Below are 72,089 nucleotides of genomic sequence, written 5' to 3' on the forward strand. Positions count from 1 at the left end.
GGTGGTCCCAGCTACTCAGGAGGCTGAAGCAGAAGAATCGCTTGAACCTGGGAGGCAGAGGTTGCAGTGAGCCGAGATCATGCCACTGCAACCTGGACGACAGAGCAAGACTCCATCTCAAAAAAAAAAAAAAAAAAAAAAAAAGCCTCAGGGCCTTATACAATGAATAAGAAATGAACAGGCCCATTCAAGGCTTATTGTAATTAAATTTCAAGTAACAAGAAATAATAAAACTATCTGAAAGCTCCTAGAGAGAAAAAGCAGGCCGTGTTCAAAGGACCAGAAATCTAAATGATATCCAGACTTCTCAACAGCAGCTCTGAATACTAGAGGACAGTGGACCAGTAACTTCAGATTTTTGAACTTTTTTGAGACAGTCTCACTCTGTTGCCCAGGCTGGAGTGCAGTGGCGTGATCTTGGCTCACTGAAACCTCTGCCTTCCAGGTTCAAGCGATTCTTCTGCCTCAGCCTCCCGAGTAGCTGGGACCACAGGCATGGGCCACCATACCTAGCTAATTTCTTTTTTTGTATTTTTAGTAGAGATGGCATTTGACCATATTGGCCAGGCTGGTCTCGAACTCCTGACCTTGTGATTCGCCTGCCTCAGCCTCCCAAAGTGCTGAGATTACAGGCAGGCGTGAGCCACTGCGCCCAGCCTTTTTATTTTTTATTTTTTATTTTTTAGACAGAGTTTTGCCCTTGTACCCCAGGCTTGAGTGCAATGGAGTGATCTCAGCTCACTGCAACCTCCACCTCCCAGGTTCAAGTGATTCTCCTGCCTCAGCCTCCCCAGTAGCTGGGCCTACAGGCATACGCCACTACACCTGGCTAATTTTGTTTTTGTATTTTTAGTAGAGACGGGGTTTCACCATGTTGGCCAGGCTGGTCTCGAACTCCTGACCTCAGGTGATCCGCCCACCTTGCCCTCCCAAAGTGCTGGGATTACAGGCGTGAGCCACCGCACCTGGCCATTTTGTATGAAAACTACTTTCAACCTGCACTTCTAATCTCAGGTAAACTCTGTCAAGTAAAAGAACAAAAACAAAAACCAAGTATATGATTAAGACATTTCCAGACATTCAAGTGCTCCAAAAATGTATCTCCCATGCATTTTTTCTTAGAGAACTAGTGGGGTGTGTGCTCTACCAAAATGATGAAATACACCCAGAATAGAAAGACATGAACCCAATCGAGAGGGGAGGAAAGTAAGCCCAAAGATGAAGGAGCAGCAGCATCAGACAGCAGCCTGCCCACACTTGTTCAGAGATAAAAGTCTCCAGGAGTTGCTGGGGGCTGGGGATCCCAGAGGGAATTGACTGCAAAAGGCACAGCAGGACTTTTCAGGGGAACTGCCATGTTCTATATCTTGATTTTGGTGAGGTTTCATTGTACACAATGACCACATGTACAGTGTTCAAAACTCTGTAAAATGAGTTGAGTTTTTTGTTTGTTTGTTTTTGGTTTTGAGACGGAGTTTCACTCTTGTTGCCCAGCCTGGAGTGCAATGGCGCAATCTCGGCTCACCGCAACCTCCACCTCCCTGGTTCAAGTGATTCTCCTGCCTCAGCCTCCTGAGTAGCTGGGATTACAGGCATGTGCCAGCACGTCCGGCTAATTTTGTATTTTTAGTAGAGACAGGGTTTCTCCACGTTGGTCAGGCTGGTCTCAAACTGCCAACCTCAGGTGATCCGCCCGTCTCAGCCTCCCAAAGTGCTGGGATTACAGGCATAAACCACTGTGCCCGACCGAGTTGAGTTTTATTGTATGTAAACTGTACTTCAACACAACTGATCTTTGTAATTTGCTGGAAGAATGCATGATCTAGGTAGAGAGTGGTGCATATGTCCTAAATCCTAATCTATAGTCAGAAAACAATAGACATATAAAACTAAAAGATGTGTAAGCACATTCTCTAGTAATACAGAGGTAACTACTAGAAATAACTCAAGGAGTTAAAAAGAGGAAACCTCTTGGAGGGGTGGGAATAGGACTTGGGAGCAGAGACAGCTATTGTTCATAGTAAGCTTTGTGATGCCAGCTGACCTTTAAGCTACGTACATGTTCTCACTTTGATAAATATCAATATAATAGTTTTTTGGATTTTATTTATTTATTTATTTTGAGACAGGATCTGGCTGTGTCGCGCAGACTGGAGTGCAGTGGCACAATCATGGCTCACTGCAGCCTCAACCTCTTGGGCTATAGCAATCCTCTTGCTTCAGCCTCCCGAGTAGCTGGGACTACAGGTGCACACCACCACACCCAGCTAATTTTTAAAATATTTTTTAGAGTCTTGCTATGTTACCCAGGCTGGTCTCAAACTCCTAGGCTCAAGCGATCCTCACACTTCGGCCTCCCAAGGTGCTGGAATTACAGGCATGAGCCATCATGCCTGGCCAAGATTATAGTTTTTGAAAGTGAGAAAAGTTTGGAATAACAGGTTGCCTAGTCTGGTGGAGGTAAAATGTTTGCAATACCCAGAAAGCTTTGGACCAACAGGAGCTAAAGTTTCCTTCAGACAGTTACTGTTTATTTAGCTCTTTCATTTCATTTGGAGTGAGAATAAAGAAATGTATTACAGCAATGAAAATAACAAATTACAGCTACCCTCTTATGGATACAATGTTGAGCAGAAAAGGCAAGATCATAAAAAAATGTACACTAACTAGATGATAGCTAGACTGGTGTGTTCTTATGACAATTGAGCTCTATGCTATGAGCTGTGCACTCTTCTATATGTACATTATACTTCAATTAATTCTTTAAAGTATACCATATGATTCTACTTGTTAGGCTCCCCAAAAAGACCAAACGAAACTATAGTTTAGGGATACACACAAAGGTAGTAAAAATGTAAAGAGCCAGTCTAGTGATCACCTTTGGGATACAGGGAGAGGGTTGTGGATGGGATTGAAATCCACAAAAAGGGGAACTTCTGCAGTGCCAGTAGATCCTATTTCTTGGTCCAGATAGTGTTTACACAAGTATTCACTTTACAATTCTGCTAAACTGAATATATAAGGTTTTTATTGATTGATTGATTGAGACTCTGTCATCCAGGCTGGAATGCAGTGGCACAATCATGGCTCACTGATTTGATAAGCATCGACCTTCCTGACTCAAGTGATCCTCCTGCCTCCCAAGTAGCTGAGACTACAGGTATGCATGATGACACCCAGCTAATTTTTAATTTTTTGTAAAGACGGGGTCCCGCTATGTTGCCCAGGCTGGTCTTGAACTCCTGGGCTCAAGTGATCCACCTGCCTTGGCCTCCCAAAGTGCTGGGGTTACACGTGTGAGCCACCATGCCTGGCCAATATATAAGTTTTATATATAGTCTTGTCACTTAGACAAATGAATTTAGAAGATTTGAACAAATCTAAATGTTTATCAATAGGGACTATTTAATTATAATAGTCATGTAATGTAATGCATAATGCACCATTAAAAATGAAGCAGCTGTGATCCTATATGCTTATAAGAACTTAATGCTCAAATTGGCTCCTAAAACGACAAAAACCATGTTAGAAATGAATCTGATATAATACCACTTATGTCGTCTCTCTCTTATATATATAAAAATATATTTTATATATAAAAGATATGTGTGTATTTTATGTAATGTATTTCATACACATTACATATAATTATATATATGCAGAGAACATCTCTAATATCTGGAATAATAGACAAGAAACTAGTCAGTGTTGCAGAGAGGAGACTAGAACTAGGAGACTTTTTTCACTTTTGAATTTTGTATCATGTGCATCTGTTACTATTCTAATAAAGGAGAAGGAATCACTTATTTCAAAAATACTTGTTTATTGCATGGTTCTCTCCAGATTTTATGTCTAGGCTTACTTTTATCATAAAGTACTTCAGCAAAGAAGAGAAACTGGCATTCAAACATGGCTGGCCAATCATTGCCAGGCTAATTGCACAAGAGCTTCTCTAAGCAAATATTTCTCACCTATTACAAACCCCACGTTGATATAGGTGCCACAAATAATAAATGGGACAAAACAGAAGCCCCTGTGCAAGGGGAAGTCAGTGAGGAAGAGGGAAGGAAAGGAGAGGCAAGGAGACCACGCACATCACTAGTATTTCTCTTCATATGGCAATTTAACATTGCTGTTCTTTGTCTTTATGAAAAATCGGGTTAGGTCAGGTTCCTTGTCATCACAAGTCTTAGAAATCATCTAGAAAACATATATTTTACACACTAATCTCACAACTAGACAACATATTCAGTACTTCAGTGGTAGAATCTTCAGCTTTTCACACCTTAGGCAGTTCTTCCACCAACTATTTCTGTTTATTCATTCTCAGTTCCCAAGAAGGCATAGATCAGGTCCTAGATAGGTGAGCATTTCACATGTCTACTCCATTTCATTTGCAACAATGACAATGAAAACCCAGCATGCAATGTGGCTGAGGTGCTGGGAACCGCAAACAATGTGGGGGAAAAAGCAGAGGGCATTTCACATCCCAGACGGGACAGGTTTCCATTCCTCACTAAGGGTGGAAGTACTAGAGTGGAGGAGAAGAAGCCAAAAAAATTACTCATGTGAAGAAAAAAGCCTTGTCAGCCCAGCACAATGGCTCACGCCTGTAATCCCAGCACTCTGGGATGGTAAGGTGGGCAGATCACTTGAGATCAGGAGTTCGAGAGCAGCCTGACCAACATGGCAAAGCCCTGTCTCTACTAAAAATAGAAAAATTAGCCAGGCGCAGTGGCAGGTGCCTGTAATCCCAGCTACTCGGGAGGCTGAAGCAGGAGAATCACTCAAACCCGGGAGGCAGAGGTTGCAGTGAGCTGAGATGGCGCCACTGCATTCCCACCTGGGCAAAAGAGCAAGACTCTGTCTCAAAAAAAAAAAAAAAAAAAAAAAAAAAAAAAGAAAGAAAGAAAAAAGAAAAAGAAAAGAAAAAGAAAAAAGCCTTGTCTACTGCTTATCATGATTCTCATTTATCTGTGGTTATGTTTTAAAAATTATTTCCTAAGGAAATTCTTTCAGCCCTTCCCCATTTTTGAGGGGTGGGGGTGCACATAGTGAAAGATTTGGATCATCTCAAAGGACACAGGTTCAGAAGCATATCATTGTTGCAGTGATCCAAACCCAAGTATGTCATTTCTTCCTCAAAATCCCATTTGCTGCTCTTGCTTGGCAGTGAATATTGCTGATGAGGATGAGAGGTGTAGGTGAAGAGAAAGGGGTCTTCTTGAGGTGAATGGTATGCAGGAGACTGGACGTAGCTGTTAAAATCCACATGTACTTTCTCTTCATAAAGATTACCCGCTGGATTTGGCCATAATGGGGGACAGCCAGTTTTGGCTGCAGGTGGCTCCAATGGAAGCTGCTGGTAAAAGGGTTCTGAAGAGTTTTGGGAAGGAGAGAAGCTGCAAGGCCAGCTGGTCAGAGGAAAAGGATAATTGGAATAACAGTTGTCATTAAGATGATTTCTCCCCAAAGCAGCATTTTTACTCCACGCTTGTAGATCGCCATGATCAGAGTAGACTCCGGAGGCAGAAGGAGGAAGCAGGTCTCCACTACTGTAGGTTCTGCTACTGGACAATTTGCGCTTTTCATAGAGCTTCGTGGGGTCCACAGTGGAAGTCTGGTCAGTCAGATCTGTGATTCCTCCCAGACCATAACTCTTGGAGAAGGAAAAGCAATCATTTAGTGAGTTCTGCTGAGGAGTGTTAGCTATTAAATGTCCACTGTAACTACCAGGCAATTGGACGCCTTCCTGGAAAGACCAAGTTAAAGGTAAACTCCCCTGACTTTGTGTTTCACCTGGAAGAGACTGGAAAGGAAAGTGAAATGCTCGTGTTAATAAGTTAAGCAAATCAAAACCACTACCATAGGCATCCATGAGTTACTCTGTACAAGTAAGAGCTCCATCAGATTTTCCTCATTCCTTACACATTAATACTTGACGCACAAACACATGCAGCAGCTTGACCACAACCACGAAACACTTGAAAAAAGCAAAGGCTGCCTCTGTTTCCATGTTAAAGCTTGCTAACCAGTAAGAGCCAAATTTCCGTACATTCTGTAGAGACATGAGTGTGTTTAAGATGTTTCACACTCAAACACAAATCTGATATCCTAATTGCTTTTTATTTATTCTTTTTTTTTTTTTTTTGAGATGGAGTCTCGCTCTGTTGCCCAGCCAGGCTGGAGCGTAGTGGCATGATCTTGGCTCACTGCAACCTCCGCCTCCCGGGTTCAAGAAATTCTCATGTCTCAGCCTCTCAATAGCTGGGATTACAGGTGCCTGCCACCACGCCCAGCTAATTTTTGTATTTTCAGTAGAGATGGGGTTTTGCCATGTTGGCCAGGCTGGTCTCGAACTCCTGACCTCAAGTGACCCACCCGCCTTGGCCTCCCAAAGTGCTGGGATTATAGGCATAAGCCATAGTGTCTGGCCTCTAATTGCCTTGTTGAGAAACTTATAAGGAACTATTTACAAAATATCAAAGTATAACTTCAAAGATTTATATTATACTCAGCACAACTCTCAGGGGTCTCTGTCTCTCAACATTTCCTCCCTTGACTATTCTATTTCTTAGTGCTGGTTGGAGTGTGGGAGACCATGGTTGCTGTTGCTTCTTAGTTTTTCCTTTCCTCAAGAGATTTTTCTCTGAATTCATGGGAATTTTGTTGAACCATAAATCAGACCTCTAGAACACGAGTGGTACATTCATTTATTTTTCTAAATGGAGGAAGTATATTGTTCTTTAGTTAATCATTAAAAAAAGGATCTGGTTGAGAATTAAGTTATGCTCTTGTTTAGGTAAAACTACTAGCTGTTAAGGGGATACTTTTAGGGGGTAGAGAAAAAGGGCTGTGACCAGGCAGATTGAATGAGAGACTGAAATGCCACTTGACTTGTCCCATGGCTGGGAGAAAGGATGAGGAAATAGCCATTTGGGTTTGGGGGGCTTGCATTTCCCTACAACAGACCCACATTACAATTTTTTTAAATAAAGTACATTTACAGCCTCTAGGGATGGACCAGCTCCATCTCTGTTCTCCCAAAAAGAAATGTGCAACTTTGAACAGTAGAAAAAGTATAGGAACTACTATCAATATTAAACAGACAAATGCAAAAAAAAAACTATGATCTGCTGCCCATAAAGCAGTGGACTTCACATCACAGTTTGTCTATGGGGAGTAGCCTCCACTCCACTATTGCCACACTGGGACAGCTATCATTTTCGGAAACTGCTTGCTTATTTCATCTTGGTAGAGTGTGCTAAGAAAACAATCTGTTTGGGGACGTATGGAAATTCAGGAGGGCGGGGAGGGGGCAGGCGGTGAAATGCATAAGGCTACTATTTTGTGGAGATCGTTTCAATTGTTTTTGGTTCTTGCTAAATATAAGTTAAGTGCTAATTCAAGTTTCTCTTTTAATTGTAGTAGGGAAGATGATTCTCCACTTACATGGATTTTATGGTTCTGAGCATGCTACAAAATGGTAGAAAGAGTAAAGCCTCAGATTTAATGTCTTTGGCCGATGCTTGTTTGTAGACGAGCCTGATAATCCATGATTTCTGGCTTTCGTGCGTCAGCAAGGGACCCAGGAAATCTACCGCCCCCAGCACAGGCGTGGCAAGCTACTGCATGTGTTGAACACACATAATGAAGGATTACCCTGGTCTCTGTGCTCCCCTTCAGGCTCAATGAGACAGAGGAAGGTGCTGTGTTCACTTTCTTCATGGCTCTTCTTGCCTCAGCTTCTAACTTGGTTTCTGGTTTTGGATGATCATGCTCTCCCTTTGACTGAAATGAGACAAGGAAGTAGAAAGGAAATGATATAACACTAACTAGACTGTGCTTCATGGTGTATCAGTTTTTATTTACTGTGTGTCCTGCCCCCAGGGTGGTGTTGCAGTTGCCTATGGTAACAAGACTGGATGAACCTCTGAAGGCGCTCCCAAGCCCACCATGCTCCTGCCTGCCTGCCTCTCACCCACCCGGCAAAGCCATAATCACAGTGCTAAGTAACACTTATTAAATGCTTCCTGTGGTATGTGCCAGACACAAATAAACACCGTGTGTGCCTTATATCTCATTTCATTTTCAGCACAACCCTTGAGGTACATACCATTATTATCTCCCCCAGTTTACAGAATAGGAAACTGAGGCATGGAGTGATTATGCCAGCTGGGTAACCTCCTCTAGAAGTGAGGGACCCTAGGATTCCCCTACCTGGAGCTGGCCAAAGCTGAGAGTCAATAGTTAAACATTCAGGAATTTTGTAGGCTGGTTGTTAAAAATGACTGCTGGCTTGAAATCAGCCACGATGAGAATATTTCCATTACAGAAGTTGGCAAATGCTACAAATCAGGACACTTTCTTTTTGGAGAGCTGGTTTACCAGCATCCCACTAATTTAAACCCAGGCAGTCTGAGTCAGGGTCCATTCTTCACCACTGTTGGTGCCACTGCCCCATTAGTAGTCTTACACATTCTATAGAAAACTGGGACGTGGAAGAGGAAAGTCACCTGCTCAGGTTTACAGAGCGAGTAAAAAGTCAGAGCTGGTGTTCAAACTCAGATTTGCTGAAGGCTACCAGCAGCATGCAGCATGCAGCATGCTTAGAAGCACTTTGCTAACCTCAGTGTGACTGGATTAGCTGCCACTTCACATGAGGAGTGGAAGCAGAGACAGCCAGCTCCCCTTCTAGAGCTCCCCAGCACTTCAAACATCTATTAGAAGTGCAGGGGACAGACACTTGCTCTCTTAGAGTGTGAGCCCTCGGGGATGGTGCAGGATCTCATTCACAGGTGCATCTCTAGCCTCTGGTGAAACTCCTCAGTACTGAAACTCTCACGTAACTAACTCAAAAATCCAACCTGGAAAAATATAAAGCGTCCGTCGTGCCTCCAGAAGTTGGTGACTGGGAAACCCCCATGACCTCGACAAGGGATGAGCTTCAGAGGCCCGTCACAGTTGGGACAGCGTTTCCCTACAAAAGAGCAGAGGAAAATGACCACACCTGGCTGAACCATGTCGGTTGTTGACTCCTGTGCAGTCTTGAAGATTTTAGCCCTGACTCAAGGACGGCAGAGGATAAATCTGGGCAGAGTTTCATGGGCTGAAATCTACTAGATATTACCCCTGACCCTCAGAAGCCTGGCCACTAAAATGGCCCAGATGGGACACATGGATAGGGGAAGTGGTTTTCACAGGTCAAGGCAGAGCTCTTCTGAGCAGAAAACCCCTCCCTACTTATTTAGCGATATTTGAAATTCTGACCAGGCACAGTGGCTCACACCCATAATCCCAGCACTTTGGGAGGCCAAGGCAGGTGGATCCACTTGAGGCCAGAAGCTCGAGACTAGCCTGGCCAATATGGTGAAATCCCATCTCTACTAAAAATACAAAAATTAGCTGGGCGTGGTGGTGCACACCTGTAGTCCCAGCTACTCGGGAGGCTGAGGCAGGAGAATCACTTGAACCTGGGAGGTGGAGGTTGCAGTGAGCCGAGATGGCGCCAATGCACGCCAGCTTGGGTGACAGAGTGAGAGTCTGTCTCAAAAATAAAAAAGAGAAGTTCTTTCACCTCACAATTAGAACTAAGGGTCAAGGGGCCAAGCTACATGGGAGAGTGAATGCAGCTACTACATTTTCACAGAGGTGTAAATGACTGATACCAGGTCCTGACCTAAGAGCAAGTTTTTAAAACAAACTACTGGGAAAAATATAAAGTAACTTGAGGTTTGAAGTGGGCAAGGTACAGGGAACGCTGAATGTATCTATTTCATAATCCAGTGAATGTGTTTTAGAAAATGAACAAATATCTCAGCGCGTGATTATGATGTGAACCTAAATGAATGGAATTGAATCTAACCTTTCACAGCTGCCACTCCACATTAATGCACATACTGAGATCACTTAGGGACCCACAAGAGGTCCAGTGGCAAGTCCAATAAACTACTTTCTTCTAAATTTTACATGGGTCATTGATGAATTAACATTAACCCCTTAAGTGATACATTTTTCCTTTTATTTTTGGATGGAGTCTGTCACCCAGGCTGGAGTGCAGTGGCACAACATTGGCCCTTCTGGGTTCGAGTGATTCTGGGTTCAAGTGATTCTCCTGCCTCAGCCTCCCGAGTAGCTGGGATTACAGGCACACGCCACCACACCCGGCAAATGTGTGTGTGTGTGTGTGTGTGTGTGTGTGTGTTTTAGTAGAGATGGGTTTTCACCATGTTGGGCAGGCTGGTCTCGAACTCCTGACCTCAGGTGATCCGCATACCTCGGCCTCCCAAAGTGCTGGGATTGTAGGCATGAGCCACCATGCCTGGCCATTTTTCCTTTTTTTTGGAGACAGGATCTCACTCTGTTGCACGGCCTGGAGTGCAGTGGCTCCATTATGGCTCACTGCAGCCTTGACTTTCCAGGCTCAAGCAATCCTTCTGCCTCAGCCTCTGGAGTAGCTGTGAACACAGGCATGTGCAACCACACCCGACTAATTTTTAAATTTTTTGTAGGGGTTGGGGTCTCCTTATGTTGCCCCGGCTGGTCTGGAACACCTGGGCTCAATTTATCCTCTCATCTTGGCCTCCCAAAGTGCTGAGACTACAGGTGTGAGCCACCACACCTGCCATCTTCCCTTTAACAGGAGCCTTCAGTCCAGTGCCTTAACCCAAGGAGGCATTTTTGATGGTGGGTCCTCTGGGTATGGCAGATATGTGGGGTCCTTGCTGGAGCACAAGGGGTCTGGTTGGCTCCCCTCCATATGCTCCATGTCAGAACAGCCTTGGCTGCCACTACACTCCAGGGTGACTGTTTTGCCCTTGGGTGGTGCTGGGACACAGTGACCCATCTGGCAGAGGCATCTGAGGGATGCCAGCTTTTTTGCTGGTGCCACTAAGCTCTACTCACGCTGCTGCTTCTGCCGGGCCTTGTCACAGATGGCAGGTCTCAGGTAGATCTTGCGCCCCTCCTCTGCGAGACAGTCGCGGCCGCACACCACCACACCCAGGCAGGACTTCTTGAGGATGCGGGAGTTGTGGTTGTTGGTATTGCGCATGGCCCAGCTGCTCAGGTGCCGCTGCGCATTCTTGTCCTCCGAGCTGTAGATGTGTTTGGCGTAGGAATCTGGCCACTCCTGGAACCAGTCGGTTTTTTTCACGTTCTGATAGAAACACAAAAGATACGACTATAGTTTAAGCTAGAAAACACAGCTGTCACCCACTGTGGAGTGAGTAGATGGGAAGGATGTTTTGGCATTCAGGAGCTGGGCAAGAGACCTTTGGCAAAAGCCTCCCTACATTTAATTCTGACAGTGGGATCAGCGAGCCCAGCACAACAGTGGCAACTGAGTGCTGTGTCTGTCAGGCATTCAGCCGATGGACCAAAATAAATGATAGCCCCTGTGAGTTCCATCTGATTGACACTTCCCTAGCCCTCAGTGACACAAGTAATGACCATTTCTCAGTAGGAATTTTTGAAGGTTAAATAATGCTATGCTGTTTACACAATAACTATAGAAAACAGGGCCCGGTGTGGTAGGGTGTGCCCGCAGTCCTAGCAACTCAGGAGGCTGAGGTGGGAGGATGGCTTGAGGCCAGGGGTTCAAGACCAGCCTGGGCAACACAGTAAGACCCCTTCTCTAAAAACTCAAAATAAACTGTGGAAAACATTGTGGCGGGATAGTGAGATAATGTCTTGTACCACGCTGTGGTTACCTTACTGGGAGTCACACAGGTTTATGCAATGTCACCAGAGATAAGCAGTGGGAGGGATGAAAAGCCCTGGTTCAGAGAGATCAAAGAGCCACTTTCTTCCCCAGAGATTTTCTTCCTTTATCTTTAACCCTACATTCACGTGCCTCAAACATGACAAGGGAGTAAGAAAGAGCTTGTTTTGACTGAAAGCGTCTCTGTTATTGCCCAGGATTGGCGCTATGCCCTGTGTATGAACATTTGACTAAACTCTCCTTTAAAACATCACAGACAAAGAGAGTTGTCATTCAACGGACAAAGTTTCCATTTGCAAGATGAAAAGGTTCTAGAGCTCCTCTGCACAACAGTGTACATATAGTTACCACGACTGTACTATGCACTTAAACATGGTTAAGATGGTAAATTTTAAGTTGTGTTTTTGACCAAAATAAAATAATAATTAAAGAATGGCCAGGGACACCGGACACTCAGTCCTTATAGCATACATTATTTTGCTCTCTGTGCCTCTGTTTCTTCATCTGTAATATAGGGATAACGAGACCTGCCTACCTGAAGAGTTGTTCTGAAGATTAAATATGATTATATATATTAAATACTTAGCACAGCACCTAGCATGCTGTAAGCTCTAAATAATTGTTAGTCACTGACGCTGTGGCTCATATTCCTAGGCCCTACATTGGTGCACAGATGGTGCATTTGACAGACCCTTCCTTGTTCTTAGAATGAGAATCAGCAAGCAGTGTCAGCACTCAAACTTAGGCTGTGCCCATGCCCTACGGCTTTCAGAGACTTAGCATGGTGTAAGAACATTTTTCATCTAGAAGGTTCTAGAAGGTCAAAATAGAAGATTCTAGAAGGTCCAGAAGAAGAGACTAGGCTGCTTCTTCTTTGCTTTCTCAACCAGAAAGCACAGCCCACAATATAAAAAAAAGACAAATTTTAGAAGAAAAAAGTAAAAGTGTCAGGATTGACGGGCATTTATTGAGTTAGAATTCAAATTTAGAACGTGCCAAAGAACTTTGTAACTTGAGACTCTGGGCAAGTAACTTTGTCTTTAAAGCCTGTTTTGCTCTTCTCTAAAACTGAAACATTGATTAAAACTGCCTCACAAAAGTGCTGTGAAGAGCAGATGTGTTGTAAACTATAGATTCCATATAACGATACTTGTTGAATGGAATGTCATGGGGCCTGACGTGGTCTGAGGAAATATAAATGAGAGGTTTTAGGTACATGCAGGGTAGCACTGTTTAGTGGTTAAGAGCTGCAGTGTGCAAACTAGGGCCCATGGGCCAAATCCTGCCCATTGCCTGTTTTTGTAAATAAAGTTTTATAGGAACACATCTATGTTCATTAACTTAAGTGTTGTCTATGGATGTTTTTACACCACCGCAGCAGAGACTGTATGGCCCACAAAGACTACAATATTTACTATCTGACTCTTCACAAACAGTCTGAGATTCCTGGCTGCAAGGTTGGACTCTGGAGGTACACTGTCTTTCTGGATATGAGTCTTAAGGAAGTTCTTTTCTTCTCAGTGCCTCTGTTTCCTGCTCTGTAAAATGGGGTAACAGGAGTACCCCACAGGGAGGTTTTGAGGACTTACTGAATTAACATACACAATGCACTTAAAATAGTGCCTCACACGCAGCAGTTTCCACCTCAATGTTAACTGTTATTCTACCAGATCTGGAACTGCCCTCAGCCAGTCAATGTGGTTGTAAGAGTCACTGGCTTTTAGGAGAGAGAAGACCCAGTAGAGGTCACTTCATGCTTTAAACCTTGCCAAGCCAAATGCAAGAGAAGAGTCCAAGTCCCAGCTGGGCACAGTGGCTCACACCTGTAATCCCAGCACCTTGGGAGGCTGAGGCAGGTGGATCACCTGAGGTCAGGAGTTCGAGACCAGCCTGCCCAACATGGCGAAACCCCATCTCTACTAAAAATACAAAAAATTAGCCAGGTGTGGTGGCGGGCGCCGGTAATCCTTGCTTCTTGGAAGGCCGAGATAGGAGAATCTCTTGAACCTGGGAGGTGGAGGTTGCAGTGAGCCAAGATCATGCCACTGCACTCCAGCCTGGGCAACAAGAGTGAAACTCTGTCTCCATTTAAAAAAAAAAAAAGAGTCCAAGTCCCTATAAAATAAAAGCTTAATTGGTGCACCTCTTGTTCCACAACCTTCCTTCTCAGGGCATGACAGTGGCTAGCCTTTTGTGTGCTATGCTGTAACTACTGTGGGTTGGGAAGGGGGGAGGGTATAAATAATAGGAGGGTGGCATCTGGAAAAGTTCCCTGTGGTCCGTCAGGCAGCTGCAGCAGAGATTCCTGGATGGCCTGGCCAGGATGCTGGTTGGACCATTTGCTTTTTCCAGACTGTCCCCTCTCCTCCCCAATTCTCTGGTAATTTTGGGCTTGCTGAGACTCAATGCTCGGGGTGAGAGAAGCTCCCCAGGCAGCATGCCTCCTGCTCTCTCCACCCACCTTCTCTTCCCTTCCTTCCTTCCTTCTTCTGACCCAAAGCTGCAAACAATGCTGTCTTGTTTTCTGTCACAGAAATGCCACAGAAAGCATAATAGAGTATTTTATCTTTTGAAATAATAATGTAGGTTAAAACACTAAAATGTCTACTTTTGGCCAGGAATAGTGGCTCACACCTGTAATCTCAGCACTTTGGGAGGCCAAGGCTGAAGGATTGCTTGAGCCCAGGAGTTCAAGACCAGCCTGGGCAACACAGTGAGATGACGTCTCTACTAAAAAAACAAAACAAAAGAAAATTTGAGTGTACTTTCCTCTAATATTGGACTGTAAAAAACTACTGGTGCACTTGAATTATTCCAATATAAAATGCAGTTGTCAGGATAGCAGAGATGAGGGCAAGGTGGACTTAGAGGAAAGCTGAGATTTTCATGCTTTAAAGGTGAGTGGCCACTTTAGGCTGGTCAGAGCCATAGATCCCATGAACCAGAAGGAGTGGAATGTATTTGTGAGAACATCTCAGATGTTCTGATTAAAGCAACGACTCCTTGCCTGTAGAGGAAGAAATGATCTTTATCATCCTTTAAGCTTTTTTTCTGACAGTCCCTCCACTGATACCTTAGTTTTCCAGTTCTATTAATAATGCAGTAATAGCCAGGTGCAGTGGCTCACCCCTGTAATCCCAGAACTTTGGGAGGCCAAGGTGGGTGGATCACTTGAAGCCAGGAGTTCAAGACCAGACTGGCCAACATGGCAAAACCCCATCTCTATCAAAAATACAAAAATTAGCCAGGCATGGTGGCACACGCCTGTTATCCCAGTTACTCAGGAGGCTGAGGCAAAAGAATCGCTTGAACCTGGGAGGCAGAGATTGCAGTGAGCCGAGATCATGCCACTGCACTCCAGCTTGGGTGACAGAGTGCTTTGTAAAAAAAAAAAGCAGTAATAATTTGGACAATGTAAGGACTGAGAACACTGTTAGGAGTAAATATACTCACATCAAGCTAGTCTCTGGGCCATTTATTCATGCCTAGTCTTTGACCTGGACATTTAGTGGGGTCTTTGATGTCTTTTTACACTGAAATTAAGAGAAAACCCAGATCTCAATAATGCAGAGGAACCCAAGTGTCAGATGGATGACTGTGATTTCTGAAACCTGTTAAACCAAGACCTCAGAGAAGTAAAATTTAATAAGAAACAATAATCATTTCTTCATCATGTTTAGCGAATCCCCACAAAATACCTTCTTCTTTTTAGATCCTGTTTGTTTTAATTTCTAACTTTTCATGAGTAACTTTTTGTTTTTCCTCTTAGTTAAGAAGTTTATAATTGAAAGGGAATATTTCTGAGGTTTCCAACATGTAGACCTAGCTAATTTGTATTTTATTATCTCCTGGGTAACATCACTGGGGGGTTAACTGATATTTCTATGACTTCTGGGTATAATTTTTTACTAACGGATTTAATCCTCTAACTCAATCAAAATCTTTGTAGCTCTATGCACTTCTAGAACACCCTTCATACTCACCTCATTCTAACTTATGCAACTACTTGAAGTTTTCAGAGGGTATCTGAAGAAATGAAGTATGTATTATTATATAAAACTAATAAATTAAAATACAAATTCTTAAATAAAGTATCAAAAATATCTACATTATCATATGATCATATTATGATATTGATTTTCTTTTGGAATATAGTCTGCTCTTGCATAAAGTAAATATCTTCCAGGTTTTCATTAATTATATAAATAGCTTATTCATTACTTATAAATAAATGTTTCCAAATAGAACAGGAATATCAAACAAACATACTTTAAAGCAAATTATATAGAGGTACAAAAATCAGATATTATGGAAAACAGAAAAATAAACCTTCAACCAATGTTTTGATTTACATACAACTTTTCAGGAACTTACCTCTTCTGGGCCAACTGGAAATAAAACTCCAAGTGTTACCAAGGAAAAAAATTGAATTCAACAAAATGCTTTTGTGTTTGTTCAAGAATTACTCCTTAGGGCAGGCATGGTGGGGAATGTCTGTAATCCCAGCTACCCAGTAGGCTAAGGCAGAAGGTTGCTTGAGCTCAGGAGTTCAAGACAAGCCTAGGCAAGATAGTAAGACCCCCATCTCAAAAAAAAAAAAAAAAAAAAAAGAGGAATTACTGATTACTCTTTAGACTAATCCTGATATTTCTTAGTCAAGAGATCAAGACTCAGGACAGGCCAGGCGCGGTGGCTCAGGCCTGTAATCCCGGCTCTTTGGGAAGCTGAGGTGGGCAGATCATGAGGTCAGGAGATCAAGAGCATCCTGATCTTGAAACACCATCTCTACTAAAAATACCAAAAATTAGCCAGGTGTGGTGGCACATGCCTGTAGTCCCAGCTACATGGGAGGTTGAGGCAGGAGAACCCGGGAGGCAGAGGTTGCAGTGAGCTGGGATCGCGCCACTGCACTCCAGCCTGGGTGACAGAGTGAGACTCCGTCTAAAAAAAATAAATAAATAAAAAAAATAAGACTCAGGACAAAGTTCCTTATTTACTCTGAAAACACTAAGTTATGCCAAGTTACCCCAGCTTTCAAACCCTGTCTGTCTTCTCTTTTTGCTTCCCTTTTCCCTCCACCCAGCTAAGCAAGGGACCTGCTGCAGTGTACCAGCAGATGCAATAATGCTCCTATCTGTATCACACCAGAAGCACAGAGTGGCAAAAGAATTCTGGTCCAAATAGCAGAGGCCCCAGTGATCATGGGAGCCCATATAGGTAGAGCTCTCAGGGAAGTTCAAATGACCCTTGAGGTCAAGGAGAATGTCTGGCAAAGGGGGCAAAGTCGCAGGAATCCCCATCAGAACAATGACAACGTGACCTGCTCATACAGGGGATAATAATTGACAAGAAATCCACAATCTGGTTTACCTGTTAGCTCCCTAGCACCAAGACACATCTGAGTACTACAACTGGCTTGTTCTGATTACATGTGGCCACATGGATTCACAGAGAGAGCTCAAATATTCATGTTTGCTCACAATTGGGGGCCTATCTTTTGCAGAGACAAAGGAAGTTTGGCTGGCTAAAATCATAGTCCAGGAATGAACTAATCAGAACTGTGGCCCCTTTGCAGTTGACTTTACTATTCTATACTAGAGAATGTTCTCTCTACAAAAAAAAAAAAAAAAAAAAAAGGTACTTAAACCTTGTAATTTTGTGAGTTAATGGCTTGGGGTGGCTTTGGCCATGGGTTTAATTTGCAAACTGCTCAGTGTGTAGAAACAAAATGATCCAGGGTGTTTGCTGGCTGTGGTGCTATTGGCACAACCTGAGCTAAGAGAAACTGGCTGGTATTTGAAACAGAGTGGATGCTCTCCTCTCGCTAGTGAAATGGGTACTACTTAAGAGAAAAAGGAACTGAATTTCTTCCCAATTTTCAACCAGAAGAAAATAATTCTTAGAGATTCAAAGTTCTCTCAAGTATTACAATCAGTACTAATGAGAGTGTGACACTCTCCAGGACCATGTAATCCACATTTTAAATCAAGTCTAAATCAACACCAGACATTTGCTGCTTGGATCAAGCAAACCTTAAAGCAATTAGATTTGACCTTTCTAGGTACAAATATAATTTAAGGGGAATAGGAAGGGAAAGCACCATTGGTGCTTCCCTTACATTGGCTTGAAATAAAGACACTTTTATCAATAATGGTTTAAGTTGGCTGGGCACAGTGGCTCATGCCTGTAATCCCAGCACTTTGGGAGGCTGAGGCAGGCAGATCACTTGAGGCCAGGAGCTCGAGAGCAGTCTGGCCAACATGGTAAAACCCCATCTCTACTAAAACAATACATATACATAAAAATTAGCCAGGCGTGGTGATGCGCGCCTGTAGCCCCAGCTACATGGTAGGCTGAGGCATGAGAATCGTTTGAACCTGGGAGGCAGAGAGGTTGCAGTGAGCCAAGATCACACTACTGCATACTCCAGCCCAGGCAACAGAGAGACTCTTGTCTCCAAAAAAAAAAAAAAAAAACAGATTTAAGTCAAGTGCCTGCAGTTCTGGGCTGGCTTCACACAGGTTATATTGAAGAGAAATGGAATCAAAATAGAGGAATGGCCAGAAAAAAGTGAAATGAGGATTTGTAAAGACATACACAACATAAAGGAGGCAACATAAAGGAGGCAACATACAGGAAATAAATACAAGAGAGGAAAGATTTACTGAGGACAAGTGGAGGTGGAAGAATTGAGGCCTAAAGTCCTGGGATCTGATCTTGACACTTCCCAGCCCAACAAGACTAATGGCTTTCTATTACCTGTAAGGTGACAGAATCCTCTTAGGATGGCCTGCTTACAAACCACCAGTAGCCCCCAAAATCTTCATGCTGAACACTTGTGCACAACTCTTTAAAGTGTGAACATTTGAGTCTTCAGACCCTGGTTCCCTACAAGGACCTTGAAAGTCAACACCCTTGCCAGGATCGTTATATGGAAATGGCTTGTGTAGTATCAAGCAGAGTGTAATGCCACTCATTACATTATGTTTCTTTCCTGTTGTCCAGACCAGCATGTTTCCTAAATTCAGACTGTTGCTATAGTTAATGACATAAATAATAGATGATTGATCTAATTTTTTTTTCCTCTAACCTTACACAAACTCTTCTGGCCTTGCTCCCAATGCCAGACTCATGATGAATTACACACTCCTTCTTTCAAACTCCTCTAGCATTTTTCTACATGGCATTGATTCTCTATTTAAGCAGTAATCTTGTTCCACTAGCCCAGAAGATCATGAGCATTTCCACGGACGTTAACATAGCTTAATGGCCCCAGTATCCCTGAGCCTACTACAGTGTCTCCTGCATTTCAATTTCTCAAAAATGTCTGATATCTTAGTGAGGACATCACTGCTCACTGTTGTCAAAATTAACCCATAAACCTTGATGTATCTGAACTATTTAAAGACACATGGAGTTTCTCAGACCAGAAGATGCAACTGGTATTTGGGTAATCATTTTGAAACTTGAAGGGCCAGGTGCAGTGGCTCGCGCCTGTAATCCCAGCACTGTGGGAGGCCGAGGCGGGTGGATCACGAGGTCAGGAGATCGAGACCATCCTGGCTAACACAGTGAAACCTCGTCTCTACTAAAAATACAAAAGATTAGCCAGACACGGTGGCAGGTGCAAGTAGTCCCAGCTACTCGGGAGGCTGAGGCAGGAGAATGGTGTGAACCCGGGAGGTGGAGCTTGCAGTGAGCCGAGATAGTGCCACTGCACTCCAGCCTGGGCAACAGAGCGAGACTCTGTCTCAAAAAAAAAAAAAGAAAGAAAGAAACTTGAAGCCCAGGTGCAATGGTTCATGCCTGTAATTCTAGTATTCTGGGAGGCCGAGGTGGGCAGAACTCTTGAGTCCTGGGGTTCGAGACCAGCCTGGGCAACATGGCAAAACCCCATCTCTACTAAAAAGACAAATAATTAGCTGGGTGTGGGGTGCACGCCTGTAGTCCCCACTATTCTAGAGGCTGGGTTGAGAGAATCACCTGAGCCTGGGAATTCAAGGCTGTGGTGAGCTATGATTGCGCCACTGCACTCCAGCTTGGGTAATAAGAGTGAGATCCTGAAAAAAAAAAAAAAAAAAAACAGAAAGAAAAAGAAAGAAAGAAGGAAGGAAAGAGAGAGAAAGAAACTTGAAACTTGAAGCATGTGAAAGGATAAACAGAAAAGGAATTTTCCTATGTGTTATATAACTAATAATTCTGGCAAGAATATAAAATTATGAAATATAAACTATAAATGATCTAGATCGATGGGACAGAGAGTGCAATTAGAGAAATTTATAATCTTAACAAGCCATTGCATTTGATCCTTTAAACCACATTTGTTAAATGCCAAAAAGGTAGTCTGGGGAATATCAACCCCTGAAAGGCTTCAGGAAAAAAGTTTCATGGTCAAAAATACATTGGGGTAATACTGCCTAATACAGCCTCCTTTGGAGAACCACCAATGCACAGGGTGGTGAAAAAGACTCCAAGCCTGCAGTCAAGCAATCTGTTTAACCTTGTTTAACTTCGTATTGCTCTTTTTCTTTCTTCACAGTACCTATTAAAATTCCATGTAACTTGTACTCTACAGAATATATTTAGGGAACATTATTCTAAACATCTTAGAGACTGAGGCAGGATATGTGGAGAATTACTATTTTCATTCTACAGGAGGTAACTAAGACTTAAGAAAATCAATTTCTGCAGGCTCACACAGATTCTAAACAATGGAGCCATTCATTAATGAATTCCGTATTCAACATTTGTTGTTTCATACATGTCAGGCACTGTGCTAGGCACAAGGCTGACATTTCTAGAATTCTAGACTATTAGAACTAATAGGTACATACCAGACCATTTGGCGCAACCCCCTCATTTTCAGAGAGGAAAGGAAGTTTCAGAAAAGGTAAACAACTCAAGTCTCTCCAAAAAAAAAAAAAAAAAGGAGATGGAGCTAGAATAATTCAAATCTAGGGCATTTGTCTCCAAGTCCTGTACTTTTCATAATACACCCCTCTGTCTCTGCATATGCCCTATGCTCACACAATATAAACAATATAAAATCTAATGTCTGGAAATCTTTCCAAGAGCTCAAGTGTTTCTTGATCTGATGACAAAGCTAGCATAAACCCAGACGAGGATGGTATTCTCTCTACTCAGAAAATACTAAGGAATATTTGCATTTTAAATCATTTCCCTGACATATTTAACAAATTGGAAGACACTTAGCTATTTCCATGAGCAATCTTAGTACTTTTTAATGAACTATAAATACATTTCTAAAACCAAATGTGCATTTTTTGCTATACATTTCTCAGTTTAATGTCCTGGGTAGCTGCAAACACTTTCATTTTTGGAAATTCATTTTGGAACATGAACTTTTATGAGCCTCAAGTTTCCCTATAGGAAAGAGGTCGTCATCTCTTGTTTATGGATCTGATGAAGAATCCTGTCCCAGAAAAAAATGCCTGTTAAGACACACTGTCACCCACCATTTCATGGGGTTCTCAAACTCACTAAAACTCTTGCTCTAGAATGTGACATTGTAAAGTCTTCTACGTATCTGTTTACTTCAACTCTTGATTTCATGTCTGTCCAACTTCTATTTGGGTGTTGCAATCATGAAGTTAGAAATAGGTGAAAATATGGGTCCTGGAGCCAAGAGTAATTAAAGTTTACTTTAAAGTTTCCCCACAACAGTGACAATAATTGTAATACTAATTAAGAGCAACAACAAACACAAATCCCTAAAATCGATATTTGCATGATTTAACCGTGGTTTCTAGAACCATTTGTAAATGGATGGAAAATGGGGCACACTTTCTGTTCTCCAGCTCTGTCCCAAGATCTACCAAGAGAGGATATAGATGTGGGGTCGGGGGCGGTGGGAGGGGTAGAGGGGGTGGGGTTGGAAGTTAAGGAAAAGCATAAAGAGAAACAAAAGGAAGTCTTCGTTAGAAATTCTGGAACAGTTACAAAGACAGAAGAATCTCTATTCCCTCTCCCCTGCTTGTGATAACTCAAATTCCTTATTACCCAGAATCAGGCAGACTGGATTGACTTTTTCATGACTTGGTACTGGTGGTGTCCAGTCCTAGCCTTCTAGTCACCTTTTCAAACAACTTCTAGTGAAAGTATCTTAAATGTTAACAAAGGAAGTCAAGGAAGTAAACAGTGATACATGTCGAAAATCAGTATTCAACAACCAATGTGTGCCTATAATTCCAGATACTTGAGAAGCTGAGATGGAAGGGTTGTTCGAGGCCAGTAGTTTGAGACCAACTGGGGCAACATTGTGAGACCCTCCTCTCAAAAAACATTTTTCTTTTCAATTAGCCAGGAGTGGTGGCACATGCCTGTGGTCTCAGCTTCTAAGGAGGCTGAGGCAGGAGGATCACTTGAGCCCAGAAAATTGAAACTGCAGTGAGCTATGATGGTATCACTGCACTCCGGCCCAGGAGACCAGGCAAACCCCATCTTAAAAAAAAGAAAAAAAAAAAAAAAGTCAATTACCAAAGAAAATGTGAAATGAAGTCTCTATTTCAGTGCATGTATGGTATTTCCAAAATAGGAGGAGAAGAGGCCAGGCTGTTTATGCCTGTAATCCCAGCACTTTGGGAGGCAGAAGCGCGTGGATTGCTTGAGCCCAGGAGTTCAGGACCAGCCTGGGCAACATAGCAAAGCCCTGACTCTACACACCCACACACGAATATAAAAATTAGCTGAGTGTGCCTGTGGTCCCAGGCAGGCAGGGAGATCGCTTGAGCCCAGGAGTTCAAGACTAGCCCGGGCAACATGGCAAAACCCCATCTCTACAAAAAATACAAAAATTAGCTGGGCGTGTTGGCGTGTGCCTATGGTCCCAGCTACTTGGGAGGTTGAGGTGAAAGAATCACTTGAACTCGGGGGGCTGAGGCTGTAGTGAGCTGAGATAGCACTACTGCACTCCAACCTAGTTGACAGAGCCAGACCCTGCCTCAAAAAAAAAAAGTGGAGGAAGAAGAAAGAAAAGAAAAGAAAGAAAGAAAAGAGAAAGAAAGAAAAAGAAAGAAAGAGAAAAGAAAGAAAGAAAAAAGAAAGAAAGAAAAGGAAGAAGGCAGGAAGGCAAGGCAAGGAGAAGGAAAGGGAAGAAAGAAAGAAGAGGAAAAAGAAAAAAGGAAGAAGAGCATGTTGTATTCCACAAGAGAACAATATCATCTGGATTCCAGCACATTCCAGTTAGACATGAATCTGAGTTAAAAATATCACTACAGCAAATAAGGTTGTATGAGGACTTGTGCATAACAAAGAATCAATTCATGGCCAAATAAATCATCACGGATTTTATCATACTGTCTAGCCACAGTGAGTGCAACCTGAGTTACGCCAACTTTGAAAGAGAAGGGAAGTGGAAATTTCTTTGCATCAGTCTCTAAGTGTGGGAGTCTGGTAAGTTAAGACCCACTCAAATCATAGGTCTTGCCGTCTCTTCTTAAAATCCCTCAGTCGGCTGTCTAGCTGAAGCTCTAGGGGAGAGGAATTTACCCAGCTGGAACCCTCACCAATTTCCTTCCAGGTGTCCGCATGTTAATAGTCAAGACTTCACAGCCCAATGTTGAAGGCAGATTTTTATAGCAAGTACATACCTGTGGCAGTTTCACATCATTAATATCCCAGCTTAATATCTCTTTGTCTTCAGAATCAAAGTCGTCAGGTTCCATGATAAGGTCAGGCCAGCCAAGGTTTCCACCTATTCGACTCCCCTCAGAAGTGCTTGAGAATTTTGTTCTCAAAGGTTCTTGATATAGCTGGATTGGCCCACTCAAGCACCTTGGACCAGGAGATTGTTTTCTAGGGCTAAAAAATAAGTTATATTAGTATTGGCCATTAAAGAGATTTAAAAAAAAACCAATGCTCCTCTGCCAGAAAAACCTGTTTCACTGACATTTTTGCAAGTACCAACATACTAGTAAAAAACAAAACATAGGAGCCCTAAGTGATTTTACTTAAAACTTGGCCATCGGGAATTAGAAGCATGTGATCACTGCTTTCACCCTTGGGTTTGGGCTTGCTTTCTCATTGCAAGATCCAGGTTGTGAAGGCCTTAGCAGAGACGGTTGTCATCTGTAACCAATGGCTAGGACGTTTTCCAGCTAGGGCAGGAGGATACTGGCTTGGAGTTGTTTCCATAGAAATGCCTTTATAAATTAGCTAATGTGTGGTTGAAGCTGCAAGAGGGGAACATCACATTGAATTTATCTAGAAAAATACATATATGTTTTATATATTTTTTTCATATATATATATATATATATATTTTTTTTTTTTTTTTTTTTTTGAGACACAGTCTCATTTCTTCACCCAGGCTGGAGTGCAATGGTATGATCTTGGCTCACTGCAACCTCTGCCTCATGGGTTCAAGCAACTCTCCTTCCTCAGTCTCCCCAGTAGCTGGGATTACAGGCATGCGCCACCACGCACAGCTGATTTTTGTATTTTTAGTAGAGATGGGGTTTCACTCTGTTGGCCAGCCTGGTCTTGAACTCCTGACCTCAAGTGATCTACCCGCCTCAGACTCCCAAAGTGCTGGGATTACAGGCATAAGCCACCGCACCCGGCCAGAAAAAAATATATTTGAAAATCCAAATCACTGTAAGGATTAGGTTTGGTCTCTGCAATAAATCCTGTGTGCACTATATATCTTCAAATATTATCAACTAATATGCTTATATCTGATTCATCTGAAACAGGGTTTCTTAACTTCGGCACTATTGACATTTTGGACCAGATAATTCTTTGTTGTGGGGAGCTTTTTTCATGTTGCAGACTGTTTGGCAGCATCCCTGGTCTCTACCCATTAGTTGCTAGCAGCCTGTAATCCCAACACTTTGGGAGGCCAAGACAGATGGATCACTTAAGTCTAGGAGTTCAAGACCAGCCTGGGAAACATGCAGAAACCCTGTTTATACAAGAAGTACGAAACACTAGCTGGGCATGGTGGTGCATGCCTGTAGTCCCAGCTACTTTGGGAGGCTGAGGTGGGAGGATTACCTGAGCCCAGGAGGTTGAGGCTGCAGTGAGCCAAGATTGTGATTGTGTCACTGCACGCCAGCCTGGGTGACAGAGTGAGACCTTGTCTCGAAAAATAAATAAATGAATGAATGAATAAATAAATAAATAAACGAATAAATAAAAGTTTGTTCAAATGGCATTTCTTCCCTCACAAGAAATACTGCTCTAATTTCTAACTATAATTGGTTAAAGGAGGTTTACAAAGAAAAAAAGAAAGAAAATTTGAAATGTTCTACCCTGAGGAAAAAAAATGAATAATTTTGCAGATGAAAGCTACTTGTTAGTAGGATATGAAGTGAAACATGTTCACTTGTATAACATTTCATTTATTGGTACTCTTATAAAAACAAGAGACATAATGATGTTATGTAGAGCTATTTAATAGTGAACTCAAACTATAAGATAGATTAATAGTCTAAGCTTTGGCGAGACCCGTGAACTCTTTTCTTTAGTTTTTATTTTTTTATTTTTATTTTTTTTTGAAACGGAGTCTTACTCTTATCACCCAGGCTGGAGTGCAGTGGCACGATCTCAGCTCACCATAGCCTCCACCTCTGGGGTTCCAGTGATTCTCTTACCTCAGCCTCCCAAGTAGCTGGGATTACAGGCACGCGCCACTACACCCAGCTAATTTTTGTATTTTTAGTAGAGATGGGGTTTCACCATGTCGACCAGGCCAGTCTTGAACTCCTTTCCTCAGGTGATCCACACGTCTCTGTCTCCCAAAGTGCTGGGATTACAAGCATGAGCCACTGGGCCCGGCCTGTTCTTTGGTTATTTAGTGTTATATAATCCTAATACTTGTCAATCACTGAACTCTACCAAGGGAAAGTGTATGTATATAAAAGACTGTTGACCTGAACATAAGAATGAAGTTCCTTTTTTTCTTTTTTGTGTGTGCTCTAGATGTCCAGAGAAATTTCTCTAGTAACAAACTATAGAAATGATCCCTGAAAGTATAGTCTTTATAAATAAAGTTCTTTACCATTAAATGACAAGCTAATCAGAGTCTCTTCCTGTCTGTTCCACATACCCATACTGAGCTACAACCTAGTGGCTGCGGAGCACGAAGTTTCTGTTCCCCAACTGAATGTTGATTTTCAAGACTAAATCCTCATGGATTTTAAGTAAAATTCTATGTTTAGGAAACAAACATTGTGTTACTGAAGAAATGATGCCGCAAATTGACTCTAATTCAAAGGACTTAAATAACAAGTATAGAAGATGCAGATATCAAGCAGCAGTTCCATGTACTTACCCCGAACAGTAACAATACCGTCTCTGATGTTGCAAATTTTGTTATAACTAATTGGATTAGATCTACTTTTTAAAAACCTTGGGAAATAAGATTTGTATTTTCGAAAATCAAAAACATTGTTATAAAGCCTAGGCAATATAGACATAATTCTTTTGTTTTTAAATAAAGCGAAGAATAATAAAGAAAATTTTATTACAGAACAACTATGTTACTTTTTAGATTTTTCTCCCGATATTAACATTTGCTAAGCGAATGAGCATTAATTTAATATTTCCCTAAAAGTTAAGAACAAAACATAGAAAAGAAGAAAAAACCATTTTACAGCCCTTAAGTAAATTCTGTTTTCCTCTTCTAGGATTGAAAAACTACACTTGTCAAGACTCCTTTTTTTAAAGCAACTTGCGCAAAGTATATTCAATTTTCATCATTTCTACAGAAAAATGAACTAGAACAAATGAAACCCTGTAGGAATAGAGTGGTCGTTGCCGCATCCCTTACATTTTGCCTCTCCACGGGATTTCTGGTTTCCTTACCTTGTAACTTCTTACGGAGAAGCAGACAGCACTGTGTCGTGAAAATCTTACTGCTGGTTCAAGTCCCAGCAGGCTCTGGTCATTTTCTGAGCAGACGCTGTTCCCTATTCCAGGTCAGGGTACACTATGCTAATGAGTTCTGGCAATGGTCCAATCAAAATCTAGATGCTCTAGGCTCTGGATAGGTAAGAGCAGCCTGGGAGTCACTTAACCAGCCTGATTCTTCCCAGAATGCCAGCAATGTGATGAATATTCTATGATGTGTCTCTGAACTTCCCCCTCCCTTTATGTTATGAGGACATTTGAACTAAAATGGACATTGAAAAGAACCTCATAAGGAAGTACAGATGTTTTTCTTCTTGTGATGTTACAGGTTGGGCCCCAAGCAGACGATTCACAGTAGGTCCTAATTCTCCCACTGTTTACCCAGCAGGTAATAGTTCTCTCTCGTGTGTGTAAGAGAGAGAAGACAGACAGACAGAGATAGAGAGATATTATGGTGAGGAAATTTACTGGAATAGACAGTGGATAGCCAACATCCTCTATACCAGAAATACTGAAATGCTATCTTAACCCTAGCAATAATGTCCCACTAATTCTGAGTGTTCTGATCCCCTAAAAATATATAATTCTTGGCCAGGTGTGGTGGCTCACGCCTGTAATCCTAGCACTTTGGGAGGCCGATGTGGGCGGATCACAAGGTTAGGAGTTCAAAACCAGCCTGGCCAAGATGGTGAAACCCCGTCTCTACTAGAAATACAAAAATTAGCCGGGTGTGGTGGCGAGCGCCTGTAATCCCAGCTACTTGGGAGACTGAGGCAGAGAATTGCTTGAACCCGGGAAGCGGAGGTTGCGGTGAGCTGAGATTGTGTCACTGCACTCAAGCCTGGGTGACAGAGTGAGGCTCCATCTCAAAAAAACAAAAACAAAACAACAAAAAAACGAACAAACAAAATCCAATTATTTCTTCTAGAGATACCCTCAGTGCTATTCTTCCTTTTAGAGACATCTGCAGTACAGCCTAAATCAGTTCAGTTCATATGTTTTGTTCTAGGTAGTCTGCTAGGCCTTGGCAACACCAGAATGAAAGCCATTAAGAAGTTCATTCTAGTAGAAAAGATGATCAAAGCTACTAAATAAGGCCGATTTAATTTGATGTATAGAATAGAAGTAATATAAATGAGAAGGCTATTAAGCTGGAGGGAGAACCAAAGGAAACCCACCAAAATAATGCTCGATGAGCCTTTTGAAGGACAAATAGATATTTATCAAGGCATGAAGGACTGGAAGAGGGTGTTTTGGGGAGTGACAATATCCTGGACAACATGATGAGGGATCAGTACCTGTCAGGAAGGTCCAGACTTTCAAGGATGAGGCTTAGGAGGCAGAGATGAGAAGGCTAGCAGGCAAAAGGCTTGGAAAGCCTCATAGTTGCATTCGGCAGCCCCTAACAGATTTCTCATTCGTCTTTCAGTTCATGAACAAATTCCTTTCCTGCCTGAAGTTTAAGACCCTGCTTCATCTTTTTTTTCTGAAATGGAGTTTTGCTCTTGTTGCCCAGGCTGGAGTGTAATTGCACTATCTTGGCTCACCACAACCTCTGCCTTCCGAGTTCAGGCGATTCTCCTGCCTCAGCCTCCTGAGTAGCTGGGATTACAGGCGCACACCACCATGCTCGGCTAATTTTGTATTTTTAGTAGAGATGGGTTTCTCCATGTTGGTCAGGCTGGTCTTGAATTCCCGAACTCAGGTGATCCACCCGCCTCAGCCTCCCAAAGTGCTGGGATTACAGGCGTTAGCCACCACGCCTGGCCGACCCTGCTTGATCTTATTGTACTTTATCTGGCCAGTCTCGGTTTCCTCTCTGTAACCCCTTTGTTGGTCAGGAGGACATTTCTCCATCCCTCAGATACATTGCATCAGGACAAAGCCTAAAATTATGCCAGCTGGCCAAAGAGGATGTCTATAGGGTCTAGCTCCAGAATCACAAAGCAGAGTAAAGAGGGTATTTAGTGTTGACAGGCAATAAATCACTGGCACACCTGTCATGCTTATTCACTTACTTAGGTCTATTCTCTAGTGTATTTTTCACATCCGTATATCTGAACCCTGTCTACCCTTCAGGATCCCCAAAATGCCACCTCCTTATGAGAGCTTCCCACACTATTCAAGAACACATGATTTCTCATTTCTGTGATGCTCTTTTGTTTCTTCTTTGAGACAAGGTCTCACTCTGTCACCCAGGCTGGAGTGCAGTGGTGTGATTATGGCTCACTATGGTCTTGCTTTCTTGGGCTCAAGTGATCCTCCCACCTCAGCCTCCCAAGTAGCTGGGGCTACAGGTGCTCACCACCACGTCCCACTAATTTTTGTGTTTTTTGTAAAGATGGGACTTCACCATGTTGTCTAAGCTGGTCTTGAACTCCTGGGCTCAAGAAATCGCCTGCCTTGGCCTCCCAAAGTGCTGGAACTACAGGTATGAGCCATGGTGCCTGGCCATGTTGAACTCTTAACTCTGAATTATATGCTGTCTTGTATCACTTGGAACTAACAGTGTTTTTAAATTACAAAATAAATTCATGATTTTAAAAAAAGTCATATTCTCAGCTCCCATAGGTTTCCACTGTTAACATGTCAGGCATGTCCTTTCAAACTTTTGTTTTCCCATATCTTTTTGTTCCCATATAGAACAAAAAGATATTATTTTTATTTGCAATCCTATTTTACATGCTATTGCTTTTAGTGGTTTTGTTTTGTTTGTTTGGTTGATTGGCTTTGTTTTGCTTTTTTTGGAGATAGGGTTTCCCTGTGTGGCCCAGGGTAGACTCAAACTCCTGGGTTCAAGTCATTCTCCCCACTCAGCTTCCCAAGCAGCTGGGACTCGAGATGCCCGCCACCACATCAGGCTATTGCTTTTCATTGTTGATGAGTGTTGGTTCTGGCTCCCCAGCGAGGCTGCTAGTTCCTTCACGGCCAAGTTGGGATCTTCCACTTTCCCTCTCCTCATAGAAAGACTTGCTGAGTTTCCAGGTGCAGCATCACAGCCATCCTTGTCCCAAGCACCAACCCTACTCGGACACAGGAGGGCGCTGAGAAACTCTGGCTCCACACTCTGATAGAGGTGTGACATGATGTCCCAGACTAGTAAGGGTATTTTTGCTTTCTTAAGGCCAAGGTCCCAACTTATTACCCAAATTCTCCTAATTGTTTTTGTTTTGTTTTGTTTTTTGACACAGGGTCTTGCTCTGTCGCCCAGACTGGAGTGCAGTGGCGCAATCTCAGCTCGCTGCAGCCTCCTCCTCCCAGGCTCAACCTATCCTCCCACCTCGGCCTCCCAAGTAGCTGGGACCACAGGCACATGCTACCACGCTCAGCTAATTTTAAAAATTTTTTGTAGAGACAGGGTCTCACTGTTTTGCCCAGGCTGGGCTCAAACTCCTGGGATCCAGTGATCCACTGCCTTAGCCTCCCGAAGTGCCGAGATTATAGGCGTGAGCCACCTTGCCTGGCCAAATTCTCCTAATTGGATCTCTGTCATTGTTATTAATAACAATAATCATAGTAGCTTCCCTTGACTGCACACTTACAATGAATCAGGAGCCATGCTTAATCACCTGTCTGTATTATCACCCTTGATCCTACAGCATCCCTATCAGATAGGTACTATTTTTATTATGCCTCCTTTGTGGAGAAGGAGATCAAGGCTCAGACAAATAGTATCACACAGAAATGTAAGTAGCAGAGCTGGGATAGAACTCAGAGACATGCCTGTTCACCACGGTACTGCATGAAGAGTCCTATGTGCTCAGCATCTGGAGTCTTTGTCTCCACTCCTATAAAATCTGAGTTCTACGTCACTCTTTCCACCCTGTGCCTCCTCCCCTAGAGATAGGAATCCTGCCTTAAGCCAGGTGGCTAGAGGCCCTATTACTTGGTAACTGACCTCAACCACTAATGATTGGATTTCTCAGTATCTCTACCCTTGCATTCCCTGACACTCTGAGGCCTGCCTATTGAGATCATTCTGGGTTTTTTTTTCATCAATAGTGGTGCTTTAGGCATTTTAAGCAGGATAATTATTTGGGTCAGACTGTCCCATGCACAGAATTCCCAGACGCAAGATGCCAGCAACATCCCAGTCACAATATCAACCATAACCCACACCTTCATATTTCTACATGTTCGGGAACCAGGGAGGGAGCAGTATTGTGCTGCCTTTGGTTTGGGGTGACCATGCCAGACTCTCAGGGCTGACAAGTTTGCCTAGACTATTGCCTGTGGTTTCCAATTCACAGCCTACAAGATACCTTGTTCTACCTAATGGATGAACTTCTACACTTACAGTTCTATCCTTCTGGTACCTACCCTACCTAGTTTCAGCCATTTGCCCAGTTCTTCTACTGTGGACTTTTTTTTTTTTTTTTTTTTTCAAGACAGAGTCTTGCTCTGTCACTCAGGCTGTAGTGCAGTGGCGCAATCTCCGCTCACTGCAACCTCCATCTCCCAGGTTCAAGCGATTCTTGTGCCTCAGCCTCCTGAGTAGCTGGGGCTTCAGGCGCACGCCACCACGCCCAGCTAATTTTTGTATGTTTAGTAGAGACGGGGTTTTGCCATGTTGTCCAGGCTGGTCTCGAACTCCTGACCTCAGGTGATCCACCCACCTCAGCCTCCCAAAGTGCTGGGATTACAAGCGTGAGCCACTGTGTCTGGCCATTCTATTGTGGACTTTTATTTATCATTTGTTGTGTATCCGGCATTCTTCCAAACATTTAGTCCTCACAACCACTTCATGAAATTAATATAAATTTTTAGTTGTTGTACATATTTGTTGGGTACGTATGATATTTTGGCTACACGCATAGAATGTGTAATGATCAAGTCAGAGAATTTGGGGTGTCCCTCACCTTGAGTATTTACTGTTTCACATGTTGGGAGTATTTCAAGTCCTCTCTTCTAGCTGTTTTGCAACATACAATACATTGTTATTAACTATCGTCATCGTACTCTGCTACTGAATATATTAAGAAATATATGGAATGCTTCACTGACTTGCATGCCATCCTTGTACAGAAGCCATGCTAACCTTCTCCATATCATTCCAATTTTAGCGTATGTGCTGAAGGGAGTACTGGTATTATTAAGCTATATAAGTATGAAATTAGTATAAGGAAACTGAGGCACAGAGAGGTAAAGTAGCTTGATGTTTACAGGGTGGTGTAACCAAACTTTTGGCATCAGCAAATTGACATAGGTCAAAGGAAAAATATGAACTGGAGAAGAATGATGTTAAAAGTCATTTCCTTCGTGGGAGAGTATGTCTATCTAACATTCTGATCCCTTCTGGTGTCAACATTCCCCTGCCTCCTTACCTCACCATTTTTTAGGAAATTGCCTTTCCCCGAAGGCTGTCCATTAGAACGTTCTGTCCCTTCTGACATAGAGCCTGACCTATTCAGTCTTTCCCTGGAATTTTCCAAATTAGAGGTGGAGGAATTGCTCTTTCATCTCAGATGCCAAATTGTAAGCCTGACCTCAGTCTTGCTGATGGTCATCTCTGCTGCACATGGCAGAATCTGAGAGAATGGAGACAAGAGACGAGCGATGGAAAAAGGAAGGAAGGAGGGAGCACTGAACATAGCCAAGCCCGAGGCCAGCTCCAATCCTCTCTGTTCCAGTTATGTGACCCAACAAATATCTTTTATGCTTTCATTCCTTGGAATTGGGTATCTCCAACTTACCCCTATGAGAGATCTACTAACACACTTCCCACCCTCCTAATCTAGGTAAGCCTGCGTCTCGCCCAGATTTCAAAGTAAAACACTCTCCTTTTCATTGATACTTCACTGAAAGTGAAGTGGGCATCAAAAGTGACTTCTCTGACACTGCTTAAAATTGGGAAATTCTCTGTAGTGTCTCACTGGAGTCAACGTGCAGGACACAGGGAACAGTCATTGTAGACCTCAGTTTACACCTACCCAGCATGTGCAATTGCTAAAGCAGGTAATCAGATCACTTTTCTGTGTTGTGTAAAACTGAACTTTGGATTTTTCCTTTTGGGTTTCTCAATTTGGAAGCCATTCGTGGCTCTCATGTGGAGTTTCTACAAGTTCTGTATAATTTACTTCAGTGCTCAAGACCAAACTGCATCATCTTAAATTGGATTCTGAGCTGTATCCGTTCTGAGAAACAAGAAGTGTTCTCTTTCTAAATCTCTGGGCAGACAAGACAAGCCTGGGTGACTGTTAAAATCCCTAGATGATCGTGGGAATGTTCCTGGATATCACGGTCCTCTTTGGAAAATATTGTGAAACTTTAAAATATGTAATCATAAGACTTGAGAACTGTTTTACCAATAGAAACTATGACTAACATGTGTATATGCAACATCAGAATCATGAACCATGAACCCAAGAGTCAACCCCAAAAAAGGAAAACATAAAAAACAAGCTCCCAAATTCATAGTGGTAGATTATTTCCAATTTCCTGTAAATACTTGGCTGTCCTTTTGTTTTGTGCTAAAAGTCAAAAAATGGGGTGTCCTATAAGTTAATAAAAATGCAGCTAAAAGCAGAATTGACTCCATTTCTTAAATAATTTTACAAACTAGGAAATAAACAACAACTTTTTAAAACTTAAAAACCATGACCAAACGAAGCTGGAATGTGATGCTACCATTTCCATGAGGCAGTAAGCCACCCCGCCCTGGCTATTTTTCATACAAATATCATTTATGCTAAAATATAATGGGTTGAGCTGGGCGCAGTGGCTCACGCCTGTAATCCCAGCACTTTGGGAGGCCAAGGTGGGTGGATCACCTGAGGTTGGCAGTTCGAGACCAGCCTGACCAACATGGAGAAACCCCATCTCTACTAAAAATACAAAATTAGCTGAGCACGGTGGCACGTGCCTGTAATACCAGCTACTCGGGAAGCTGAGGCAGGAGAATCGCTTAAGCCCAGGGAGCGGAGTCTGCAGTGAGCTGAGATCGCGCCATTGCACTCCAGCCTGTGCAATAAGAGCGAAACTCCATCTCAAAAAACAGAACAAAACAAAAACTATATATATACACATATACACATATACACATATACACATACATAGATACATAGATACATATATACACATATACACATATACACATATACACATATATACATATATACATATATACATATATACATATATACATATATACATATATACATATATATATAATGGGTTGTTACTGTTACTTGAGGTAAATTAATATTTCAAATTATTTTTTTCTAATTTCTAACATGCTAAACATAGAGATAGCCATATAAGTAAAAGCTTTTTGAGGTCCACATGAATTTTTAATAGTAAAAACTTGTCCTGAGACCAAAAAAGGAAAAGTTTGAGAACTGGTGCTATAAAGTACTAAGTACTAAATTTTTTTTTTTTTTTTTTTGAGACAGAATCTCACTCTGTTGCCCAGGCTGGAGTGCAGTGATGCGATCTTGGTTCACTGCAACCTCCACCTCCTGGGTTCAAACAATTCTCCTGCCTCAGCCTCCCAAGTAGCTGGGATTACAGGCACCCGCCACCACGTCCAGCTAATTTTTTTGTATTTTTAGTAGAGATGAGGTTTCACCATGTTGGCCAGGCTGGTTTCAAACTCCTGACCTCAAGTGATCCACCCATGTCGGCCGCCCAAAGTGCCAGGATTACAGGCGTGAGCCACTGTGCCCAGCTCTAAGTACTAAAATATTAAGCCTTGATCATCAAAGGAGACGGCTGTTTCTGATGATATTCAGTGCTCTGAGTGCAAACTTCCCCATCTCCTGCCTTCCATGGGCTCCTATCTCCGGACTAGAAAGACACAAGAATCAAAGGGAGGAAGACAAGGAAAAAGATATTTTCAGTGAAACTGCACACTATCAATACCTATATGACAAAATTTCTATCAGTGGGAGGGAGCCCCTGCCCACAGCAAGGCTTTGGGACACCCAAGACTGATTCCAATAGACATAGACCCCACCATTCCATAGTCCAAGCTCCTACCTATCATCAGTGGAGGTGCCCAGCATAGCCCATAGGAGATGGCATCACCAAGGGCAACCGAGGTGTCTCCTTTGGCAGGCCACTGAGACCTTAGCAACCAGCATCACCAAAGAGGGCTACAACAGTAGAAAAAGAAAAGGGTGGATGCTATGTGGTAACTGAGAAGGCTCATTGACGAGCACATAGGAGATACCCACTGAAGACAAAATTTAAAATACTTGGAACAGAGATGAGGTCCTGAAGGTGGATCCTAGAGCCAGCAAAATACAGTCTAAAACTCGTAATGTCACCCCAATTTAAACTCTGAAGCCTGGTTAAATTACAGGTTAGGTGTTTACAATTAAAGAATACTAAGAAAAATGCTTTAAAAATGGCATATTGGCCGGGCATGGTGGCTCATGCCTATAATCTCAGCACTTTGGGAGGCCAAAGTGGGCAGATCACTTGAGGTCAGGAGTTCGAGACCAGCCTGGCCAACACAGCAAAACCCTGTCTCTACTAAAAATACAAAAATTAGCTGGGTGTGGTGGCATGTACCTGTAATCCCAGCTACTTGGGAGGCCTAGGCAAGAGAATTGCTTGAACCCAGGAGGCGGAGGTTGCAGTGAACCGAGATCATGCCACTGCATTCCAGCCTGGGTAACAGAGTAAGACTCCATCTAAAAAAACAAAACAAAACAAAAGTATCTTGTTATTTGCATGATGGGATTACAGATAATGTTTATTTCCTTTTTTATATTTCTCTGTGATTTTCTAAATTTTCTATAAGAAGCATGCACCCTTTTTAATAATGTGATACTTTTTAAAAAATCAATGGTATAAAGTAAAAATATGTACTATTTATATGGTACCTTATAGCAGCAGTGCTTAATTTTTTTGGTCTCAAGATCAGTTAACACTCTTAAAAGGCTTTGAGAGCCTCAAAGAACTTTGCCTACGTGGTTATATCTGACAATATGTACCATATCAGAAATTAGAATTTAAAAAAGTTTTAGGCCGGGCGCAGTGGCTCACGCCTGTAATCCCAGCACTTTGGGAGGCAGAGACGGGTGGATCACCTAAGGAAAGGAGTTCAAGACCAGCCTGACTGACAGGTTTTAGTAGAAACCCTGTCTCTACTAAAAATACAAAAATTAGCCAGGCGTGGTGGTGTGTGCCTGTAATTCCAGCTACTCCGGAGGCTGAGGCAGAGAATTGCTTGAACCCGGGAGGTAGAGGTTGCAGTGAGCTGAGATCGCACCACTGCACTCCAGCCTGGGTGACAGAGCGAGATTCTGTCTCAAAAAAAAAAAGAAAAGAAAAAATTTTTAAACAACAGATTTTGGATTATTAATTAATTAAAACAATAGTAACAACACATTACACTTTAACATAGATAGCATTTTTCTGGAAAATATTTTATCTCCAAAAGAATTAATGAGAAGAGTAACAATGTTTAACATATTTGCAAAATCTCTTGAATGTCTGACCTATTAGAAGACAGTTGGATATCTTCCATCTCCTTCTGCATTCAATCTGTTACAAATATCACATGTCCCATAGCTTCTGGAAACTCCGTTGCATACTTGTGAAGAAAGGCAAATAGGCCAGGTGCGGTGGCTCACACCTATAATCCCAGCACTTTGGGAGGCTGAGGCAGGAGGATCACTTGAGTCCAGCGGTTGAGACCGGACTGGGCAACATAGCAAGACCCCATCTCTACAAAAACTACAAAAAATTAGCTGGGTGTGGTGGCATGTGCCTGTGGTACCAGCTACTTGGGAGGCTGAGGTGGGAGGATCACATGAGCCTAGGAGGTTGAGGCTGCAAGGAGCCATGATCATGCTACTGCACACCGGTTTAGGCAACAGAGTGAGACTCTGTCTCAAAAAATAATAATAATAAAATAAAAAGAAAGGAAAATAACATCTTAATATTATCGTAAAAGTAGTTTTGATCTTGGGGCCAGGTGCAGTGGCTTACACCTGTAATCCCAGCACTTGAAGGCCCAGGCAGGATTGCTTGAGCCCAGGAGTTCAAGACCAGCCTAGGCAACATGACAAGACCCTGTCTCTGCAAAATATACAAAAGTTAGCCGAGTCTGGTGGTGCACGCCTGTAGTCCCAGCTACTTAGGAGGCTGAGGTGGGAGAATCACCTGAGCCTGGGGAAGTCAAGCCTGCAGTGAGTTGTGTTCACATCACTGTACTCCAGCTGGGGTGACAGAGAGAGACCCTGTCTCCAAAAAGAAAAAAAAATAGCCAGGCATGGTGGCTAATGCCTGTAATCCCAGCACTTTAGGAGGCCAAGATGGGTGGATCACTTGAGGTCAGGAGTTCAAGACCAGCCTGGCCAACATGGTGAAACCCCGACTCTACTAAAAATACAAAAAATTAGCCAGGCATGGTGGTGCAGCCCTGTAACCTCAGCTACTCGGGAGGCTGAGGCAGGAGAATCGCTTGAACCCGGGAGGTGGAGGTTGCCGTGAGCCGAGATTGCGCCACTGCACTCCAGCCTGGGCAACAGAGCGAGATTCCATCTCAAAAAAAAAAAAAAGTTTTGATCTCGGAAATCTCCTGCAAGGGTCTGGGGAGCCCCAAGACTCCCTGGACCACACCATTGCTTTATGCTTTACAAAATACATTCACAAATTTCATTCAACTCTCCCAAAAATATTTTAGTTGGGCATGTTTTGAAACAGATGAAGAGCCTGAGATTTAGAAAGATTAACCAGTTCATCCAGATCACATGCTCAGATTTCTGTGTTTATACTCTGGATCTAGGACTGGATTCCAGATAACTACGACATCTCCCCTGTAAAAGCTTTTTGATCACTCACCTTTACCTAGATAAGCAACTGCCTGGGACACTCAAAGAATTTTTACACAATGATTAGAATAGCTAATATTTTAACTCTAGAATGTGGTAGAAAAATAGAGATCCAAAGAAGTTACATAAAACAGAGCAAGACAACAGAAAAAAAGCACAAGTCTTGGGAGGCAGGAGCCCTGAAGTCTGGATGCCAGTCCCCCACTTGCTGTGTGACTTGAGACAGGTGACTTTACCTCTCTGGGCACTAGGATTGCTTAATCTGGAAAATGAGCTGATGATCTCTTACCAGCCTGAAGGCATGGGCTGGATCGGATGATTGCCCAAGATCCCTCCTAGTGGAAGGGCTGTCATTTACCAAAAATTCCAGTCATTTAGAAGGCTAGGAATATAATTCAACTGAGATGGACTCTCCTCTTGAAAGTGTAGTCCCTATGATTTTGCCATTTTCTCTAATGTAATATTTGGAATTTAGGATTTATTGAAAGCAATTTTAGTCACCTTTTCTTTAACTTCTTCAAATTTTGTCCAGAAAACTCAGGCTTGAGAATAATTTCAGCCTTGAAATCACTTGAAAAGCTGCTATGTAGGAATCCAATGCAATTCAACACATCCCACAAGTGTACTGAGTGTTGTATAACAGATGTCATGCACACTTCATTTTCTTTCTTTTTCTTTCTTTCTTTCCTTCTTTCTTTTTTTTTTTTCCTGGAGTCTCGCTCTGTTGCCCAGATGAATACATTGGCGTGATCTCGGCTCACTGCAACCTCCGTCTCCTGGATTCAAGCAATTCTCCTGCCTCAGCCTCACGAGTAGCTGGGATTACAGGCGCATGACACCACACCCAGCTAATTTTTGTATTTTTAGTAGAGACGGGGTTTCACCATGTTGGCCAGGCTGGTCTCGAACTCCTGACCTCAGATGATGCACCCACCTCGGCCTCCCAAAGTGTTGGGATTACAGTCATGAGCCACTGCGTCCAGCCACTTGATTTTATTTCTAAGCTTTTTCTTCATTTTTTATTACGGTAAAATATACACAACATAAAATTTACTCTTTTAAACGTTTTTAAGTGGCAGTTCAGCGGCGGTAATTACACTCACATTGATGTACAACTATCACCACCATCCATCTCTAGAACTTTTTTATCAGCCCAAACTGAAACTCTGTACCCATTAATAATAACTCTCAACCTCTCACTTCCCCCTTGTCCCCAGCCCCTGGGAACCACTATTCTACTTTCTGTCTCTATGAATTTGCCTATTCTAGGTATCTCGTATAAGTGGATTATATAATATGTGATCTTTTGCATCTGGCTTATTTCACTGAGCAGAATGTATTTAAAGCTCACCCATGTTGTAGCATGTATCAGTACTTCGTTCTTTTTTTTTAAGTGGCAAAATAAAAATCACATAAAACTTACTATGTTAAACATTTTTAAGTTTGGTAACAATGAGCACATTCACATTGCTGTGCAACCATCAACACCGTCTATCTCCAGAACTCTTTTCATCTGTAAAACTGAAATTCTGTCCATTAAATATTAACTCCCCTTTCCTCCCAGCCCCTGACAACCATCATTCTACTTTATGCCTGTAGGTTCCTCATATAATCAGAATCATATAGTATTTGTGTTTTTGTGACTGGCTTATTTCATTTAACATAATGCCCTTGAGGTCCATCCATGCTTGTAGCAGGTATCAGAATTTTCTTCTTTATTAAGGTTGAATAACATCCCATTGTATGTATATACCACATTTAGTTTATCCAGTCACCCATGGATGAACATTTGGGTTGTTTGTACTGCATTTAATTTTTTTAAACCTTCATTTGCAGATTAGAGCAACTCCTGAAAACTGTTGGAAGTACAATCTAGTACTAACATAATGTGCTGTACACAGGTAAAGGAAATACAATCTAGTCCTAATATAATGTGCTGTACACAGGTAAAGAAAAAAACAAAATAGAGTTAATGGCAGTAGGCATGAATCAGAGAAGTATGCACTGAGTTATTTCAAGTTTGAAAAGGAAATTCCAGTGTTTAAAAAAAAATGAAGCCAGATTTTTGTCTGTTGTTTTTCTCTCTAAAGGGATGTTACTAAATTGTAAGTTTCATAAGGTCAGAGACTGTACAACTTTTAACTGCACATTCCATATTACACCTTGCAAAGTTCCTGGAAAACACCATTAACTTATCTATATACACCAGCATAGCGTACAATTAAGAAATATCTTCATCTAAATTACCACATTTGATTTTACGACAACCTGACAAAATGGGCAGGGCAAGTATTTGTGCAATCTTATGGACAAAGAAGCTGAGGATCTCAGCCATTAGCTCATTTCCAGGCAATGTGAGAGCAGGGACACCAACAGAGGTTTGTAATGCCATTCCCAGCTCTGTCCCTCTGTTTCCCCATCTCTCAGCAGTTGTGAATGAGCATGTGAAGTCACTTCCTAAGTATAATTTCATCTTAAGACACAGAAATATAAGTTAGACAACATCTTAAGGTCCTTCTGATCACGAAATATTTTTTTGTGTGTGACAGTCTCACTTTGTCACCCAGGCTGGAGTGCAGTGGTGTGATTTCGGCTCACTGCAACCACTGCCTCCCGGGTTCAAGCGATTCTCCTGCCTCAGTCTCCTGAGTAGCTGGGATTACAGGCATGTGCCACCACACCCAGCTAATTTTTGTATTTTCAGTAGAGATGGTGTTTCATCCTTGTTGGCCAGGCTGGTCTTGAACTCCCGACCTCAAGTGATCCACCCATCTTGGCCTCCCAAAGTGCTGGAATTACAGACGTGAACCTCTGCACACAGTGATCATACAATTTTATGTGACAGTTTCCCTGAGAGCAAATACTTATTTTCAAATATGAAGGTATGTCTATGTGAGATCAGGCCTACTAACAAATATTTAGAAAATAATAAAGTGACCTCAACTTTTGTGAAAGACCTTGCAAAATGAGAGAAAACCAACAAAAAGGGACAAGGAAAGGAGGGGGTTATATAGGTTTGATAGGAAGAACATTGATTGCTCTTTGATTCTTGTGCTTAGTTTAGAAAAGGTAGATATTAAATTGATTATAGGTATGATGATTGGTTCAAGCAGGATTACCTAGAACAAAATTATGAGTGCTCCTTGAGTGCTCCAGCCTTCTTGGGTTTCCTCTCTGCAGATCCTTGGAAGGCACCTTTCTCAGCTCTACCCAGGGGCTCTATACTTTCAAGCTGCCCAGTATGCCCAGCCCTCCGATGCACCATCTGAGCCCTCTTTCCAGATAAAGCCTCACCCTCTGTTTCCTCATGAAAACTTGCCTACTTAGAACTTCTGGTTAAAAATGACAGATTGTTCACACACATTTATTTCCCCTCCTTCCCAAAACCCTGCTAGAGTAACTGTAAAACAGTGTAAAATAGTGTTAGGCATCACACTGATCAGGCAAAAGTTAGAGGTATTCCCCCTAAGAACTGGAACAAGATAAGCATGCCCACTGTCACCATTCCTATTCAATATAGTACTTGAAGTCCTAGCCAGAGCAGTCAGGCAAGAGATAAAAATAAAGGGAATCCACATTGGAAAAGAGGAAGTCAAACTATCTCTCTCCACTGATTATATAATTTGATACCCAGAAAGCCCTAAAGACTCTGCCAAAAGACTCCTAGACATGAAAAACAACTTTAGTAAAGCCTCAGAATACAAAATTAACATACAAAAATCAGCAGCATTTCTATACACCAATAACATTCAAGCTGAGAACCAAATCAAGAAAGCAATCCCATTTACAATAGCCACAATAAAATCACACAAATGAATGGAAAAGCCCTTCCATGTTCATGGAGTGGAAGAATCAATATTGTTAAAATGTCCATATCCCCAAAGCAATCTACAGATTCAATGTCATTCCAATCACATTACCAACATAAGTTTTTTTGAGACAGAGACTTGCTCTGTTGCCCAGACCAGAGTGCAGTAGCGTGATCATAACTCACTGCAGCCTCAACCTCCCTTGCTCAAGCAATCTTCTCTCCTCATCCTCCTGAGTAGCTAGGACTAAGGTGCATGCCACCACACCCAACTAATTTAACAATTTTTTTTTTTCGAGACAGAGTCTTGGTTTGTTGCCCAGGCTGGAGTGCAATGGCACGATCTCAGCTCACTGCAACCTCTGCCTCCTGGGTTCAAGCAATTCTCCTGTCTCAGCCTCCCGAGTAGCTGGGATTACAGGCATCCGCTACTACGCCGGACTAATTTTGGTATTTTTAGTAGAAATGGGGTTTCACCATGTTGGCCAGGCTGGTCTCGAACTCCTGACCTTGTGATCCGCCCGCCTCGGCCTCCCAAAGTGCTGGGATTACAGGCGTGAGCCATTGCACCTGGCCAACAATTTTTTTTTTTTTTTTGTAGAGACGAAGTCTCTACAAAATGTTGCCCAGCTGGTTTTGTACTCTTAGGGTCAAGTGGTTCTTTCACCTCAGCCACTCAAAGTGCTGAGATTACAGGTGTTTGCCACCAGGCTCAACCACAGTTTTTCACAGAATTAGAAAAAAAATAATAAAACTCATATGGAACTAAAAAAATAACATGAATAGTCAAAGCAATCCAAAGCAAAAAGAGCAAAGCTGGAGGCATCACATTACTTGACTTCAAACTATACTACAAGGCTATAGTAACCAAAACTGCATGGTACAAAAATAGACACACAAACCAATGGAACAGAATAGAGAACACAGAAAAAAAGCCAAACGCCCACAACCAATTGATCTTTGATGAAGTCAACAAAAATAATCACTAAGGGAAAGGATACCCTATTCAATAAGTGGTGCTGAGAAAACTGGCTAACCATATGAAGAAGAATGAAACTGGACTTTTACCTATCACCATATACACAAATTAACTCAAGATGGATTAAAGACTTAAATGCAAGACCTCAAACTATAAAAATCCTAGAATAAAACCTAGGAAATACTCTTCTGGAGATTGGCCTAGACAAAGAATTTATGACTAAGCTCTCAAAAGCAAATGCAATAAAAACAAAAATTGATAATTAGGACCTAATTAAACTTCTGCACAGAAAAAAAAAATTAACAGAGCAAACAGATAACCTACAGAATGGGAGAAAATATTTGCAAACTATTCATCTAATGACAAATATCCAGAATCTAGGAACTTAAACAAACCAATAAGAGAAAACCAAAATAACCCCATTAAAGAGTGGGCAAAGAACATAAACAGACACTTCTCAAAAGAAGACATACAGGCCGGGCATGGTGGCTTATGCCTGTAACCTCAGCGCTTTGGGTGGCTGAAGTGGTGGATCACTTGAGGTTAGGAGTTCAAGACCAGCCCAGCCAACATGGTGAAACCCCGTCTCTACTAAAAATACAAAAATTAGCCGGGTGTGGTGGCACATGCCTGTAATCCCAGCTACTTGGGAAGCTGAGGCAGGAGAATTGCTTGAACCTGGGAGGTGGAGGTTGCAGAGAGCCGATATCACTCCAGCCTGGGTGACACAGCAAGACTCCATCTGAAAAAAAAAAAAAAAAAAAAAGACATACAAGTGGCCAACAAACATGAAAAAATGCTTGACATCTTTCACTAATCGAGAGTTACAAATCAAAACCACAATGAGGCCAAGCACGGTGGCTCACACCTGCAATCCCAGCACTTTGGGAGGCCAAGGCAGGTTGATCACTTGAGGCCAGGAGTTCGAGATCAGCCTGGTCAACATAATGAAATCCAATCACTACAAAGCAAAAATCAACAAAGAAAACCCACAATGAGATATCATCTCACACCAGTCAGAATGGCTATTATTAAAAAGTCAGAAAATAACAGATGTTGGCAAGGTTGCAGAGAAAAGGAAATGTTTATATACTGCTGAGAGGAATGTAAATTAGTTTAGCCCTTGTAGAAAGCAGTTTGGAGACTTCTTAAAGAACTAAAAATAGAATTACCATTTGACTCAGCAGCCTCATTACTGGGTATATAACCAAAGGAAAATAAATTGTTCTACCAAAAAGGAACCTGCACTTATATATGTTTATGGCAGCACTATTCACAGTAGCAAACACATGGCATCAACCCAAGTGCCCATCAATGGTGGGTTGTATTTTTTAAAAAGTGATACATATACACCATAGAATAATACACAGCCATAAAAAACAATGAAATTATATTCTTTGCAGCCACATGGATGCAGCTGGAGGCCATTATTATACATGAATTAATGCAGAAACAGAAACGAAATACTGCATATTCTCACTTATAAGTGGAAGCTAAACATTGAGTACACATGGACACCAAGATGGCAGCAATAGGCTGGTGCAGTGGCTCACGCCTATAATCCCAGCACGTTGGGAGGCCAAGGCAGGTGGATCACCTGAGATTAGGAGTTCAAGACCAGCCTGACCAATATGGTGAAATCCTGCCTCTACTAAAAAAACAAAAATTAGCCAGAAATCACTTGAACCCAGGAGGCGGAGGTTGTAGTGAGCCGAGAACACACCACTGCACTCCAGCCTGGGTGACAGAGTGAGACTCCATCTCAAAAAAAAAAAAAAAAAAAAAAAAAAAATGACAGCAACAGATACTGAGGACTGACTCCAAAAGAGGGGAGGGTGGGAGGAGAGAAAGGGCTGAAAAACTACCTATCAGGTACTATGTTCACTACCTGGGTGATGGGATCAACAGAGGCCCAAACTGCAGCATCATGCAATGTAACTGCACATGTAACAAACCTGCACATGTGCCCCTTGAATCTAATTTCTAAAAAAATAGTGTTAAGCCCCACCCCCCCGCCCAAAAGAGGCTAGAGGATCACAGTGGAAGAAAGATTTCAATGAATTTTTGAAAGACAAAGTAGGCATCAGAGGAACTAGCTTAACAAGGGAGAATGTTACAACGTAAACAGAGGTAGATATGAAAGAGAAGAAAGCCAGTTGGCTCACAGACTTAGTGCCTGGATTTCCCAAGTACCACAAAGGAGACTTACATGAAACTAAAGCACTGGCTGAATGTTGAAGGGCTGAGCAGTTGGGTCATTCTCCTGTATCCACTCATAAGACAATAGTCCCTCCCCTACCCGTATGAGATCTGAGGATTGTTCTCTTGGGGAGCTGAATAACCAAAGCTTTGGATTTGGAAAAGTTCTGAATTTAGGGACATAAAGAACAGGGAAGGCCAGGCATGGTGGCTTATGCGTGTAATCCCAGCACTTTGGGAGGCCGAGGCAGCCAGATCATGAGGTCAGGAGTTCGAGACCAGCCTGGCCAACTTAGTGAAACCCTGTCTTTACTAAAAATTTACAAAAATTAACTGGGCATGGTGGCGGGTGCCTGTAATCCCAGCTACTCGGGAGGCTGAGGCAGGAGAATCGCTTGAACCTGGGAGGCGGAGGTTGCAGTGAGCCAAGATCGCGCCACTGCACTCCAGCCCGGGCAACAGAGCAAGACTCCATCCCCACCTCACCCCCATAAAAGAGAAGGTTGGGATGAGCACCAGACTGAATTCAGCATGATCAAAGTCTCCTAATAAACTGTGGGGACCACAGTTCTTTTCCTCGTCCTGTCCTCAGAAGATCGGGGTAAAGCCTGCCCTGGACACCACTGCTGGCTGTAGGAAACGAATGATCCTTCTTTTCTGCAAAAATGGAATGGCCTTAGAAATAAGAACTACAAATAGCTTAGGGCTGCCCCATGAAAATGGTGGCTCACTAATTGATTCCCTAACAGGGAACCCAATAACCCATCAGTAAGTCCCAAATAGAACTTCAAATCTGCTTATTAAAAAATGACCTCACTGTCTTAAATAGGAACAGACAGTCAAGGAAGACTACACATTTGGGAAAAGTCTCCAACATAAAAGAGATTTAAAATCAACCAACTAACTACACCTTGGAGGAAAGAGAAATATTGCAAGAAGATGCAGCAATGATGTCACTAAGGTCCTTGAGAATGGAGCAACTGAGATACAACAGGGGAAAAAAACCCACAAAACATCAGAAACCAAGAAAGGGTTCTGGGAAACTGTAAATATAAGAGTGTAAATAAAAAATTCATAGTAAGTAGGAAAATTAAATCAGGGAATTCCACCAACTGGAAGATTAAATAAAAAGTCAAAGGGGGCTGGGCACGGTGGTTCACGCCTGTAATCCAAGCACTTTGGGAGGCCGAGGCAGGCGGATCATGAGGTCAGGAGCTCAAGACCAGCCTGGCCATCATGGTGAAACCCTGTCTCTAATGAAAATACAAAAATTAGCTGGGCATGGTGGCGGGCGCCTGTAATCCCAGCTACTTGGGACGCTGAGGCAGGAGAACTGCTTGAACCCGGGAGGTGGAGATTGCAGTGAGCCGAAATCACACCACTGCACTCCAGCCTGGGAGACAGAGCAAGATTCCATCTCAAAAAAAAAAAAAAAAAAAGTCAGAGGGAAGAAACACAGAAAACAAATTTGGAGAATCAGGGCAGAAAGTCCACTCAGCTGAAATTAAAAGCTGCCAGAAAACGAAATCATTGAAAGTGGAAAAAGAAATGAATAAAGTGATACAAGACATTTTCTTGATGGACATGAGACTCCAGAATGAAAATTCTACTGAGTGCTCAACACAGTAAGTGAAAAAAGACCTGCCCTGGACATGTCACTGTGAAAGTTCAGGACACTGGGAATCAAGAGAAAACATTCTTAAACTCCCAGAGAGAAACAGGAAATTATAAGCAAAAGGTGGGAAATCAGAATTTCACTGGATTGTTCAAAAGCATCAACTTCAGAAAACAAGAAGAAAATGGCGTAATGCTTCCAAAATTCCAAGGGAAAAGTATGTTCAACCCAGAGCTGCTAGAGTGAGCCATGATTCTGGAGTGACCCATGTCAGTTAAGTGTGAGGGAAGAATAAAAACATTTTGAAACATACAGCGGCTTTGAAAATTCACTTTCTGTGCACTGGAAGCTACTGGAGGATATGTTCCACCAAAATGGGGGCAAGTGAATGAAAAGAAAGCATTCCAGAGAGCAAGGAAGAAAAGCTCAAGATGTTCCAGCAGGGCAGGAATGCAGAAGGCCATATTCATGAACAAAGAATCTGGGAGAGAGGTCATGATGGTTAATTTTTTTTAAGCTATGATGATTAATTTTACATGTCAACTTGGCTAGGCCATGATACCTAGATATTTGGTCAAACACCAGTCTAGACATTGCTGTGAAGGTATTTTTAGATGAGAGTAACATTTAAATCAGTAGACTTTAAGTAAAGCAGATTACCCTCCATCACGTGGTCTCATTCAATCAGTTGAAGGCCCTAAGAGCCTTCAGAGACTGATGACCCTCAAAGAAACAGAAATTCTGCCTCTAGACTGCCTTTGGACTGAAGCTGCAGCAGGTGCTCTTCCCTGGGTCTCCAGCCTGCTAGCCTGCCCTGCAGATTTTGGACTTGCCAGCCTGCACAATCATGTGAGCCAATTCTTCAAACTGAATTCCCCTCTCTCTCCACCGCCCCCACACACCCTCACACTGCTCCCCCTTCCCACAACACATACTCCCTTAGTTCTGTTTCCCTGGAGAACTCTGACCAGTACAGAAGTACATATAAGAAAAAAAATGGAAAGCAAAGCTTTGTGAATATAGAAAATATTATTGCTGGGCATGGTAGCTCATTCCTGTAATCTTAGCACTGTGGGAGCGTGCGGCTGGTGGATTGCTTGATCCCAGGAGTTTGAGACCAGCCTGTGCAACATAGTGATACCCTGTCTCTACAAAAAATACAAAACTTGGCTAGGTGCAGTGGCTCATGCCTGTAATCCCAGCACTTTGGGAGGCTGAGGTGGGTGGATCACCTGAGATCAGGAGTTCAAGACCAGCGTGGACAACATGGTAAAACTCCATCTCTACTAAAAATACAAAAATTAGCTGGGCATGGTGGTGCATGCCTGTAATCCCAGCACTTCGGGAGGCCAAGGCGGGTGGATCACCTGAGGTCAGTTCAAGACCAGTCTGGCCAACATGGCAAAACCCTGTCTCTACTAAAAAATACAAAAGTTAGCCGGGCGTGGTGGCGGATGCCTGTAATCCCAGCTACTCGGGAGGCTGAGGCAGGAAGAATTGCTTGAACCCACAAGCCAGAGGTTGCAGTGAGCTGAGATTGCACCACTGCACTCCAGCCTAGGCAACAGAGTGAGACTCCATTAAAAAAAAAAAAAAAAAAATACAAAACAGTGTAGGGCATGGTGATGCATGCCTGTAGTCCCAGCTACTTGGGAGACTGGGGTGGGAGGATCACCTGAGCCTAGGACGTTGAGCCTGGGCAACAGAGTAAGACTCTATCTCACAAAAAAAAAAAAAAAAAAAAAAAAAAAGAGAGAGAGAAAGAAGAAAAGGAAGGAAGGAAGGAGGGAAGGAAGATCATTGCTCAGTGTGTGTCAGAGAGTCACAAAATTAAATTAATTATACATTGAAAAGCAGGTAAATGAAAAAATGAGGCAATTATTAATTCCAGGAAAAACAAAGAATCGTATCTTAGCAATGAACAATATTTGTCAAAGTAGTGTAAATGCCAACCACTAACTAACAAAAATATTTATGTAATTACCTTGGGAGGGGCAAATGAATCAGTAAAGTCTAAAACTAACAAATTGAGAAACACAATGTGAGCATATTATTCAGAAACACGGAGATAAATGCTTAGGGAAATTCCTAAAAGAGATAAGGATAATTTTCTGTGGGTGTAGGGCTACGAGATAAGAAAAGGCAGTTAGCTGGCCAGGCGTGGTGGCTTATGCCTGTAATCCCAGCACTTTGGGAGGCCGAGGCGGGAGGATCACCTGAGGTCAGGAGTTCGAGACCAGCCTGATCAACATGGTGAAACCTCATCTCTACTAAAAATACAAAAAATAGCTGGGTGTGGTGGTGCATGCCTGTAATCCCAGCTACTCAGGAGGCTGAGGCAGGAGAATCACTTGAGCCTGGGAGGCAGAGACTGCAGTGAGCCAAGATCACACCATTGTACTCCAGCCTGGGCAAGAAGAGTGAAACTCCGTCTCAAAAAAAAAAAAAAGAAAAAAAAAGAAAAGGCAGTTAGCTATCTGCAGTTTTTCATGACAAGCCTTTTTCACTACTTGAATTTACATGCAGGTATTGCTTTGATAAAAATAAATAATAACTGAAAAATATTTGCCCACTTGCAGCTCTGTCTCTTTTGGGCTGTAGTGTCAGGTAACTAATTTGATATATTAGCAAAATAAAGCCTGATATATTGTCTAGCCCTATCAGATAATTTACTTAATTTTTCTTTTCTTTTTCTTTTTCTTTTTTTGAAACAGAGTCTCGCTCTGTCGCCCAGGCTGGAGTGCAAAGTCACAATTTCGGCACGCTGCAACCTCTGCCTCCCGAGTTCAAGCGATTCTCCTGCCTCAGCCTCCTGAGTAGCTGGGATTACAGGGGCCTCCTACTACGCCTGGCTAAGTTTTGTATTTTTAGTAGAGACAGGGTTTTACCATGTTAGTCAGGCTGGTCTCGAACTCCTGACCTCAGGTGATCCGCCCACCTCGGCTTCCTAAAGTGCTGGGATTACAGGCATGAGCCACTGCGCCCGGCCAATTTACTTAATTTTTCAAGGGCTCCAATACTTCTATACTAAAACGACTAATTGTAAAAATTTTAATCAACACAGGAAATAAGTGTGAAGAGTGGGGAATATTTGAGGTTTCCGAAACCAAATCACTGGGCAATGCCTACATTATCCAGAGCCTAGAGCATCATGGATTCTCAATTAACATCTAATGGGATGTGTGACAGAAGAGCACAAAACTCATTACCCTGAGTGTGGTACCCTATCTACAGGGTAGGATATTGGGGGTAGTGTGGACCCTTGCATCTAAAATATTTCCTGCATTTGTATTCCACAGATGCTTGAAATTCAATGACAATTTCATTTCATTGGTTCTCGAGGGCTTTTTGATATTTAGAGTTGTCTGCTAAGATGGGAAATTTCTCAGGAAAGGAACACCCCTTAGTAGGGGGTAATTTGCTTGTTACTGAGAATAAGAAGGGAACCAGGTATGGCAGCTGTGCCCATAATCCAAGTCACTTGGGAAACTGAAGCGGGAGGATAGCTTGAGCTCAAGAGTTTAAGTCCAGCCTGGGCAACATGGCAAGGCCCCCGTCTCTAAAAAAATGAAATAAAATAAGAGAAAAGAAATTTCTATTAAAAACTTATTTTAAAAATAAGTAAAATAGAATAAGAATGGAAAAGTGAAGGGTAGGCAAGGGCAGAGGTAATGGCCACACAGGACTAGCCTTCGGCTGGGTCATCTTTTCTACCAGTCACTATCCAGGGCACTGAGAAAGTCCAGCAGCGCCTGTGAGCCTGCTGTACTTGCAGTAGCAGGGACTGGCCGGGAGATGGCAGCCCTGTCCCGGGTCGGGTGGAGCCTGAGCCGCAGTTCCTGTTAGGGCCATCGGGAGGCAGTGCAGGAACACACACTGAAGTGTAGCAACTCAGCCTAAAAAGCAGTTTTTATTATAATATATTGCTGCTGTGATAAGCACTCAGCAAATATTTGTTTGAGTGAGTTGACTCTATGTCAGTCATTAAGATCACTCTCTTGAATGCACCCTCAACACCTTTGCAGGTACCACAATCCTGGGTCATCACTTTAAACCCATGTCCATGAATGTTACCCCGTATCCCCGCCATCCGTTCATTCTCACACTGTTTCACACTTGCAACTCACTCAGCTAAGCTCCGACACCTCACTCTGCTCATGGCCTTGCTTTCAGTTCACTGAGAAAACAAAGCAGATAGATGGAACTTCACAGCGCCCTACCACGACCACAGGTCGGCCTTCCTGCCAGTGAAGGTAGGTGAACTGTCCTGGCTCCTAAGGGCAACCCTTCCTGTGCTCTAGGTAAAATCCCTTCTCACTTCCACGGAAACATGACTCCAGAAAATTTTCACCACCTTTTTCCCCACATCATCAATTTTCCTTTCTCTACTAGATTATTCCTATTAGCACAGAATCCTGCTGTTATCTATCCCATCATTATTTATCATTCCTCTTGGGCCCCAATTTTCTATCAGCTATGACCCTATTTCTGTTATTTTTTCCAGTAAAATTCCTGGGGTTTTCCATACTTGCTGATATTCACCAACTCCAAAGCCTTCCCTGCTATTCTCGGCTACACCCACTGTAATCAGCTTTTGCTCAGACCATTCCAAAGGAACTTCTCTTGGCCACTGCATCACTTACATCCATTAGTCAACCCTGTCCTCATCTTCACTTTATCTATAAACAGCACTTGATTGCTAGCTCCTCACTTCACCGACCCTCAGGGCACCATCAACTGGCTTCTCCTCCCCTCTTAGTTCTTTGTGGAGTCTGCCTTTTCTCCCCAATCGATCCTTACCAAGTTCTCTAAGGCATGGTCCTTGCACTTATTTATACCTCTAGCTCAGACTTCTCCCCTGAGCTCCATACTCTGACACCTAACTGTTCAACTTCTCTGTATGACCATTTAATCGGCCCCCAAACTGTTATCCTCATATTCCCCTGCTCTGCCCACAGTCTTCCTGTCTCAGTTAATGGCTACCCATCCTTTCAGGCTCTCAGGCCAAAATCACTGCAGGCATCAGTGACCACTTTATTTCTCTCACACTCCATATCAGCTCCCTCAGGAAATCCTGCTGGCTACCTTTAAAACATATTGGGATTCAAGCTGGGTGTGGTGGCTCATGCCTGTAATCCCAGTACTTTGGGAGGCTGAAGCAGGTGGATCACTTGAGGTCAGGAGTTTGAGACCTGCCTGACCAATATGGTGAATCCCTGTCTCTGCTAAAAATACAAAAATTAGGCCGGGCATGGTGGCTCATGCCTGTAATCCCAGCATTTTGGGAGGGTGAGGTGGGTGGATCACCTGAGGTCAGGAGTTCGAGACCAGCTCGACCAATATGATGAAACCCCGTCTCTACTAAAAATACAAAAATTAGCCAGGTGTGGTGGCATGCACTTGTTGTCTCAGCTACTCAGGAGGCTGAGACAGGAGAATTGCTTGAACCCAGGATGCAGTGAGGTTGCAGTGAGCCGAGATCACGCTTCTGCACTCCAGCCTAGGTGACAGAGCGAGATTCCATCTCAAAAAAAAATATATGTATACGTATATATATACGTATATACATACACATATATATGTGTATATATATACACACACACATATATATATATATATGGATTCTTACCATGTCTCACCACCTCCACCCACTACCATTCTGGGTTAAGCCATCAATATGTCTCCCTTGGATTACTCAATAGCCTCCTAGGTGGTCTTCCTATATCTCCTCCAATTTGTTGTCAATTGAGCACCCAGAGTGATCTCTTTTAAAAAGGCCAGACCACGTCACTCCTTTGCTCAAAACTATCTATGGGCTCCCCACATTAGTCAGAATAAAAGCCAAAATCCTTGAAAGGCATGCAAGATTCTAGACCAACAAAGTCTAATCAAAACAGGGCATTTTACATTTCCCAGGAGTCACAATGGAAAAGTAAAAATAAACAGATGAAATGAATTTTAATAATATATTCATTTAACCCAATATCGCTAAAACATTATTTTGACATGGAATCAAAATTAAAATTGAGAAAAATTACAACTAATTCTCATTCCAAGTCTTTGAAACATGGTGTATTATTTAATCATGCAGCCAGGCTAGGCGCAGTGGCTCACACCTGTAATCTTAGCACTTTGGGAGGCTGAGGTGGGTGGATCACCTGAGGTCAGGAGTTCGATACCAGCCTGGCCAAAATGTGAAACCCCATCTCTATTAAAAATACAAAAATTAGCTGGGTGTGGTGGCATGTGCCTGTAGTCCCAGCTACTTGGGAGGCCAAGGCAGGAGAATTGCTTGAACCTGGGAGGTGGAGGTTGCAATGAGCCGAGATCGTGCCACTGCACGGCAGCCTGGGTGACAGAGAGAGAGACTCCATCTAAAAAAAAAATAAAATAAATAAAAATAAAAAAATAAAAATCATGCAGCCCACGTCAATTTGGACCAGCCGCATTTCAAGTGCTGAGAGCCATCTGTGGCCAGAGATGACTGTATTGGGCTATACAGCCAGAGACCACATTTCTCAGATCATCTCTCTGATCATGCCTTCAGCTACCCTCTGCCTGGCTCACTCTGCTCCATCCAGGGGGCATGCCTGACACTCTGCACCGCCTGTTCCCTCTGTCTCCACTGCTCTTTCCCCCAATATCCATAGAGCTGCCTTCTTCACGTCTTGTCATCTTTGCTCACGTGGTCAACCTGTTTAAATGATAGCCACCACACGTCCCCTTCTGACACTCCTAATTCCTCTTACGCATCCTATTTCTCCCTCTAGCATTTAGCACCTTCTAAAAGAGTGTATATTCATGATGTGATCTCTGTTTTCTCACACTAGAAGATAAGCTCTGCAAGGGAAGGTGTCTATTTTGTTTGGCAATATGGGCCCAACACTTACAACAGTGCCTGGTACATAGTTGGGCACTCAATAAACACTTCTTGACTGAACAAAGTAATGAGAGACTAAATCAATCTTCCCAGAGGGTTTTCAGGTCAGGGCTCAGAGCCAGCATCTCACATAGCACAATAGCAGCAGTGACCTTGGCATGATTGAAATGGGAGCTATTTTGTTTGTTAGTAATCACTGCAAGAAAGGACAAAGCTAGATTCAATGCAGCAAGCATTTTCTGAGTGTCCACTGTGTGCAAGGCTGTAACTTTCACACATGTCTGCAGGGAGTCATCACTAGGACATAACCTCACCTTTGGGCTGGTACTAGGTTTCCTCTGTGCAGCTCCGGAGAGCAGCCCCAGTGTCAAAAGCATGAAATTGATAGAAACTGATTCAATTTTTTTGGAAGGAAGAACTTTTGAGTAACCAGCTCCATTCAAAATGAATTGGACTGTCTTAAGAGGTACAACTATTGTCCCAAATCTAGAAATAAATATTACTGAGAAGATATGGGCACTGAGAGGGAGGTTAAATTAAACCTCATAAGCCAACTCTAACTTTAATATTCTAAGATATTAGCCTACATTTTGATATAGTAGAAATAGTATGGGTTTTAGTATCAGGCAGTCTGGGTTTGAAATCCTCTTCCATCCATCACTTAGCCTGCTTCTGGTTAGCCTTTTCTTTTTCTTTCTTTTTTTTTTTCTAGACAGAATCTTGCTCTGTCACCAGGCTGGAGTGCAGTGGCATGATCTCGGCTCACTGCAACTTCCACCTCCCGGGTTCAAGCGATTCTTGTGCCTCAGCCTCCCGAGTAGCTGGGACTACAGGCATGTGCCACCATGCTCGGCTAATTTTAGTATTTTTAGTAGGGACGGGGCTTCACCATGTTGGCCAGGATGGTCTCGATCTCCTGACCTCATGATCCGCCCGCCTCGGCCTCACAAAGTGCTGGGATTACAGGCATGAGCCACTGCACCCGGCCCTGGTTAGCCTTTTGCATATGTTACATTTTTTTAGAATGGTGCCTATCCCCAAGGATTTTTTCTAATATCAGATGAGATAATGTATATAAAACTGTCTTCCATATGAGTTGACATATGATAGAAAATAAATAATAAACTTTACTGGGAAAATTTTCTCCTAGGTTCCAAGATTCCCAAAATTTTTCAAGGTTTTCCTTAAAAAAAAAAAATTCTGATTTCCAATGGCAGGGCCTGGGGAACGGGTGATAGGTGCCATGTCCAGCCTCGAAGGCAGGAAGAAGAAGCCCCTGAAACAACAAGAGAAGCAAGCCAAGGAGATGGATGAGGAGCAAGAGGCCTCTAAACAGGAAAAAAAAAAGGAGAAGCAGAAGAAACCCAGGAGCTAAAAGTGAAGGCCAAGACTGTAGGGAAGGGCCCTCTCCCTGAACATGGGTGAAATCTGGCAATCTCCATCTCTTTTCCTATCAGTAACAAGAACAATCACTACTCATAAGTGTTAGGTGCTGTGTCATTTAATCTTTGCAAAAGGCCAAGAGATGTTGGCCCAAATTAGTCTCATTCACATGAGGAAACCGAGATTCAGAGATGCTAATTAACTTGCCCAAGGCCAATATCTGGGTAAATGGCCAAAGCTAGCCTAGGAGATTCCTAAGGTATTCTTTCACTATTTTGTACTAATTAATTCACTCAAAAAGTGTTTATTAGCCAGGCATGGTGGCTCGTGCCTGTAATCCCAGCACTTTGAGAGGCAGAGGTGAGAGGATTGCTGAAGCCCAGGAGTTTGAGACCAGCCTGGACAACATAGGGAGGGCCCTATATCTAGAAAGATTTAAAAATTAGCTAAGGCATGGTGGTGTGCTCTGTAGTCCCAGCTACTTGGGAGACTGAGTCAGGAGGATCACTTAAGCCCAGAAGGTCAAGGCTGCAGTGAGCTGAGATCATGCCACTGCACTCCTGCTTGGATGACAAAGTGAGACCCTGTCTCAAAAAAAAAAAAAAAATATATATATATATACATACATATATATATATAACATATATTACATATAGATAGATAGATAGCCCTCCTAACTGTGCCAGGAGCTCTGTGCAATTGAAGACACAGTTGTGCACAAACGTCTTCTCTGCCCTCTGGGAACTTAGTCCCTACGATTAGGCTGCAGAGTTCTTGACAGTCACCTGTTCCCTTTCAAGAAGGCTTTGCTTCCCCTCCAGGCTCCATAAGAATGTCTGTAGATACTTTGGTTTTCTGCTCCTCTGGTAAGTCTGTAGCATTTTCCTGAAATTATTTTATCTTATAATTATGCAAATAACTTACGGAAATAAGTTGGAAAGATAATTTTCCATTTGTGATTGGATGCCACAATGGATATTACTTTTCCTTTTTTTGAGATAGAGTTTTGCTTTGTTGCCCAGGCTGGAGTGCAATGGAGCAATCTTGGCTCGCTGCAACCTCTGCTTCCCTAGTTCAAGCGATTCTCTTGCCTCAGCCTCTGGAGTAGCTGGGATTACAGGCACGCACCACGCCTGGCTAATTTTTGTATTTTCAGTAGAGTGTTTAATCATTTTGGCCAGGCTGGTCTCGAACTCCTGACCTCAGATGATCCACCTGCCTCAGCCTCCCAAAGGGCTAGGATTGCAGGCATGAGCCACTGTGCCCGGTCTACTTTTTCTTTTTTCGTTTTTTCTTTTTCTTTTCTTTCTTTTTTTTTTCTTTTTTTTTTTTTTTGAGACAGAGTCTCGCTCTGTTGCCTAGGCTGGAGTGCAGTGCTGTGATCTTGGCTCACTGGAAGCTCCGCCTCCACGGTTCACGCCATTCTTCTGCCTCAGCCTCCCAAGTAGCTGGGACTACAGGCACCCGCCATCATGCCCGGCTAATTTTTTTGTATTTTTAGTAAAGACGGGGTTTCACTGTGTTAGCCAGGATGGTCTCGATCTCCTGACCTTGTGATCCGCCTGCCTTGGCCTCCCAAAGTGCTGGGATTACAGGTGTGAGCCACCGCACACGGCCCTACTTTTTCTTAAGTGGCCACACATGGCAGCCTAACATCTTGCAGAGCAAACTGTAATTTGGAAACCTAACTTCTCTAAAGCCCCCTCCATGTCCTCCTTTGACTTCCAGTTTGTTTCAAAATCCCAGTCACATCCTGTATATACGATGTGGAAGGGGAAAGTGTGCACACTTAAGCAGTGCTGAGTTCTTAATTAGTAAAAAATGTTGACTTGCTCCTTGCCTCTCCTGAGGGGCCTGAACCTACACCTCTCCCTGTTCAGGTCACTGACCAAGGGCTTGCTGACCTATCCCTTAGCCCTCCTTAGAACAACCTTACAGTACCAACCACACCTATCCAATGCATATTTTAAGGGCTCAACCTTCCCCTTTTCATTCAGTCTGATTTTACTCATTTGTTTTAGAAACAAAAAAGCAAAAAAGGCTGGGCGTGGCGGCTCATGCCTGTAATCCCAACACTTTGGAAGGCCAAGGTGGGAGGATAACAGGAGTTGAAGACCAGCCTGGGCAACACAGTGAGACACAGTCTCTACAAATAATTTTTTTTTTAAATTAGCTGGGTATGGTGGCGTGTACCTGTGGTCACAGCTACGCTAGGGAGGCTGAGGCAGGAGGAATGCTTGAGTATCAGGAGGTTGAGGATGCAGTGAGCTGTGATATGTCACTCACTGCACTCCAGTCTGAGTGACAGAGTGAGACCCTGTCTCGATAAATAAATAAATAGGAGGAAAAGCAGAAAACATTTCCTACTTTCTTAAAAAAAAATTAAAAAGCAACCAGAAGACTATGAAGGCCTGGAAAAAAACTCACTGCAATTTTTCTAATCCCAATTTATATGATTCTATAACACACATAAAACAGAGATATAGTTAATGCTCCACACCCCTGTAGCTACATTACACAGGGCAATAAAACCAAGAACCACACACTCGGAATGTCTTACTTTTCACTTTGGAATAAAAAGGCTCAGGGACTAACAGAAATGCGTTTTAAGTATTTAAAACACTCATATTCAGATATGCCAAATGAGATGGAGATGTACTGATTTAATTGATTTTGCTATTTTCTTTACAGGACGGGGGGGCGCTATTAAACTAGTGGTACTAAATTTCTTAGCATAGCGTTCAAAGCCCTTCCTAATCTAGAGAACTTTGCCAGCCTCTGTGGTTTCCATAGAACACCCTAGATTGGAATACTCTGATAATAATCTTTATTTTGTGTTCCTACACAGTCCTGGTCATATGATAAGCATGCAGTTATTTCAGTCATTTTATGGTATTATCAATACACTATCCATGTAGACGAACCTCTGAACCCTCAGTTCCTTGAATTCCTTACCTCCAATGATCTTGTCCACCACCCAATGCCTCACACTCACCCTCATGGTTGGAACCTAAACCTTATCAAGACCAGTAACTGCAACTGGTCATAATTTCAAAGTCAAGCGTTTGATCCATGCCTCCCACCTTCTATCATTTCAGATCAGCCTTTCCAGTAGCCTGGTAGCCCTCTTCAAAAATCTTTCCCCAACTAGAACCTCAAATCTATGGATCCTCTAACTCATAACACTCCCTCACCTGCTTCATGTCCTCTCCCTTCTAACCATGGGACACTAATTTTTATACCAAAAAATTATTGTTTGTCTGAAATTCACATTTAAGTAAGCATTCTGTTGTGTTTTGTTTTGAGAGACAGGTTCTATGATGCCCAGGCTGAACTTGAACTCATGGGCTCAAGCAATCCGCCTGCCTCAGCCTCCTGAATAGTTAGGGCTACAGGTGCAAGCCACCGTGCCCAACTATTCTGTATTTTTATCTGCTACATCTGGCAACCCTGCAATCATTATAATCACTCCCTTACATTAACTCCCAACCTCCTTGGCTCCCTCTGACTTGAAACTCCCTCAGCAAAAGCACAGCTGAGGTTAAAGCCCAGCTTCCTGACAACTCTGTGTCCCCCTCATTGTAGCAGACTGTGGCTGGGGGAAAGCACAACCCTGCTGGGCAGGTCTCACTTTAAATTCACAACAGCAGCCCTTGAATAGGGCCTTCCTGCTGCCTGGTGAATCGCCCTACTTAGATTCCCCTACTCCATTTACACTCTGTATTTCATGCCTATGCCAATCTCCTCAAATCTTCTGTATTTTCTCCCTCGTCCCCATCCTCGGGGTCCTACTTCACTGAGAAAACCGAAGCACTCAAGAGAATTTCCTGATTCCCGTCACCACATCCGTCCAACTTGTTTGTACCCATCTATGTTAACTTCTTGTCCATGACGTAGATCAGAGGAGGCAAACTATTGGCACTGAGCCAAATCCAGCCCATTGTCTGTGTTTGTACAGCTGGCTAGCTAAGGATGGTTTTTACATTTTTAAATAGAGGAGAATATATATTTTTTTCTTTTTGAGACAGGTTCTCACCCTGTCTCCCAGACTGGAGTGCGGTGGTGCAATCTTGGCTCACTGCAACCTCCGCCTCCCAGGCTCAAGCCATTCTCCTGCCTCAGCCTCCCGGGTAGCTGGGATTACAGGCATGCACCACTACCACCCAGCTAATTTTTGAATTTTTGGTAGAGACGGGGTTTCACCATGTTGGCCAAGCTGGTCTCGAACTCCTGACCTCAAATTCAAATGATCCACCTGCCTCGGCCTCTCAAAGTGCTAGGATTACAGGTGTGAGCTACCACACCCAGCCTGAGGCGAATATATTTTATGACATGTGAAAATTATATGAAATTAAAATGTCAGCAATCCTAAATAAAGTTTTATTGGAACACAGCCATGTCCATTCATTTTGTATTGCCTATATATTGCTTTAGAGCTGGGACCATAAAGTAGTTTCAATAGAAATTGTATGACTCACAAATACTAAATCATTTGCTATTTGGTTCTTTATAGAAAAAGTTGGTGGGCATGGAGGCGCACGCCTATAATCCCAGCACTTTGGGAGGCCTAGGCAGGAGGCTCTCTTGAGCCCAGGAGTTTGAGACTAGCCTGGGAACATAGGGAGACCTCATCTCTACAAAAAATTTAAAAATTAGCTGGGCATGGTGGTGCATACCTGTAGTCCCAGCTACTCAGGAGGCTGAGATGAGGATTGCTTGAGCCCCAGAGGTTGAGGCGCTAGTGAGCCTTAATTGTTATGCCACTGCACTCCAGCCTGGGCAACAGAGCAAGATCCTGTCTAAAAAAGAAAAAAGAAAAAGTTTGCTGATCCCTGCCATAGACTATATGCTCCAATCCAAGGCCAATAATTCACATCCTTCTCCACTATTCAAGGATATTGGTCTACTAATTCTACCCTATCCTGTGTCACCATTTTTCCCTGTTCTACTAAATCATTATTAGCATACCAAAAGGCTGTTATTTCTCCAATCTTTTTTTTTTTTTTTTTTTTTTTTTTGAGACAGAGTCTTGCTTTGTTGCCCAGGATGGAGGACAGTGGTGCAATCTCAGCTCACTGCAACCTCCACCTCCTGGGTTCAAGTGATTCTCCCACCTCAGCTTCCCAAGTAGCTGGGACAACAGCCGTGCACCACCATGTCTGGCTAATTTTTGGATTTTTAGTAGAGACAGGGTTTCACCATGTTGGCCAGTCTGGTGTCGAACTCCTGACCTCAAGTGATCCGGCCGCCTCGGCCTCCCAAAGTGCTGGGATCACAGGCATGAGCCACTACGCCAGGCCTATTTCTACAATCTTTAAACAAAACAAACTCTTCCTTGGCTTGCCCCTGCCACCATCAGTGAGTGCTCTTTTTGGCAGCAAAAAAATCCCTAAAGAATAAACTGTACTTGAGGTCCACAATTCTCCAAATTTCTCTGAAACCATCCTCCATCACTACCGAAACTGCTCGCTAAGTTACCAATGACCCCCACATGCTAAATCCCGCAGCCATTCTTGGTCTCCTCTCATCTTACCTGATCGTTGGGCAGGCAGCGTGTGACACGGTGGCTCACTCTTTCTGCTTCCAAGCACTTTCTTCATGCTGCTTCCGAGATACCACACCCTCTTGATTTTTCTCCTCGCTCCTGGATGCTTCCTTGTCGTCCCCTTTCATTGTTCCTCTTTTTCCGCTCTTATCACAGGAGGGCTCCAGGACCTCTTGCCAGACTCTTCTTGCTTTCCCTTCATAGACTCTTTCTGTCTCACCCTTTAAATCATCTCTGTCATGCTGATGACTTCCAAATATATGCCTGCAGCCCAGACCTCACTCCTGAGCTCCCTGCTTCACTGTTGAGCCCCCTACCCATTGTCAACACATGAGCATCTGCCAGACAACTCAAAATCGCCATTCCAGGAACAACCGGGGCAACTGCACTTGATTACCACTCTCTACTTTCACCCCTGACACTGTAGCCCCTGTCCCCTCAAAGGATCACTGCCCCTAAGGAAAGTATTTCAACACTGTGATGTGATTTTTTTTTTTTTTGAGTTGGAGTCTCACTCTGTCACCCAGGCTGGAGTACAGTGGCGTGATCTTGGCTCACTGCAACTTCTGCCTCCTGGGTTCAAGTGATTCTCCTGCCTCAGCCTCCTGAATAGCTGGTATTACAGGCACCCTCCACCAAGCCCAGCTAATTTTTGTATTTTTAGTAGAGACAGGGTTTCACCATGTTGGTCAAGCTGGTCTCAAACTCCTGACCTCAGGTGATCCATCTGCCTCGGCTTCTCAAAGTGCTGGGATTACAGGCCTGAGCCACTGCGCCCGGCCTGTGATGTGATTTTTAAGATTTCCTGTCATAGGCAATTTCCAAGCAAAGCTGAATTGGACCATCACACCACAGATCACACTGCAGATTTTCCATGTTAACATTGTGGATGATTTTTAATCAATAAACACTGGAGATTTCTTCTCACCTGTCTCACCACTTGCCCAAGCTGCCAAAAATCTGTGGTTCTGTGTGCCAGGCCTTCACTTTGCAGTAAAGGATGGAGTAAGGGAACTCTGTGGGCCTCAAAAGGTGGGTGCCAGAGAGGGGGCTGCAGGGCTTACCAGTAGGCAGTCCCACCTGGTCCAGGGGAGCTGGAGGCAGAAGCAGGGTCTCTGTCCTCATGACTGTCCGGCTGACTTCAGGCCCTGAGGAGCATGTGTAGAGCTCAGGGCGCCTGTGAGAGGGAGGACGTTCTTGACTCTGAGCCAGGTGAAGCCAGTGTGGGTGTGCTTACAAATTCAAACAGTAAGAGAGGAGGTTCTGGGAGCTTCCAGCCCAGGATAGAAGCCTCCATGGCTTCTGACAACTGGGTGTCCAGACCCAGGTAGTAGGGTAATTTTGGTGACAACAGCGTGCCCGTCCCACTGAGGGTTACACCCCTGAATGGGTGAAAGACTCAGAGCTGGACCCATGTGACCTGATGTGAAATTTCTGTCAAATAACAAAATTTTTAAATGGTTTGCTAGGATTATTTCTATATTGAAAGTTTCTGGCTGGGCGAGGGGGCACTCGCCTATAATCCCAGCACTTTGGGAGTCCAAGGCCAGTGGATTGTTTGCACCCAGGAATTCAAGACCAGCCTGGACAACATAGTAAGGCCCTGTCTCTGCAAGAAATAAAAAAATTAGCCGGGTGTGGTGGTGCGTGCCTGTAGTTCCAGCTACTCAGTAGGCTGAGGTGGGGGGATAACCTAAGGTTGAGGCTGCAGTGAGCTGAGATGACACCACTGCACTGCAACTTGGGTGACAGAGTGAGACCCTGTCTCAAAAAAAAAAAAAACAACTTCTAATTATACTTTAAAAACTACTAAAGGTTCAAACTGCCCCCCAAAAGACAAAACAATATTCTAGTCCAACATGGAAGTCCAGCTTCCTCTCATCCCCAACCTGTCTTCCTTCCCTCAAATACTGGCAACCTGTCCTTCCTTCCTCACAGTCCTACATCCTTGCAATCATCTTTGGTCACTGTTTCTCTCAAGCTCCACCTAGCATCTGTGAGGACATTGTGTTGACTCTGCACTCACAACCAATCCAGCACCTGACATTTCTTACCCAATCTCGCCTCACCTCATCAGTCTGAGCTAGATAACTACAATCCTTCCTAATAGTTCTCCCTGCCTCCTCCCTTGTCTGATAGTCTCCTCCCCACCAGAATAATCCTTTCAAAAGAACATCAGATCCACACCCTGCAGTGGCTCCCCATTTCCCTCAGAGCCAACACCCAAGTCCCTTAGATGGCTTCCAAAGCCCTGCTTGATCTGGTAGGCAGCCCCACCAGCCCTCACCTCTTCTGCCCTGTCTCCTGTCATTCTCCCTAACTCACTCAGCACAACACACTGGCCTCCCTGCTGCTCGGGAGACAGGCCTGTCTCCACCTGGAAACCTTTGTGCTGGCTGTTCCATCTACCTGGAATGCTTTTCCCTAGATAGCTGCTAGGCTCACCTCTTCATCACCTTACAGTCTACTCAGATGTCACATTTCAGTGTGACTTACTCTAGCCTTCTGACCTCTCAGCCATACCCACCGTTTGACATCACTCTACCAACCTGTAATATATTATACAGCATACTTACTTATTATGCAGTTTAATAGAGCATTATCTTTACAAGGCAACATGTTTTTATCTATTTTGTTCATTTTGATTATTTTGGTCCAAGTGCTTGGAACTAAAAAGCATTCAATAAATATTTGTGGAATGAATGAATTGAATATCTACGTGTTAAAGGACTTCACCTTCATGTTTTTACTTAATTTTTCAGTCACCTTGAGAGTTATGTGTTACTCCATTTTACCTATAAAGACAGCAACCTTTAAAAAGTTTAAGTAACTTATACAAATCACAAGTTACTAAGTTGAAAAGTGAAATTGGGGACCAAGGTGTTCTTTTTAACCTCATAACTAGTGTCGTTTCCAGCTTTCCATGTGGCTGCGTCCCACTTTGGCATTTGTGAGAATCAAAGGAAAGTCAAGTTCATTCACACCAAATTTCTTTCTTTTTTTTTTTTTTGAGATGGAGTCTCCGTCTGTCACCCAGGCTGGAGTGCAGTGGCACGATCTCTGCTAACTGCAAGCTCTGCCTCCCAGGTTCACACCATTCTCCTGCCTCAACCTCCTAAGTAGCTGGGACTATAGGGGCTCACCACCATGCCCAGCTAATTTTTTGTATTTTTTAGTAGAGACAGGGTTTCACCGTGTTAGCCAGGATGGTCTCGATCTCCTGACCTCGTGATCTGCCCGCCTCGGCCTCCCAAAGTGCTGGGATTACAGGCGTGAGCCACCGTGCCCGGACTTTTCACACCAAATTTCTGTAAATCAAGGCAGAACTTCCCAAAAAAACTGCAAAGGAAAAGTTAGAAGTGGACACTTACTCATAATTATAAATGCATTTGTTCTTAAAATAATTCACACATTTAAATAACAGAAATTTAAAAGTATTTAAATAGGTAGAAATCATTAAAAAATATATAAAGAAGTAAACATATAACAAATCACTTGCTTTTATCAGGTTTAAATATATCCTTGATGGAGTTGTGGTTAAAAAGAATCAAGATGAACTTCATGGGCCCAGCGCGGTGGCTCACTCCTGTAATCTCAGCACATTGGGAGGCCAAAGCAGGTGGGATCACCTTAGGTAGGTCAGGAGTTCGAGACTAGCCTGACCAATATGATGAAACCCTGTCTCTACTAAAAATACAAAAATTAGCCAGGCATGGTGGCAGGTGCCTATAGTCCCAGCTACTTGGGAGGCTGAGACAGGAGAATTGCTTGAACCCAGGAGGCAGAGGTTGCAATGAGCTGAGATCGCACCACTGCACTCCAGCCTGGGTGACAGAGCGAGACTCTAACAACAACAACAACAAAAAAAACCAGAAGAACTTAATGAGGTCTGATTGGAGGTTTGGGGCCAGGAAAAGTGATGGGTTTTTTTTTTTTTTTAAGAGTGAAGGAAGGTGAAAAGAATAAACCAAAAAAAGTCATCTAAATAATTTGGACAGATGACATTCCCTAGTCTGCTAGAGGCTGCTGATCTCAGAGAATCGTCGTTTGTTTTTAAAAATCTAAAGACTATTGCCGGGCGTGGTGGCTTATGCCTGTAATCCCAGCACTTTGGGAGGCCAAAGTGGGCAGATCACCTGAGGTCAGGAGTTCGAGACCAGTCTGGCCAACATGGTGAAACCCCATCTCTACTAAAAATACAAAAAAATTAGCTGGATGTGGTGGCAGGTGCCTGTAATCCCAGCTACTTGGGAGGCTGAGGCAGGGGAATTGCTTGAACCAGGGAGGCAGAGGTTGCAGTGAGCCAAGATCGTGCCACTGCCCTCCAGCCTGGGCAACAGAGTGAGACTGTCTCAAAAAAAAAAAAAAAAAAAAATCTAATGACTATTTAGCCTTTGTCTTTGGGACAACTAAAGGCTATATAGTCCAAATAGAGATTATCTTTACCTAGAATAGAAAACCAGAACAAAACCAGTAGAAAAGCTATTACCTTCTCATCCCAGGTCCTGTCAACCTAAAACCCAAGCTCCTCCCATTCCTGTGCCTGGAAAGCCCTCAGATTTGCATCAGAAACTTTGGAGAAGGTTTCCTTTGGTTAACCTGGCAAACTGAAAAGTCGCTGTGCTAAAGGGTACACTCATCCCACCAATCTGTAGGTATGGCTTTAATTAATTTGCCCCAAGATTTATGGGAAGAGAGGAAGGAGACAGCTTTTTGTTTTTCTGTTTTTTTTTTTTTTTTTTTTTTTTTGAGACCGAGCCGCGCTCTGTGGCCCAGGCTGGAATGCAGTGGCACGATCTCAGCTCACTGCAACCGCCACCTCCCAGGTTCAAGCAATTCTCCTGCCTCAGCCTCCCAGGTAGCTAGGATTACAGAAGCCTAGCGCCATCCCTGGCTAATTTTCATATTTTTAGTAGAGACAGGGTTTCACCATGTTGGCCAGGCTGGTCTTGAACTCCTGACCTCAGGAGATCCACCCGCTTGGCCTCCTGGAGTGCTGGGATTACAGGTGTGAGTCACCACACCTGGCCTGAAAAGGACAGTTTTATGTGTCACCATGACTTCCCATTTAAAATCAATATAAAAACTGTAGCATCTCTGCTGGTTAATAATTAAATACAAGAAGCATTACTGGTATAGCAATATTGGTATGATGCATTTTTAAATCACATGCTGCAGATAACTGATTAAGTGCTGTCATTGCTGTAACACTGCAATGTACAAAAGGATAGCCAGGACACTTCGCTGGGCCTCAAGATCCTCTACCTGTATTTCTTCCTCATTCCTCCCAAGTTTACTTGTCGCAGGTAGAAAAAACAAGAGGCAGCCAAGGGCGGTGGCTCATGCCTGTAATCCCAGCACTTTGGGAGGCCAAGGCAGGCAGATCACTTGAGGTCAAGAGTTCAAGACCAGCCTGGCCAACATGGCGAAATCCCGTCTCTACTAAAAATACAAATGTTAGCCAGTTGTGGTGGCTCACGCCCATAATCCCAGCTACTTGGGAGGCAGAGGCAGGAGAATCACTTGAACCCGGGAGGTGGAGGTGGCAGTGAGCCGAGATCACGCCATTGCACTCCAGCCTGGGCAACAAGAGTGAAGCCCCATCTCAAAAAGAAAAAAGAAAAAGAAAAAACAAGAGGCAACCACCTAAACAACCCAATGGAATAGGAGGGTGTGGGGTCAGGGCCATTAAGCCTGAACTGCCCCACCTGCCTAAGATAATTGCATTTGAAGGGATCCTTGAAATGGTTAAATACACAAATTTTGAAGAAGAATTTAAGTGATTTTCAACCTGGAACTCTGTAATCCCAGCTACAGGCCGGAGAATCGCTTGAACCCGAGAGGCGGAGGATGCAGTGAGCCAAGATCGTGCCACTGCGCTCCAGCCTAGGCGACAGAGCAAGACTCCGTCTAAAAAAAATAAAAAAATAATCCGGCCGAGCGCCATGACTCACGCCTGTAATCCCAGCACTTTGGGAGGCTGAGGCGGGCTGATCACGAGGTCAGGAGTTGGAGACCAGCCTGGATAACATGGTGAAACCCCTTCTTTACTCAAAATACAAAAATCAGCTGGACGTGGTGGCAGGCGCCTGTAATCCCAGCTACTCAGGAGGCTGAGGCAGGAGAATCACTTGAACCCGGGAGGCAGAGGTTTCAGTGAGCCGAGATTGCGCCACTGCACTCCAGCCTGGGTGACAGAGCAAGACTCTGTCTCAAAAAAAATAAGTTAAAGAGAAGCCGGAAGTGCTTCCTGTGAATGAAAAGGTGAAAGTTCTCAACTTAGAAGAGGAAACCATCGTATTTTGAGGTTGCTAAGATCTGCAGTAAGGAGGAATCTTGTATCCCTGAGATCATGAAGAAAGAAAAATAAATTCATGCTAGTTTCGTTGTTGCATCTCAAACTGCAAAGCTCACAACAGTGTGTGATAAGTGCTTAGTTAAGGAAAAAAAACATTAAAATGTGTGGGTGGAGGTCATAAACAGAACTGTGTTCCACTTGATGGCTATCAGGTTCAGTGCTATGGGCAGTTTCAGGCTCTGAACTTATCCCCTGTGGATAAGGGAGCAGAAGGGCTACTGTCATCCCTGTTCAGGAATCAGTTGCAGAAGAGATGTCTCTAGAACTCCTCCCACTAAAGTGAAGCTCCACCAAAAGCACCAAGAACCATAATGCTGGTATGTCTGATCTGGTTTTGTTTTTGTTTTCGTTTTAGAGACAGAATCTCACCTGTGAGCCAGGCTGGAGTGCAGTAGCAAGATCACAGCTCACTGCAGCCTGAAACTCCTGGCCTCAAGAGATCCTTCCAGATCTCTTGGGACCGTAGGGTCCCAAGTAGGACCACAGGCATGCACCACCACATCCGGCTAATTTTTTATATTTTTTGTAGAGACAGGATCTTGCTTTTGTTACCCAGGCTGTGATCTGTTTATTAAAATATGTCACTAGAGGTTAGAGCTACATCTACTATTCTGCCTAGTAAGCATAATTAAGTAAAATATTCACTAAGTATAATTAAGTATTCATTTAGTGAAATAACTGAGTAGGAATCTAAGAACTAGGTTCCAGCCTAATCTATACCCAATGTGTAAGATATTACATGGGATCAGATCCTTAGCAAATGTCTTTATATTGATCCACAGTAGATCAACAGAATATATTTTTTAAAGACCTGTTCAAAGTTTTAGACAACTAGGGCCAAGCGTGGTGGCTCATGCCTGTAATCCCAGCACTTTGGGGGGCCGAGGTGGGCGCATCACAAGGTCAGGAGTTTGAGACCAGCCTGATCAATTTGGTGAAACCCCGTCTCTACTAAAAATACAAAAAAAATTAGCCGGGCGTGGTGGCACATACCGGTAATCCCAGCTACTCAAGAGGCTGAGGCAGGAGAATTGCTTGAACCCAGGAGGGGGAAGTTGCGGTGAGCCGAGATCGTGCCACTGCATTCCAGCCTGGGCGACAGAGGAAGACTCCGTCTCAAAAAAAACAAAAAAACAAAAAAACAAAAACTAGATCATACAAAGTTAAAATATAACTTTCTTGAGAGTCATGATTATATTTAGCAACTTAAATCATTGCCACTGAAAAGCTTGGCTTCAGTTTTAAGCAATTAATCTAAAAGCTATGGCACAGAGCTTGCAAGGTGTGGGCTCTAAAGGGTTACATTCCATAGCTAAATCATATAGTTGCTTGGCTGCCTTTATGCTAGACATCAAGTCAGGCAACTGGAATTCAACTCCTGGCAACCCCACTTACTACTTAGCTCTGGGACAAGTCACTTCATCTCTTTGCATTTCATCTTTAAAATAAAAATGATAATACATTCCTGCCTCATTCCACCACTAATGTAGGTGGAATAACATAAGCATGCAATAACTCTAAGACTCTAAGGCTCTGTGAAAATGTTGGTTATTTTTAACATAAACTACAATAATGGTCAAAATGGCCAATATTGGCCAAAGCCACACAGGATCCTTCCCAATCCCTTGAAATCACCTTCTGATAACATTGTATATTATTATATTTTATATATTTCTAGTAGATGGACACCCACCTTCCACTCTCAAGTACACCCCAGCGCCTGTTGTTCACCTCCTAGTGTCCATGTGTTCTTGGTGTGTAGCTCCAACTTATAACTGAGAACATGCAGTATTTAATTTTCTGTTCCTGTATTAGTTTGCTTAGAATAATGATCTTGTTCTTTGTTTTTTTTTGTTTTTGAGACAGAGTCTTGCTCTGTCGCCCAGGCTGGAGTGCAGTGGCATGATCTCGGCTCACTGCAAGCTCTGCCTCCCAGGTTCACGCCATTCTCCTGCCTCAGCCTCCAGAATAGCTGGGACTACAGGCGCCCACCACCACGCCCGGCTAATTTCTTTTTGTATTTTTAGTAGAGACGGGGTTTCACTGTGTTAGCCAGGATGGTCTCAATCTCCTGACATCGTGATCTGCCCGCCTCGGCCTCCCAAAGTGCTGGGATTACAGGCGTGAGCCACCACGCCCGGCCGATCTTGTTCTTTTTTATTGGCTGCATAGTATTCCATGGTATATATGTAACCACATTTTCTATCTTTTTTTTTTTTTTTTTTTTTTTTGAGACAGAGTCTTGCTCTGTTGCCCAGGCCTGGGTGACAAGAGTGAAATATGTCTCAAAAAAAAAAAAAAATTAGCCAGGCATGGTGGAACATGCCTGTAGTTGCAGCTACTAGGGAGGCTGAGGCACAAGAATCATCTGAACCCAGAAGGCAGAAGTTGCAGTGAGTTGAGATGGTGCCACTATACTCCAGCCTGGGCAATAGAGCGAGACTCTGTCTCAAAAAAAAAAAAAAAATAGAAAATAGAAACTGTGATTACATATATACCATGGAATACTATGCAGCCGTAAAAAAAGAATGAGATCATGTCTTTCACAGCAACATGGATGGAGCCAGGGCCGTTATCCTAAGCAAACTAATGCAGGAACAGAAAATTAAATACTGCATGTTCTCGGTTATAAGTGGGAGCTACGCACAAGAACACATGGACACTGGGAGGTGAACAACAGGTGCTCTAGGGCATACTTGAGGGTGGAAGGTGGGAGCAGAGAGAGGATCAGAAAAAATACCTATTGGGTACTATGTTCATTGCCTGGGGACAATTTTCTGTACACCAAACCCCTGTGACACACAATTTACCTATTTAACAAACCTGCACATGTGCCCTGAACCTAAAATAAAAGTTAAAAGAGTGGGAGAAAGAGAGAGAAAAGAATCTGGTAAAGCTTTCTTTTTTTTTTTTTTTTTGAGATGGAGTTTCGCTCGTCGGCCAGGCTGGAGTGCAATGGCGCCATCTCAGCTCACTGCAACCTCTGCCTCCTGGGTTCAAGCAATTCTCCTACCTCAGCCTCCTGAGTAGCTGGGATTACAGGTGCCTGCCACCACCATGCCCAGCTAATATTTTTTTTTTTTTTGTATTTTTAGTAGAGACGGAGTTTTGCCATGTTGGCCAGGCTGGTCTCAAACTCCTGACCTCAGCCTCCCAAAGTGCTGGGATTACAGGCATGAGCCACTGCACCTGGCCTCTAGGTGTATATACTTCGGTAAATAAGCATTGATATTCATATGCATTAAAATCCTTGGAAGAATAAAAAAGAAACTTGTTTTAGGAAGGGAATGCTGGGTAGATGGGGGACAAATATAGAAAGAAACTTCACTCTGTAATTTTTTCCTAGTTTTTTAGACATAGGAATGAATTACACATTCAAACATTTTAAAGAATAAACAATTTGGCCGGGTGCGGTGGCTCACGCCTGTAATCCCAGCATTTTGGGAGGTCGAGGTGGGTGGATCACCTGATGTTAGGAGTTTGAGACCAGCCTGACTAACATGGTGAAACCCTGTCTCTACTAAAAATACAAAAAAAATTAGCCAGGCATGGTGGCACATGCCTATAACCCCTGCTACTTGGGAGGCTGAGGCAGGAGAATCAGTTGAACCTGGGAGGTGGAGGTTGCAATGAGCTGAGATTGCGCCACTGCACTCCAGCCTGGGCAACAAGAGTGAAACTCCATCTCATAAAAAAAAACAAAAAACAAAAAAAAATTTAAATATGAAATGAAAGTAACCCTCTTCTAAAATTCTTATAGTGTGGTTTCTTGGTGGCCACCAAAACCCTTGTCACAACTAGCTCTGGGAGTTGAAGATGTATAGGAAGATAAGTGGTTTATTTTGCTATTTAATCAACTTTAAGTCTTTAACAAGTATACTTTGATTTAATGAAAATGGCAACTCAGCAAAGGATTTAGGGCTGTAATTCAGGATGAAACAAACAGGTTGTGATGAGGAAACTCCCCTGCCTGAGGGGTGTCCTGAGAGGGTCAGAGGCTCCAGTCTAGTGAGATAGGAAATGCATTTGCCAAAATGGAATTTAAATTTTTTTTAACTTTTATTTTAGATTCAGGGGATACATGTAGATTTGTTACATGGGTATATTGTATGATGCTGAGGATTGGGATATGGATGATCCCATCACCCAAGTAGTGAGCATAATTTTTCAAACCTTGTCCCCTTTCCTGCCTGCATCCAAAATAGAAATTTGAAAATAATTCTCCACACACTGGGATGGATGTTGGCAAGGGAACACCATTGTTTCCTACTTAACCCTTGCTGGATGTTTTTAAGAGTTCCTACCAGACTGCTGGCAGCAAAAACACTAATGTATTCATTCATTTACTTAGATCAATACAGTCCGATTCTTTGCCAAAACCCCTGTGTTACTGCTTGTCCTGTCTCTCGAACAGGCTGTTCTGGTCAAATCAAGAGGCGATCAAATGTCTAGGCCTCCAATTTCAGCAGCTGGAACTGAGTTGAAAAAGAGAGACTGCCCTCTGAAGTGAAATCACAAAACAAAGGTGAAGGGAGAGGGCCATCAACAAAAGAAAAAGAGAAGCTGAATTTATTATCTTTTTGTTTTTCTCCCTGAGGCAATGGAAACCAATAGCAGAGGCGTGGCTCTCCAGGCGACTTCTGTGCTTGCCTGGTCAGCACATACAGGGCATGCTTCCTAGCTTCCAGCCTGCTCTGCAGAGTCCTCCCCTCCTTCCTTCCTCCCAACCTCCCTCCCTTGCTCTCTTCCTTAACTCTTGGCTTCATTCTGGGTTTTTTTGTTTGTTTGTTCTAAATTCTGTTTGTTCTTCATTCTATTTTTTTGTTTGTCCTAAAAGTCAGGTTTATTAAAATATAACTTACATAGAATGAAATTCACCCTCTTTAGGTGTACAGTTCTATAGTTTTATAACCACCCAGATATAGAACATTTCCATCAAGACATAGCCATTTCCAACTGGGTATGGTGGCACACACCTGTAGTCCCAGCTACTCGGGAGCCTGAGGTGGGAGGATGGCTTGAGCCCAGGAGTTTGAAGCCGCAGTAAGCTACGATCATGCCATTGCACTCCAGCCTGGGCAACACAGTGAGGCCTCATCTCTCAAAAAAAAAATTTATAATAAAAATAAAATATAACAAATTAAACTTGGCTACAAATAGTTTCGAAACTGCTCTCTGGGAAACAGCTCTCCACCTTTGACATTTAATTTTATAATAAAAAAGCATTTCCATCACTCCTCAAAATTCCCTGTGCCTCTTTGTAGTCAGTTTCAACAGATGGTCTCTGTTCAAAGTCATCTCTGCTGCTTATTGATTTTGTGCTGTGGACAAATGACTTGGCTTCCCTGTGCCTCCGTTTCTATATTTTTTAAGTGGGGATAATGATACAAAGTAGTTCATAGGGTTGTTGTGAGGAGTAAACACTCAAAAATGACTTGTCATCGTTGTTGTGTGCATAGTTGGTGCTCTATAAACAACAGTTTGTCATGTGGGCAGGCACATGCTGAAACATTGGTATGTTGCATACTTGCTTCACGTTCAAGAGTCTGGCACCAGCATACAGTTGGTTTTCTCTATTTCATAGGATTTTATGATCCCGGAACTGGTGGGTACAAGAAATTAACTAGTCCAGTCCCCTGCCTTCCATGACAGGATAAAATATTGTTGTTCTCATCTTAAAGAGGAGCTCACTGGACCCTCAAAGATGAATCTGTTCACCTAAGGGGTAGAAAATGGAAGATTTAATGGAAAATGAGAAAAAACAGATTTCAGATTTCCTGCTTCCAAATCTAGAGCTCTTTTGACTACATCATAGCATTAATAGATGTATCTTCTCTAGATCTTTGGTTATAGTTAGTGACAGTAACTGTAGCAATGAATAAAGACTAAATTAACATTAATACATGTATCTTCTCTAGATCTTTGGTTGTAGTTAGTGGCAGTAA

The 72,089-nt window shown here is 43.0% G+C and overlaps 1 protein-coding gene, 1 non-coding gene and 1 pseudogene across 2 annotated transcripts; all 3 read right to left on the minus strand.

Annotated features, from left to right (window-relative positions):
- Positions 1-3,803: 3,803 nt before the first annotated feature.
- On the minus strand, positions 3,804-26,636 carry GCM1 (glial cells missing transcription factor 1). Its single transcript, XM_054493611.2, has 6 exons — positions 26,549-26,636; positions 23,332-23,542; positions 10,906-11,158; positions 8,868-8,980; positions 7,663-7,791; positions 3,804-5,809 (listed from the first exon to the last, which is right to left on the minus strand). Exons 2-6 carry the CDS (start codon positions 23,404-23,406, stop codon positions 5,069-5,071), a joined length of 1,311 nt encoding a protein of 436 aa, XP_054349586.1. The 5' UTR covers positions 23,407-23,542; positions 26,549-26,636; the 3' UTR covers positions 3,804-5,068.
- LOC129039649 (small nucleolar RNA U3) lies at positions 25,622-25,723 on the minus strand (annotated as a pseudogene).
- Positions 26,637-31,573: 4,937 nt separating the features above from the next.
- LOC129039699 (U6 spliceosomal RNA) lies at positions 31,574-31,677 on the minus strand. The gene has a single exon (XR_008503418.1). It is a non-coding gene; the product is annotated as a U6 spliceosomal RNA (small nuclear RNA).
- Positions 31,678-72,089: the final 40,412 nt, after the last annotated feature.

The sequence above is a fragment of the Pongo pygmaeus genome, chromosome 5 (assembly GCF_028885625.2).
Source record: "Pongo pygmaeus isolate AG05252 chromosome 5, NHGRI_mPonPyg2-v2.0_pri, whole genome shotgun sequence".
Classification (NCBI taxonomy): Eukaryota; Metazoa; Chordata; class Mammalia; order Primates; family Hominidae; genus Pongo; species Pongo pygmaeus.

Excerpts from the sequence above, each read along its gene's own strand:
- GCM1 (XM_054493611.2), bottom strand. The coding sequence starts at position 23,406 with ATGGAACCTGACGACTTTGATTCTGAAGACAAAGAGATATTAAGCTGG. Across the intron at positions 8,981-10,905 it reads GGCCCGGCAGAAGCAGCAGC|GGAAACGCTGTCCCAACTGT; the intron begins GTGAGTAGAGCT and ends GCTCTTTTGTAG. Across the intron at positions 7,792-8,867 it reads GACGCTTTATATTTTTCCAG|TCAAAGGGAGAGCATGATCA; the intron begins GTTGGATTTTTG and ends GTCTCATTTCAG.